This window comes from Papaver somniferum, chromosome 3 (assembly GCF_003573695.1).
Source record: "Papaver somniferum cultivar HN1 chromosome 3, ASM357369v1, whole genome shotgun sequence".
Lineage (NCBI taxonomy): Eukaryota > Viridiplantae > Streptophyta > Magnoliopsida > Ranunculales > Papaveraceae > Papaver > Papaver somniferum.
Genome location: NC_039360.1, coordinates 82,853,827 through 82,925,915, shown reverse-complemented (window position 1 = coordinate 82,925,915; position 72,089 = coordinate 82,853,827). Strand labels below are relative to the sequence as shown.

The 72,089-nt window shown below is 37.3% G+C and overlaps 3 protein-coding genes across 4 annotated transcripts; 2 read left to right on the top strand and 1 right to left on the bottom strand.

Annotated features, from left to right (window-relative positions):
* The first annotated feature begins 33,684 nt into the window (after window positions 1–33,684).
* LOC113356676 (interferon-related developmental regulator 1-like) lies at window positions 33,685–37,472 on the top strand. Its single transcript, XM_026599883.1, has 13 exons — window positions 33,685–34,001; window positions 34,274–34,445; window positions 34,590–34,670; window positions 34,918–35,000; window positions 35,077–35,195; window positions 35,283–35,396; window positions 35,546–35,655; window positions 35,748–36,048; window positions 36,272–36,349; window positions 36,455–36,505; window positions 36,621–36,713; window positions 36,841–36,918; window positions 37,070–37,472. Exons 1-13 carry the CDS (start codon window positions 33,992–33,994, stop codon window positions 37,118–37,120), a joined length of 1,341 nt encoding a protein of 446 aa, XP_026455668.1. The 5' UTR covers window positions 33,685–33,991; the 3' UTR covers window positions 37,121–37,472.
* Window positions 37,473–40,729: 3,257 nt separating this feature from the next.
* Window positions 40,730–44,101, top strand: LOC113356675. Of its 2 annotated transcripts, none has more exons than XM_026599882.1 (2): window positions 40,730–41,572; window positions 41,934–44,101. In XM_026599882.1, exons 1-2 carry the CDS (start codon window positions 41,008–41,010, stop codon window positions 41,978–41,980), a joined length of 612 nt encoding a protein of 203 aa, XP_026455667.1. In that variant the 5' UTR covers window positions 40,730–41,007; the 3' UTR covers window positions 41,981–44,101. The 2 variants fall into 2 exon arrangements, with proteins under 2 accessions (XP_026455667.1, XP_026455666.1); XM_026599881.1 differs by having other exon boundaries at window positions 40,745–41,572.
* A 12,666-nt stretch (window positions 44,102–56,767) lies between these two features.
* On the bottom strand, window positions 56,768–60,556 carry LOC113359678 (formin-like protein 6). Its single transcript, XM_026603271.1, has 4 exons — window positions 59,118–60,556; window positions 58,831–59,030; window positions 58,183–58,424; window positions 56,768–57,984 (listed from the first exon to the last, which is right to left on the bottom strand). Exons 1-4 carry the CDS (start codon window positions 60,554–60,556, stop codon window positions 57,187–57,189), a joined length of 2,679 nt encoding a protein of 892 aa, XP_026459056.1. The 3' UTR covers window positions 56,768–57,186.
* Window positions 60,557–72,089: the final 11,533 nt, after the last annotated feature.

The window sequence follows — 72,089 nt, the reverse complement described above, 5'->3', positions numbered from 1 at the left end:
AAGGACAGAGATGAGTAGTGCGTATTCTTTGCGAATTTTGGCATATTTAGCCTCCAAAACAGAAATGGAGGAATGAAGATTCTTCTCAGACTCTGCGAGAGGTAGAATACAAAATTTCATTAAGATGAAGAACTCAGAAAGATATGACAAAGAAAAGATCGTTAAGGCAGTCAAACTATTATGACTACCTTCCTTTTGAGAAATGAGATGTTGAATCAAGGACAGACAATTATTCTCCCGACGGTCCATTGCGTCATCAAATTTATCTCCAATTAAACCTTTAAGTCGAGACTGAAGATTTTTCTCTTTAGAAATAAGAAATGCATTTTTCTTCGCAAGAGAAGAATAAGATTCTTCTAATTTGGAATATTGTTCTTTAAGTTGATTCGCCTTTACACTTAAAGTTATTCTACCTTGAATGAGTGTATCTCTTTCAGCAATAGATGACTCTGTTACTTCTTTAAGTTCATTTCTCAAAGAGCGAAGAGATTGCTCTTGGTCATCACATACTTTTTGAAGAATGCTAAGTTGTTGCGAAGATATCGCCATCTTGTTTAAATAAGTTCGCTTCTCTTGAGATAAGGTTTTATTCTCATTTGATAAAGTTTCCATCCCTAAATTAGCTTTAGTTAAAGAATAAGAAAGGCGATATACTTCATTACTTAATAAATCTTGTTTCTGAACTAATTGGGTATTTTCATTGGTAAGATTATTTATATGATCAAGGGAATATGAATAGAGGTTATCTAATTGGTTATATTGATCCATCAAAATTTCTTTATCAACACGGTATTCTTCAACGGCAGATTCAAATTGATATCTCTCCATTATTCGTTTCTGGTTTAAGGCTTAACATGCGAAAGAGGGATTTCAAGGATAATTAAATATGGGAAGGATAAAACCATTAAAAGGGAAAATTGAAGACAGAGATAAGAAAATCATACCTCTCAATTCATCATTCTTCTTGCGAAGATTGTCACGATCCAACAAAACATTCTGAAGCTTTTGATTTTCGAGACGAAGAGCATTACATTCTTTTTCCAAAGCTGTCTGCGAAGCAACTATGTCAGAACCTAAATGCTTACTCATAATTTCGCAAGCATTAAACTTGATAGGATCAATAGAAGACTTCTTTCCATCATCCAGGACTTCAGATAAAACTTTGAAAGCAATATCTATTCCTTCCACGGTTTCTTTCAAAAGAGGAAGAGACTCAGGTAGAGAACTGGCAGTGATAGAAGGTTGAGAAACATTCTCAATAGGAAGAGAAGAGGTTTTATTCATAGAAGGATCAACAAGGGGGTTTCAATCATTGAAAGGTCAGCTGAAGAAATGAAGTCTGAGGCAGCTTTTTCGCGAATTGGAGATAAAGGTTTATCTTGCGAAGATGTCGCAGGAGATTTAGAAGAGATGAGTAAGTGGAATGGAACGGAAGTTGGAACAGTTTTAAGGTGGCGAGATTTCTTGAGAGGTTTACTGACATCCTTATCACCCTGAGAATTACAATCCATATAAGAAACATAGGCAACAATATTGTTATTAGAAAAGGATAATGTTTCTTACTACCTTCTCATTCACAGACTTTCTTTTATGCGCAACAACCTTATGCTGCGATTTGGGAATATTAGGGTTGTGCACTGTAAATTTAGTGTTGGAGGCGCTTTTGCTGAAATAACAAGAGTATGGGAATCACATAAACAACATCAAATAAGGCAATAAACAAGATCAATTTCAGCAAAATCCATAAAGAAGAAAAAAGAAAACTAACCTTGATGAATCCATGGAAAACAGTAGCAGGAAGATTATTTCGAAAAAAATTACGAACGATGAAGATCTGTAGAAGAAATAGTATGAAGATGAAAAAGAACTTAAAAAGATTGAAGAAGAAAGAAGAAAAGTTGCAATAACGGAATTTGCAGAAGAACGATGAAGTTGCAGAGAAAATAAAAAGAAAGAAAAAGAGAGTGAGAAAGAATATATATAGAGGGAATTTTTCCTCGAGAAAATAAACACGATTAATACGGAAAGATATAAGCGGTTAAAAATCAACGGTTACAAAAGACGTGTCAAGAAACAGATGAAAGAAAGAATACGTGTGATAAATGCAGAATATGAAGAGAAGAACAGCTGCGGCATTTCTCACATCATTCTCTACTTCGCAGAAAAGATATGAGAAGAGGCAAGATGTAGGATCAGAATCTCGCAACAATGATATCTTAGCGAAATTATCAACAACACAACACAACAGCGTCGCAAAACAATTTCAGAAATGATATAATAAACGACGTCAGCTAAAATCATGAGAAAGATGTGATGGTCCTGCGAAAATTAGAGAGTTTGCGAGATTAACATTTGTAAGGTTGCGAGAATGTCGCAAGCCATATTCGAAAATAAAGGACAGATTAGCTGTCATCCACTATGTACTTCCCTATAAATAGTCGTTCAGTTGTAAAGAAAAGGGAGAGATCTTTTTGAGTAAGAAACAAGTAAATAGGAGAGAGAAAGTCTAGAGCAGAAGTCATTCTTGATTCTTTTATCTTTTCTTGTAAGAACATTCAAAGATTGATCAATAAAATTAAGAGTGTAAATTTAAAAATGAGTTGAGTAATAATGAAATCATATGAGAGGTGTAGTGTAGGATTTCCTGCAACTACAGATGAATTCCTTCTGATAGATATGAGTAAAATAATGTGTTTTTTTACAGAATAAATATACATATAATAAAAGATACACGACATCTCTATATCGATAAAGTTCTAAGATACGGAAACGGAAGTCTTCGCGTACATCGTCTTATCTGGAAACTGAAACTGAAGTGGGAACGAGTGAGCACATCATCCCAAAGGGTGCTCAATGAAAACATGTAACTCTCAAGTAATCACTAACATGCTTCATAGTTCTAAAAGAATATAAATTGAAAGAAACAAGAAGTAACTAATCATTCAGCAATTTATGCAACACAAAGAAAGTGTCACTCTAACCTCGCCAAACTCATTGGAGAAGACGACGCGAGAGAAACCCTAATCAATAATAATAACATCTTCCACACAGAGTGCTCATACAAACCATGATTCAGGATATTACCATCAAGATTAGAAAGTTAGACAAACAAGTATAATATGCACACGAGTGATTTCCCCAAAATAAAATAGTATATATAATAACGAAACGGGGAAAAAGCCGCCCTACTAGGTAATATTATAACGAGGAAGAAGCTTCCCTACTATATATTATATATATACTATCGAAACGGGGAAGAATCCGCCCTACTAATATATTGAAACGGGGAAGAAGCCGCCCTACTAAGTAATACTAAAACGGGGAAGAAGTCACCCTACTTAACTTAGCAAAGAGTTGTGGGGAATCACAGACACTCCTTGCGGGAAAATCATACAACACATATTGCACGCATATCAAAGCACATACAAGCATTTACATAGATATTACAACACACAAACATGCTAAAAGTAATAAAGTCTCATCATGCTCGCAATAGAAAGAATGTTTAATGATTATAATAAGGTTACAGAGTTCCCACCTGATTTGATGACAAGCCATGGCTACCTCGAGATCCGCGATCCACTGGTTCATCCTTTCAGTCGATTGTTGTTAATAAAGAGTAACTGTTAATCACACAAACACTCTAAGAAATTAGCCAAAAGGCTCATACAAGGTTCACAACGAGTTTATCTAATGGTTCTAAACCCATTTATAGTTCTATACCTTTTCCTTTTCTACCTTTAGCACTTCTAAGGGTTTACTAATCCAATTGGGTTGATTCCAAAGTTCGTTAGATATGTCTTAAGAATATCTACAACTTTGTAGAAGTAACCAAGGTTCAATTCAGACCACAAGGGTCTTATTCATGTTCATTAAGAAAATTAACTATAATCCCAAGTCCACTAACAAGCCCATTAACTATGGTCCAGTCCATCTGAGTCAACTAACGATCACTAACGGTCATAGGTCAACTAACAGTCAACATCCAAGTTCTAGGTCAAAGTCAAGTCAAACTAGTCAGGTCAAGCTCCTGGTCAGGTCAACTGAGTCAAATCGGGTCAATTCCTGGTTACTGAATTAACTCAGTCAGAAGACTGATTCAGGAAATAACTAAACCGAGTCAGACTGAATATGTTCAGTCAGACAGGCAAAAGGCTCAAGCCTGAGCCATTACACATGCCACAACTTCTTAATGCGCTAAGATAACACAACATAAACAATAATGCATCAATTTAAGCTCAAACAACACAATCATTCTAATATTTCATAATTTTAAGTTGGAACTCATCTACCAAACATGCAATCACACTTAACTTCAGAGTTATAATCTTCATATCTGCAATATCCATCCATTTAACAACATCAACAAACCAAACATCCACTTCTTCAATTGTTATCAATTTTAGTTTTTCATATTTTACACCTCAGTTGGAACTACTATCCTCATCATCACCTAAGACCTGTAATTTCACAAATTACCTCCACTCATATGAACTGCATCAGTTCAACATCATTAATTGCAGTTAAATTCAACAATCCTCCGCATTGAATCTCAATTCAAACATCTCTGCAATATCTAATATTCATCTAACTCTTCAACCCATTTTCCTCTATTCTGTCAGACCAATCCAATTGAGATCCACCACTTCAACATCCAACAGCACCATCTCATTCTATTTCGTTCTCCACTGCAAACTCATATACCCAACTCAGGTCTCTCCATTTCCTGAAATGTACTAGTTCAACACCATTATCACCTTCATATCCATTGACATAACTATTTTATGCTTCATCATCTTCTCCACCACTTTCATTGCCACTTCACACTACAATTACAACTCCAACACCCTGCAAAACCCATTACAACTCCATTTACCATATAGAGTCACCACCACTAATTGCATTCCCTTAGAGACCCTCCCTGCGGTAGATAATCTGATCTACAACTTAACAAATAGACATCATTATCATCTGAGATGCAAACTCAGGATTTCTAACACCACCACCATTTTTTTCTCCATGAAGTCTAACATAAATCTAGATTACAATCCACAGTTTCATTTCTGCTCCATGAACACCAACAACTGTTATTATGATCTTCACATGCAACCTGAACTACATCAGTGACAATCCATTGAACTCCTTTGCTCTTTTCCCAATTTCAGAAATCTTCTTCAAATACCTAATTTCAACAATTCAATCTCAATCACCAACACCAGCTTGAAACAATATCATTCTCTTCCTCGAATCTCCACTGTTTCTTCATCAATGATTCAACAACAGCTGCTCAACCCTAAAAACCCTAACCTGAGATTCGATTATCCTAAAGAAATTAAAATTAAACTCTATACTTCACCAAACTTCAATTAAAAACAAACCCATCTATACTCTATCATATTAAAAATGATTCACACAACAAAATCAATCAACACAAAAACCCTAAATTATCTTACCCTTTTTATGCTTCTTCCAGAGCCAAATCGACATCAACATCATCACCTTCTCCCTTAATTCATCAAGTTACCCAGCCTACTGTGACTTGTTTACATAAAATTTAGGTTTAATTCCATGGAACTGAAATCCACAGAGAAGAAGGAAGAAGAACAGAAAAGAAGAAAGAAGAAGAAATAAAAGAAAAATGAAAGAGAAATAGAAAGTCATCTTATCGATTTGGTTTTGATTTATCCATAGAGGTGCCTCGAGAAGAAAACTCGGTTGCCTTGATAACACTTTAATATGAAATTACTTTTTTACCCTCCATATAAAATAAGGGATCTCTTCTTCGTCTGATGTCCGATTGAGGCGTTCGAGTATTCCATTTTGCCTAACTTTTCGAAATCTATCTAGTGGTACTAGTTTCTTGTCTAGATCATTGTTAGGTTAATTTCTATTAATTAAGATTCATCTCTAATTAATCGAGTCATTAGCGGCTTAGTCGTCTCTTGACTAGTCTAATAGCGTTGACGAGTCGAGGGTCCTTACATTCTCCCCACCTTGTTCATTTTCGTCCTAGAAAATCGAACCATACTTCTAGTCTTCAAAACTCCCCACCTTATAGAGAAATACCTTCTCTCGACTAAATACAAGTACTTCTCATACTTACAAACGCGCGAAAACTAACTCATTTCAAATGAGTTCAAAACTACATGGAATGAAATACGAACCTACAAGGTCTTCTACAATAAAAATCTATAATTTGTAGCTCTAGGTTCAAAAGACTAATTTCTATTTCCAATGGGCTATTGGTTCTAGTTATCTGAAAAGATAATCTATAAGCTTCTAAATAAATTTCGGGATCTATTAGTTCACTAATAGAAGCAAGTTTTCCTTCTATGCCTAGAAATACAAGAATATTGTTTCCATGTCTAGGTTAGCTAGGCTCGACAATGCTTTCCTACGAACAAAGATAACACAACATTCCAGAATTACAAACCTCACTATTCAGCACTGGGGATTGCTAAGTGATATATAATTAAGACTAATTAATCTTTATTTCTCTATTGAAATCTCTAACTACAATGTAACTGGTTTCAACCTACAATTTTTACTTCATATTTTATAAATTAGCACATACGAAACAAAGAACAACCAAATCAACATGTTACACAAATCAATCAATCAATTCATTTCAAGAAATATTTTAATTCTTGATTGTTTTTAGTGTTTAAGATTTATCTCACAAACCCAACCCAGTTCTAAACTAATCTATTTTACTAACTGGCACTGGCTATTATCTATTGTTTCCCATGTAAGATTTAATGATGAGCTCTGATACCAACTTGTGACTCCCCAATTACTAAACCTGCTTAGCTAATCGGATTACAACCTAACTGAAGTATTAAATCTAGATTGTTGATCATAAGAATCATAATTACATAAAGTTCTAACAATAAAACCTCAAACTCTCTGACATTGTATAGATGAATTCCTTATGATAGATATGAATACAATAATGTGTTGTTTTACAGAATAAAGATACATATAATAAAAGATACACGACATCTCTATATCGATAAAGCTCTAAGATACGGAAATGGAAGTCTTCACGTACATCGTCTTATCTGGAAACTGAAACTGAAGTGGGAACGAGTGAGCACATCATCCCAAAGGGTGCTCAATGAAAACATGTAACTCTGAAGTAATCACTAACATGTTTTACAGTTCTAAAAGAATATAAATTGAAAGAAACAAGAAGTAACTAATCATTCAGCAATTTATGCAACACGAAGCAAGTGTCTTTCTAACCTCGCCAAACTCATTGGAGAAGACGACACTAGAGAAACCCTAATAAATAATAATAACATCGTCCACACAGAGTGAATATTACCATCAAGATCAAAAATTTAGACAAACAAATATAATATGCACACGAGGTCATACACTGTTCATGGGCTAGTGAGAGTGATGCTTCTAGCTTCTCTTTCTCAACACGAAATCTGTCAAGATCAGATGAATGCGTCTTGATCAAACGTTTTCTCTAATTGAGCCTTCTTTGATAATCTTTTCAAGATCACAAATCTTTTCACGATGTAGACTATTTTCTTGAAGAAGATTCTCAATATCCTTAGAGAATGACTCTATGATGTTATAGAGTACACATAATCGCTCAATAGACTTTTCAAATTCATCGATGAGTTGATCATGATTCTGAAGATCAACAAACTCAGTAGAATTTTTTAAAATTCTGTTGAGCTCCATTTCAGCTTTTGCCATTGTGTCCAATGTCTCATCGGAGGAAGAGTGGTCAACACAAAATGAGACAGACTTCCTACCTCCGGATTCGGAAGAATCAACTAAGGAATAATCATTTGAGGTATTTCCGAGACACTTGACATAGTTGAAAGCTTTAGGACGCATTTTGGTATGCGTAAGAGATTCTGTCCTCAGACTCAGATTGCTACAAACACAGACTTGTAAGGTCTTGAAGGTGTTTGCCTGCTCTGATACCAATTGAAAAAGCGGGGATCTAACAACACCACCCAATATTTTACTTAGCAATCTGTATGGACTAAACTCCGAAATACTTTATAGAGAATCAACTACACAGTCAGACTCAATCTAGGTAAAAGTATCTCAAGGAGTTAATATCTCTCTCTTGTTTTGATTTTCTCAAGCTAATAGAAATCAGCGAGTCCTAATCAAATACAAGGAATAACTCGGATGGTACCAAAGACCAATATCCGAGGATCAATCAATGATAATCAACAACCAAAGTTTGGATTACTCTAATTGATGATCTAACGCACAACCTGTATTATTTCAATTATAAAGATAAAACAATATAATGCGGAAATTGAAATAACACAGACACCAGAAATTTTGTTAACGAGGAAATCGCAAATGCCGAAAAACCCCGGGACCTAGTCCAGATTGAACACACACTGCATTAAGCCGCTACAGACACTAGCCTACTCCAAGCTAACTTCGTACTGGACTGTAGTTGAACCCCAATCAGTCTCCCACTGATCCAAGGTACAGTTGTACTCCTTACGCCTCTGATCCCAGCAGAATACTGCGCGCTTGATTCCCCTAGATGATCTTACCCACAATTAAGAGTTGCTACGACCTAAATTCGAAGACTTGATGACAAACAAATGTGTCTCACACAGACAAGTCTATCGAAGGATTAATCTGTCTCCCACATATAAACCCTAAAAAGTTTTGTTCTGTCTTTTGATAATAATCAAGGTGAACAGGAACCAATTGATAATCCGGTCTTATATTCCCGAAGAACAGCCTAGAGTTATCAATCACCTCACAACAATATTAATCATATGGTAGCGAAACAAGATGTTGCGGAATCACAAACGATGAGACGAAGATGTTTGTGATTACTTTTTATATCTTGCCTATCGGAGATATCAATCTCAAGACAATCAATATGATTGTACTCGTACGATAGAAGATGCAAGATCAGGTCACACAACTACGATAAAGTTGTATCGGTCCGGATTCACAATCCCAATGAAGTCTTTAAGTCGTTAACCTAGTTTTAGAAGAAGAAAACCAAAGGTTAAAGGAGAACCGACTCTAGCACGCAAACTAGTATCACACATAAGGTGCGGGGATTAGTTTTGCATTGATGCTAGATATCCCCTTATATAGTCTTTTAAATCAGGGTTTGCCATTAAGTTACCTTGGTAACAAAGCAATCAATATCCACCGTTAGATGAAAACCTGATTTAGATTCAAGCTAATATTTCTCAACCGTTAGATAGAAAACTTAGCTTGTTACACACAATTGGAATACACGCTTCTAGGTTTGTTAACCGTACCCAAACATGTGCACTTGTTGGTTCAATAATAGTTAACCAAAAGGTTAGCCATATGAGCATTTCATATCAACCATGTTCTTCTTCACCATAACTAGTTCACATGACTCAAATGAACTAGTTAGAGAGTTGTTCATTTGTAAAGAATTCTTATGTAACTACACAAGACACAATTGAAGCAAAGATGATTTGATTCACTCGAACTTTTATAGCCACGGTTTGCAAACTGCATTCCTTAGTATTTTTAAGTTTAAGTTCAGAAATCATCTTCAGATATATAACCTTCTTAAGTTCGCAGACTTGGTTCGCGGACTTAAGTTACCGGGCAGAGTTTACAAACTCCAGCAGAAATTCTCGGGATGAGAACTTCGCTGGTTCGCGGACAGGGTTCGCGGACTTAGCTTCACGCACTAGTTTGTCAACTCCAGCAGAAATTCTCGGGTTTGAGAACTTCGGTAGTTCGCGTACTTGGCTCACGCCATTCTTCCGGTTCTCTTGATCAACAAAGTTCGCAAACTTTGGTTCAAGAAATAGGACTTATACATAAATGTGTTTCCACAACAATGCTTATATCCACATTGATTATGTAATTTAAACTCTCATTGCAATCATTGAAACATTCTTCGTCAAAGCACTTTTCAAAGTGATTGAAACATATCATGACTTTCGTCACTAGGTAAAGATAAACTTGGTCGAAGCGAAAAGCTTACTAACACATATTTCGAGATATAGATAGGCGAGGTATACTCGGCTCGAAATACCAATTGTTTATAATCAAAGTCTATATATAGCATACGACTTTTTGTCTCAATAAGTAGGATATAGAATAGATAGACTTTTGAGTGATAGATAAGTTCAAGTCTTCACATACCTTTTTGTCGAGAAGTTCCACCAGTTCCTTGAGTATTTCTTCTTCTTGTATGAAGAATCGCCATGAAGTCCTTGAGCTCAACTACACTTTCTATCCTAGTCAGAGACTTAGCTATAGTAGACTAGAAATCAAGACTTTTAGTTTTGATCACTAACATTGACAAACATGCTTGAGATAGCAACGCATGCGAGTTCGACCGAGCAATGCTCTAACAATCTCCCCCTTTGTCAATTTTAGTGAAAAACTATCAATACATATGGAATACAAAAAAGATAATGAAACTTTAGTAGCTCATATTCCACATGTCTAATCTTCAACATTTCTCGAAATCTTCGTCATTTCCAAGTACTCCAATGATCCCAAAGGTTGTAAGTTTAGCATCACTGTTGTTGAAGATCCGTAGCTATAACAATGTGAAAACATAATTCTCGATCATTGTTATACAATGTCATAGTATTATTACACAGTGTCAAAGTTCAATTGTATCACAACTTCAACAATAATACTATGGTGATATGTATCACTCCCCCTTAGTCAATACTCCATCTCCAATGGAAACCACTCCCCCTTACACAATGATCTGAAAACCATATGTATTTGTAGTGTGAACTACATATTATTTCTCCCCCTTTTTGTCAATAAAATTGGCAAAGGTACAAGAACGTGATCATAATGAAATTTCTGTAAGAGACATTTCATGACTAAAAGAAAAAAAAATACATACCAACTAATTTAGATGCAATCATAAAGTCGAAGCTAAATGCATTCATCAAGGAGTTTAAAGATACAAGATAACCCCTCTAAATTCGACATCCGTACACCCCTCAAGATATGACCATTAAGCACAAGTTCAAAAGAACTCTCCCCCATTTGATGTCATTCCCGAGAGAACAACAACGAGCGACTTTAATTTCAAAATAAAAGAAGGATTTCTATTGGACACCAAAACCATAAGAATGATTTTTATATCCAAAAACTCAATCAAATTAATCACAAGTAAACCCATGATTAATTTAATTGGAATACGCAACCAAATTAAACACAAAAAGTGATCAATTTAATTGATTATGCTCAACATAAGTAAACTTACGGAGCTACGACTAAGTTTAACCATAAGGAATGATTAGCTTAACCGTTCATATACTCAACACAAGAAAACCTTATGGAGTAATAACTAAATAACCAAACAAGATGATTAATTTAGTTCATGATGCTCGACATATAGTACCTTACGGAGCAACAACAAAGCCAATCAAAAATAATCAACTTGGTTGTTTAGTGCTCAACATAAGACATATTACGGAGCCTCACAGTATTACATAAAATATGGATCAGTAAAGATCAATACTGTGGAATACACAAGGATTCATTTTATCTTCCATCACTATTCGCATAACGACATTCAATAGACATAATCCTTGCAAACAAAAGATTTTAACCTATCTTCCATCAAAGATTGACAATATAGGCTTAACTTTTGTGATTGTCAAAAGTCCATTCATTCTTTAACCAATACATGAATATCGATCATAAACGACTTTACTTTTGACAAGGTATGGGACAAACATAGTTCACGGACGTAAACACCAATATCCCATAACAAGTTACAATATAACAAATCATAAAGATTAAATACTGCAAAAACATCATCCTCCAAATATTTTTAAAATTTTTAAACCAAAAAACCAAAAAAAAGAACAAGAAGATGAAAAATAATAGCTATGTGTAGTCGCAATCATTGATATACAAGCACTAGTTATTCTTCCAACTAAACCAAAAAGAAGACATACTAGGCAACAAAAATAACCTCAGTTTTCCTTGATGATCTCGTACCTTTGGAATGGTCCATCGAAATAGGAACCACTGATATCCTTGATCCTGTTGACCGTAGAGACACCATGTTCATGAGTTAGAACGTTAGTTTTTCGATCAACAATGCGAGCAAAATGTCGAGACTTAGCGCAGTCAAGAATAACTTTCTTCTGATTCCTGATCAAGATATTCTGAGTACCAAGGATCTTTGCATGTCCATCAATAAGCTGGTTTATCTGCAGTTGAAGGTTAGCAAGTTCGTTCTTTACTTCATTCTGAACGAGAATTAAATCCTTGACAGATTCTTCAATCCAAGAGTTGTACTCTTTCCTTTCAAGCATCTTCTTTAGAATAAACTCTTGACCAGAATCACTTCCTTTGAGGTCATCCTCTACAATAGGGTTAACTTCTTCTTTGGGAACAGTTTCCATCGAGTTCCTTTCTGAAGAATAATGAACGCATACATAAGATATATATATATATATATATATATATGTATGTATGTACACGTGTACACCCTAGATTGAAAGCCTAGAGTTCCTTGAGGAGATATGGACGCTCATGGACAAAGCCAATGCCAAAATAAATGGACCCAATCAGGAACACTGCACACTGTGTTGTTTTTTCAAAAAGTCTCCATCCCCAAGAGATCCCAGTGATGAAAGAAAGAAATACTAGAAACTTACATAAGATATCAACATACAAACTGATGAAAGTCATCTAAATACTTGAGCCTCTCGAACATCATCCTTGTATCTCTCAAGTTAGATACAAGAATGGAACTTTCTGCTACTAGGTAGCAGAGGGAGACATAGTCTCACCATAGGTTATGAGAGAATAGTTGTGATTTCCACCAGGATATCTGATCTCAGCATTTCTTGTCTTCCCTTGGAAGTTTCCAAATTTAGGTAAATATTTCACATCCCTCCCTGGAAGCACAGGAGAAGAACCTTTCTGATAACAAAGTCTAGGACCTCTAGAGATTGGTTTTAGGGGATTTCCCTAAATGGGTCTCCATACTCTAGACTTAGATTTACCAGAGTTGCTCTTATAAGCACAGGACATGCTTTTATTAGTAGCACAATAATTTATACCACTGGAATACACCAAAGTCCTGCAATGATTTGTAGGAAAGAGATCATTTTTATAAGATGCATGGTTTCCTGTGAGCAAGAGGTTCACTGCATTAGTCGTTTGACTATTTACTCCATTGACAATGGAAAGAAGCAAATTGTGAAGTTTAGAAATTTGTTTCTTCCTGGCAAAACAACATATAACATAGTGATTTCCTTTTCCACAGAAAGTACAGGTTCGTGGAGAAGACGCAGCAGTTAGCATCTGTTTTCATTTTTCAGCCATGTGAGAAGATTGTAAGTTATATAAACTTTTCTCGACACAATCTTATTTTGGAGGATATTTCTTCATGTATTGTATGTCAAGAGGAACAGTTGGAACAGAAGAATTTTTCCTCAAGACAGAGTTTTCCTTTTTCAAGGTCATACACTGTTCATGGGATAGTGAGAGTGATGCTTCTAGCTTTTCTTTCTCAACACGAAATCTGTCAAGATCAGATGAGTGCATCTTGATCAAACGTTTTTCTCTAATTGAGCCTTCTTTGATAATCTTTTCAAGATCACAAATCTTTTCACGCTGTAGATTATTTTCTTGAAGAAGTTTCTCAATATCCTTAGAGAATGACTCTATGATGTTATAGAGTACACGTTCTCCCTCAATAGACTTTTCAAAATTCATCGATGAGTTTATCATGATTCTGAAGATCAACAAACTCAGTAGAATTTTTTTGAAATTCGGGTGAGCTCCATTTCAGCTTTTGCCATTGTGTCCAATGTCTCATTGGTGGAAGAGTGGTCAACACAAGATGAGACAGACTTCCTACCTCGGGATTCGGAAGAATCAACTAAGGAATAATCCTTTGAGGTATTTCCGAGACACTTGACATAGTTGAAAGCTTTATGAGGAATTTTGGTATGTGTAGAGATTCTGTCCTCAGACTTAGATTGCTACAAACACAGACTTGTAAGGTCTTGAAGGTATTTGCCTGCTCTAATACCAATTGAAAAAGCGGGGGTCTAACAACATCACCCAATATTTCACTTAGCAATTTGTATGGACTAAACTCCGAAATACTTTCTAGAGAATCAACTAGATAGTCAGACTCAATCTAGGTAAAAGTATCTCAAGGAGTTAATATCTCTCGCTTGTTTTGATTTACTCAAGCTAATAGAAATCAGCGAGTCCTAATCAAATACAAGGAATAACTCGGATGGTACCAAAGACCAATATCCGAGGAGCAATCAATGACAATCAACAACCAAAGGTTGGATTACTCTAATTGATGATCTAACACACAACCTGTATTATTTCAATTATAAAGATAAAACAATATAATGTGGAAATTGAAATAACACGGACACCAGAAATTTTGTTAACGAGAAAACCGCAAATGCAGAAAAACCCCGGGACCTAGTCCAGATTGAACACACACTGTATTAAGCCGCTACAGATACTAGCCTACTCCAAGCTAACTTCGGAATGGACTGTAGTTGAACCCCAATCAGTCTCCCATTGATCCAAAGGTACGGTTGTACTCCCTACGCCTCTGATCCCAGCAGGATACTGCGCACTTGATTCCCCTAGATGATCTCACCCACAACTAAAAGTTGCTACGACCCAAAGTCGAAGACCTGATGACAAACAAATTTGTCTCATACAGACAAGTCTATCGAAGGATTAATCTGTCTCCCACAGATAAACCCTAAAAGGTTTTGTTTCGTCTTTTGATAATAATCAAGGTGAACAGGAACCAATTGATAATCCGGTCTTATATTCCCAAAGAACATCCTAGAGTTATCAATCACCTCACAACAATCTTAATCGCATGGTAGCGAAACAAGATGTTGCGTAATCACAAACGATGAGACGAAGATGTTTGTGATTACTTTTTATATCTTGCCTATCGGAGATATCAATCTCAATCCAATCAATATGATTGTACTCGTACGAAAGAAGATGCAAGATCAGATCACACAACTACGATAAAGTATTACCGGTCTGGCTTCACAATCCCAATGAAGTCTTTAAGTCGTTAACCTGGTTTTAAATGAAGAAAACCAAAGGTTAAAGGAGAACCGACTCTAGCACGCAGACTAGTATTACACGTAAGGTGTGGGGATTAGTTTTGCATTGATGCTAGATGTCCCCTTATATAGTCTTTCAAATCAGGGTTTGCCATTAAGTTAACTTGGTAACAAAGCAATCAATATCCACCGTTAGATGAAAACCTGATTTAGATTCAAGCTAATATTTCTCAACCGTTAGATCGAAAACTTAGCTTGTTACACACAATTGAAATGTACGCTTCTAGGTTTGTTAACCGTACCCAAACGTATGCACTTGTTGGTTCAATAATAGTTAACCAAAAGGTTAGCCATATGAGCATTTCATATCAACCATGTTCTTCTTCACCGTAACTAGTTCACATAACTCAATTGAACTATTTAGAGAGTTGTTCAATTGCAAATAATTCTTATGTAATTACACAAGATACAATTGAAGCAAATATGATTTGATTCACTCGAATCGGTTCATGAACTTTTATAGCCACGGTTTGCAAACTGCATTCCTTAGTCTTTTTAAGTTTAAGTTCATAAATCATCTTTAGATATATAACCTTCTTAAGTTCGCAGACTTGGTTCGCGGACTTAAGTTACCGGGAAGAGTTTACAAACTCCAACAGAAATTCTCGGAATGAGAACTTCGCCGGTTCGCGGACTGAGTTTGCGGACTTAGCTTCACGCACTAGTTTTTCAACTCCAGCAGAAATTCTCGGGTTTGAGAACTTCGGCAGTTCGCGGACTGAGTTCGCGGACTTGGCGCACGCCATTCTTCCGGTTCTCTTGATCAAAAAAGTTCGCAAACTTTGGTTCAAGGAAAAGGACTTATACATAAATGTGTTTCCACAACAATGCTTATGTCCACACTGGTTATGTAATCTAAACTCTCATTCCAATCATTGAAACATTCTTCGTCAAAGCAATTTTAAACGTGATTGAAACACATCATGACTTTCGTCACTAGGTAAAGATAAACTTGGTCGAAGCGAAAAGCTTACCAACACATATTTCGAGATATAGATAGGCGAGGTATACTCGGCTCGAAATATCAACTGTGTATAATCAAAGTCTATATATAGCATACGACTTTTTGTCTCAAGAAGTGGGAGATAAAATAGATAGACTTTTGAGTGATAGATAAGTTCAAGTCTTTACATACCTTTTTGTCGAGAAGTTCCACCGGTTCCTTGAGTAGTTCTTCTTCTTGTATGATGAATCGCCATGAAGTCCTTGAGCTCAACTACATTTTCTATCCTAGTCCGAGACTTAGCTATAGTAGACTAGAAATCAAGACTTATAGTTTTGAACACTAACATTGACAAACATGCTTGCGATAGCAACGCATGCGAGTTCGACCGAGCGATGGTCTAACAGAGTGATTTCCCCAAAATAAAATAGTATATATAATAACGAAGCGGGGAAGAAGCCGCCATATTATATATTATTTATATGCTATCGAAACGGGGAAGAAGTCGCCCTACTAATATATTGAAACGGGGAAGAAGCCGCCGTACTAAGTAATATTAAAACGGGGAAGAAGCCGCCCTACTTAACTTAGCAAAGAGCCGTGGGGAATCACAGACACTCCTTGCGGGGAAATCATACAACACATATTACACGCACATCAAGGCACATACAAGCATTTACATAGATAGTACAACATACAAACATGCCAAAAGTAATAAAGTCTCATCATGCTCGCAATAGAAAGAATGCTTAATGATTATAAGAAGGTTACAAACTTACCACCTGATTTGATGACAAGCCATGCCTACCTCGAGATCCGTGATCCACTGGTTCATCCTTTCAGTCGATCATTGTTAATAAAGAGTAACTGTTAATCACACAAACACTCTAAGAAATTAGCCAAAAGGCTCATACAAGGTTCACAACGAGTTTATCTAATGGTTCTAAACCCATTTATAGTTCTATACCTTTTCCTTTTCTACCTTTAGCACTTCTAAGGGTTTACTAATCCAATTGGGTTGATTCCAAAGTTCATTAGATATGTCTTAAGAATATCTACAACTTTGTAGAAGTAACCAAGGTTCAATTCAGACCACAAGGGTCTTATTCATGTTCATTAAGAAAATTAACTCTAAGCCCAAGTCCACTAACAAGCCCATTAACTATGGTCCAGTCCATCTGAGTCAACTAACGGTCACTAACGGTCATAGGTCAACTAACAGTCAACATCTAAGTTCTAGGTCAAAGTCAAGTCAAACTAGTCGGTCAAGGTCCTGGTGTCAACTGAGTCAGATCGGGTCAATTCCTGGTTACTGAATTAACTCAGTCAGAAAACTGATTCAGTCAATAACTAAACCGAGTCAGACTGAATATGTTCAGTCAGACGGGCCAAAGGCTCAAGCCTGAGCCATTACACATGCCACATCTTCTTAATGTGCGAAGATAACACAACACAAACAATAATGCATCAATTTAAGCTCAACCAACATAATCATTCTAATATTTCATAATTCTAAGTTGCAACTCATCTACCAAACATACAATCACACTTAACTTCAGAGTTATAATCTTCATATCTGCAATATCCATCCATTTAACAATATCAACATCCCAAACATCTACTTCTTCAATTGTTATCAATTTTAGTTATTCATATTTTACACCTCAGTTGGCACTACTATCCTCATCTGTTAGAGCACTGCTCGGTCAAACTCGCTTGCGTTGCTATTTCAAGCATGTTTGTCAATGTTAGTGATCAAAACTATAAGTCTTGATTTCTAGTCTCTCATAGCTAAGTCTCGGACTAGGATAGTAAGTGTAGTTGAGCTCAAGGACTTCATGGCGATTCATCATACAAGTAGAAGGACTACTCAAGGAACCGATGGAACTTCTCGACAAAAAGGTATGTGGAGACTTGAACTTATATGTCACTCAAAAGTCTATCTATTCTATCTCCTACTCTTTGAGACAAAAGTCGTATGCTATATATATAGACTAGATCATACACATTTGGTATTTCGAGACGAGTATACCTCGCCTATCTATATCTCGAAATATGTGTTGGTAAGCTTTTCGCTTCGACCAAGTTTATCTTTACCTAGTGACGAAAGTCATGAATGTTTCAATCACTTTGAAAATTGCTTTGACGAGAAATGGCGTAACAACTGTATAACGCCCTCTAATAATGTTTCAATGATTGGAATGAGAGTTTAGATTACATAACCAATGTATTTCTTGAACCGAAGTTCTCGAACTTTGTTGATCAAGAGAACCGGAAGTATGGCAAGTGCCAAGTCCGCGAACTGCCGAAGTTCTCAAACCCGAGAATTTGTGCTGGAGTTGACAAAATACTTGCGTGAGCCAAGTCCGCGAATCGGCGAAGTTCTCAAACCCGAGAATTTCTTCTGGAGTTTGTAAACTCTGTCCGGTGTCTTAAGTCCGCGAACCTATTCTGCGAACTTGAGAAAGTTATATATCTAAAGATGATCTCTGAACTTAATCTTAAAAGACTAAGGAATGCTTTTGCAAACCGTGGCTATTAAAGTTCATGAACCGATTCTTATGAATCAAATCATCTTTGCTTCAATTGTGTCTTGTGTAGTTACATAATATTTCCTTGCAATTGAACAACTCTCTTAACTAGTTCATTTGAGTCATTTGAACTAGTTATGGTGAAGAAGAACATGGTTGGTATGAAATGCTCTTATGGTTAACCTTTTTGGTAAACTATTGTTAAACCAACAATGTACAAGTTTGGGTGCGGTTAACAAACCTAGAAGCGTACAGTCATTTGTGTATGACAAGCTAAGTTTTCGATCTAACGGTTGAGAAATATTAGCTTGAATCTAAATCAGTTTTTCATCTAACGGTGAATATTGATTGCTTTGTAACTAAGGTGAAACCCTAATTTGAAAGACTATATAAGGGGACATCTAGCAACTCTGCAAACCTAAGCCCCACACCTTAGACGTGTGCTACTATTTTGCGTGCTAAAGTCGGTTCTCCTTTAACCTTTGATTTTCTTCTTCTAAAACCAGGTTAACGACTTGAAGACTTGATTGGGATTGTGAATCCAGACCGATACTACTTTTATCATAGTTGTGTGATCTGATCTTGTATCTTCTATCGTAATAGTACAATCATATTGATTGTCTAGAGATTGTTTGATTTCTCCGATAGGCAAGATATAAAAGTAATGGCAAACATTTTCGTCTCATTGTTTGTGATTCCACGACATCTTGTTTCGCTACCATACGATTAAGATTGTTGTGAGGTGATTGATTAATCAAGGTTGTTCTTCGGGAATATAAGACCGGATTATCAATTGGTTCTTGTTCACCTTGATTATTATCAAAAGACGGAACAAAAACTTTAGGGTTTTTCTGTGGGAGACAGATTGATCCTTTGATAGACTTGTCTGTGTGGGACAGATTTGCTTATTGTTAAAGCCTGCGATTTTGGGTCGTAACAACTCTTAGTTGTGGGTGAGATCAGCTAAGGGAATCAAGTGCGCAGTATCCTGCTGGGATCATAGGCGTAGGGAGTACAACTGTACCTTGGATCAGTGAGAGACTGATTGGGGTTCAACTATAGTCCAGTCCGAATTTAGCTTGGAGTAGGCTAGTGTTTGTAGCGGCTTAATACAGTGTCTATTCAATCTGTACTAGGTCCCGGGGTTTTTCTGCATTTGCGGTTTCCTCGTTAACAAAATTTCTGGTGTCTATGTTATTTCAGTTTCCGTATTATATTGTTTATCTTTATAATTGAAATAATACAGGTTGTGTGTAGATCATCAATTGGTATAATCCAACCTTTGGTTGTTTGATTGTCATTGATTGATCCTTGGACATTGGTCTTTGGTACCGTCCAAGTTATTCCTTGTGTTTGATTAGGACTCGCTGATTTCTATTAGCTTGAGTAAATCAAAACAAGAGAGAGATATTAGCTCCTTGAGATACTTTTACCTAGATTGAGTCTGACTGTCTAGCTGATTCTCTAGAAAGTATTTCGGAGTTAGTCCATACAAATTGCTAAGCGAAATATTGGGTGGTGTTGTTAGACCCCCGCTTTTTCAATTGGTATCAGAATAGGCAAACACCTTAAACCTAATAAGTTTGTGTTTGTTTGTTCCTTAAAAATTGTCCCATGGGAAATTTCTTTGGAAAACTTGCTCTTGGCATCTGTAGCGCATGCCAGATTTCCTTGAAGATTGTTCAAAGATTATTATGGCTAAAACCTCTGGGTTCTCATGATAATCTTACTTCTTCTAAAAGGGAAGATTTAGATGTTAAGAATCAATCAGAAGGAAAAAATAAAAATAAGGAAAGATTGAGAAAACGCTCAACACGCTCAAGGATATGGAACCTCACAAGATTAACTCTTGATCTCTTTGAGGAATACTATCGTGGTGGATCAATTGATAAAGATCTATTCATAGCTTTCGAAGGCATTTTTAAATTCTTAGAAAAACTTAAATCTGTTAAGTCTAAGAATCATTCCGAAAAGGGTTCTGTATGTATTGAATCTGTTAATACCATGCAACCCAGAAATCGGAAGTATCCTCCTTATAGCCAGAACAAACGAAGGATAGAAAGGTCTAAGTGCCCTGACTATCATCATTACTTTGATTATACTACAGGGACTGTTCACACATATCAACCAGAAATGTCGCATGAGAATTCCTCTGCGCATTATGCCTCTTGGTAAAAATGATGGCAATTCCCCATTTGTATATATCTTGGAATGGGGCAAGAAAATGGTTTGAGTTGTGTACAGTTTTGTTATTGTAATTAAATATCAATTTTAGCTTTCTATTGCATCCGTTGTCATTCACTTGTGAGTTGTCACGGAGTGCATAACCTTTAATGTGAAAGTGGCTAATAAAATCCTATCTTTATTATATAGGTCGCGGTTCATGAACGAGTCCAAGCCCAAGTGTGGTCTTTATAAAGAAGAAGTTCGCGCACCCTAGTCTTCTTCTTTACCTGTCCGCGCACATGAATCTAAGGTTTTGTATATTTCCACCTTTGAAGCTTCATTGGAAAAATTGAAAGAAAGGGTGTTCAAGATTCAATCCACTAAGTAATTTTCTCTTGATCCTTTCATATTTCTTGTCCCATGATGAATTCTAGAAGCACTAAAAGGAGTTCTAAAAACCCAAAAACCTCTAGCTTGAATTCTTCTTGTGACCAAAACTCTCTTAGAATTAGGTTTGTGGATGATTCTTGTGTTAGAGTGTTTGATAATATTGCTTCAAAAGGTTTCATCCTAGAAAAGGAATTGGATTTTTCTAGTGGGCATGAAGAGGATTTGGTATGCTTTAAAAAATTCAAACTTGGAAATATCTTTGATGGTCTTGGTCAAGGATTTGATTCTCTTACAAGGGTTTTCTATGCCAATATTCATGATGTTGATTACAACAAGATGAAATTCAAATCCATGATTGGTAGATAAAGGTTTCTTGTTGATAGAGAATTAATTTCAATGATTACCAAAATCCCGTTGGGGAACGTACGGCTTCCCAGACCAAGTGATGAACGTCCATCTTGTGATGATATCTCGGTTGGGCTTTGCGGCAAGAAGGTCGTTTGGAGTCAAGGAAAGTTCCCTACTAATGATCTTAGTATTGCCTTGATGGCTTTTGGAAAACTTGGAATCCCCAATCTTTGTCCTTCCACAATTGAAAATTCCTGGTGGAGTCACGAGTTTGCAGAATTGGTTTATTTCCTTGATTCGGGTATTTCAAGTCTCGATATTTGTGATTTCATTATCTCTCAAATGATTTCGATGACTTCACCGGTCAAGATGTTAGGTTACCCTTGCTTGATTAGTCAAATCTGCCGTGATCGTGGGTGTGATTCAATTGGAAACTCTCTTGGGGTTCCCAAACCGGTTCGTCCGTGTACCTTTATACGCATAAGGGAAAATGCTTGCAAGCGACAAAGAATTGCTTCTCTTGATTTTAGTGACCCTACTACCATGAGACTTCTTCAAAAAATTCATAAAGGTGTGTGTAAGGTTGATTCAAGAGTGAAGTGTGTTCAAGAACAATTGTCGTTGGTTGCAAAAAAGTTTCCCGAGATTGAGGAAGAATTGAACACAATTAAAGCATCTTGGAGCATCTCCGATGAGGAAGAAGATGCGTAACATGTGTTTATGTTGCCTAGTATGTCTTCTTTTTGTCTTAGTTGGAAGAATAACTAGTGCTTTGAATAGCGATGATTGTGACTACACATAGCTATTATTTTTCATCTTCTTGTGTTTATTTTTTTTTTAGTTTTTTTTGGTATAAAATTCTAAAAATATTTGGAGGATGATGTTTTTGCAGTATTTAATCTTTATGATTTGTTATATTGCAATTTGTTATGGGATATTGGTGTTTACGTTCGTGAACTATGTTATCCCATATTTTGTCAAAAGTAAAGTCGTTCATGATCGGTATTCGTTTATTAGTTTAAGAATGAATATACTTTTGGCATTTACAAAAGTTAAGCCTATATTGTCAATCTTTGACGGAAGATAGGTTAAAATCTTTTGTATCCAAGGATTATTGCTATTGTATATGCTTGTGCAAAAGAATGAATCCTTGTGTATTCCACGGTATTGATCTTCATTGATCCATCCTTTTTGTATTACCGTGAGGCTCCGTAATGTGTCTTATGTTGAGCACGATACGACAAAGTTCATTATTTTTTATTAGCTTTGTTGGTTGTTCCATAAGATAATTTATGTTGAGCATATTAGAAATTAATCATCTTGTTGGTTATTTAGTTATTACTCCACAAGTTTCTCTTATGTTGAGTATATGAACGATTAAGCCAATCACTCTCTTGTATGGTTAACTTAGTCATTGCTCCGTAAGTTTACTTATGTTGAGCACAATGAATTAAATTGATCACTTTTGTGTTTAATTTGATTATGTATTCCGATTAAATTAATCATAGGTTTACTTATGATTAATTTGATTGAGTTTTTGATATAAAAGTCATTCTCATGGTTTTGGTGTCCAATAAAAATCCTTCTTTTCTCTTGAAATTAAGGTCGCTCGTTGTTGTTCTTTCGGGAATGACATCAAATGGGGGAGAGTTCTTTTGAACTTGTGCTTAATGGTCATATCTTGAGGGGTGTGCGGCTGTGGAATTTTAGAGGGGTTATCTTGTATCTTTAAACTCCTTGAACCTTGATGAATGTTGTTAGCTTCGGTTATATGATTGCATCTAAATAAGATGATGTGTGTTTCTTTCTCTCAGTCATGAAATGTCTCTTACAGAAATTTCATTATGAACACGTTTTTGTACCTTTGTCAATTTTATTGAAAAAAAGGGGGAAAATTAATATGTAGTTCACACTACAAATACATATGGTTTTCGGATCATGATGTAAGGGGGAGTGGTTTTCATGTGAGATGGAGTATTAATTAAGAGGGAGTGATACATATCACCATAGTATTATTGTTGAAGTTGTGATACAATTGAGCTTTGACACTAGGTAATAATACTATGACACGGTATAACAATGATCGAGACCGATGCTTTCTCATTGTTATAGCTACGGATCTTCAACAACGATGGTGATAAACTTACAACCTTTGGGATCATTGGAGTACTTGGAAGTGACGAAGATTTCGAGGAATGTTGAAGATTAGACATGTGGAATAGGAGCTACTAAAGTTTCATTATCTTTTTTTTATTCCATATATATTGATAGTTTTGTCACTAAAATTGACAAAGGGGGAGATTGTTAGAGCACTGCTCGGTCAAACTCGCTTGCGTTGCTATTTCAAGCATGTTTGTCGATGTTAGTGATCAAAACTATAAGTCTTGATTTCTAGTCTTATAACTAAGTCTCCGACTAGGATAGTAAGTGTAGTTGAGCTCAAGGACTTCATGGAGATTCATCATACAAGTAGAAGGACTACTCAAGGAACCGATGGAACTTCTCGACAAAAAGGTATGTGGAGACTTGAACTTATATGTCACTCAAAAGTCTATCTATTCTATCTCCTACTCTTTGAGACAAAAGTCATATGCTATATATATAGACTAGATCATACACATTTGGTATTTCGAGCCGAGTATACCTCGCCTATCTATATCTCGAAATATGTGTTGGTAAGCTTTTCGCTTCGACCAAGTTTATCTTTACCTAGTGACGAAAGTCATGAATGTTTCAATCACTTTGAAAATTGCTTTGACGAGAAATGGCGTAACAACTGTATAACGCCCTCTAAGAATGTTTCAATGATTGGAATGAGAGTTTAGATTACATAACCAATGTATTTCTTGAACCGAAGTTCTCGAACTTTGTTGATCAAGAGAACCGGAAGTATGGAAAGTGCCAAGTCCGCGAACTCAGTCCGCGAACTCAGTCCGCGAACTCAGTCCGCGAACTGCCGAAGTTCTCAAACCCGAGAATTTGTGTTGGAGTTGACAAAATACTTGCGTGAGCCAAGTCCGCGAACCGGCGAAGTTCTCAAACCCGAGAATTTCTTCTGGAGTTTGTAAACTCTGTCCGGTGTCTTAAGTCCGCGAACCTATTCTGCGAACTTGAGAAAGTTATATATCTAAAGATGATCTCTGAACTTAATCTTAAAAGACTAAGGAATGCTTTTGAAAACCGTGGCTATTAAATTTCATGAACCGATTCTTATGAATCAAATCATCTTTGCTTCAATTGTGTCTTGTGTAGTTACATAAGATTTCCTTGCAATTGAACAACTCTCTTAACTAGTTCATTTGAGTCATTTGAACTAGTTATGGTGAAGAAGAACATGGTTGGTATGAAATGCTCTTATGGTTAACCTTTTTGGTAAACTATTGTTGAACCAACAATGTACACGTTTGGGTGCGGTTAACAAATCTAGAAGCGTACAGTCATTTGTGTATGACAAGCTAAGTTTTCGATCTAACGGTTGAGAAATATTAACTTGAATCTAAATCAGGTTTTCATCTAACGGTGAATATTGATTGCTTTGTAACTAAGGCAAAACCCTGATTTGAAAGACTATATAAGGGTACATCTAGCAACTCTGCAAAACTAATCCCCACACCTTAGGTGTGCTACTAGTTTTCTTCTTTTAAAACCAGGTTAACGACTTGAAGACTTCACCGGGATTGTGAAGCCAGACCGATACTACTTTTATCGTAGTTGTGTGATCTGATCTTGCATCTTCTATCGTAATAGTACAATCATATTGATTGGCTAGAGACTGTTTGATTTTCCCTATAGGCAAGATATAAAAGTAATCACAAACATCTTCGTCTCATTGTTTGTGATTCCACGACATCTTGTTTCGCTACCATACGATTAAGATTGTTGTGAGGTGATTGATTAATCAAGGTTGTTCTTCGGGAATATAAGACCAGATTATAAATTGGTTCTTGTTCACCTTGATTATTATCAAAAGACGGAACAAAAACTTTAGGGTTTTTCTGTAGGAGACAAATTGATCCTTTGATAGACTTATTTGTGTGAGACAGATTTGTTTATTGTTAAAGCCTGCGATTTTGGGTCGTAACAACTCTTAGTTGTGGGTGAGATCAACTAAGGGAATCAAGTGCGCAGTATCCTGCTGGGATCATAGGCGTAGGGAGTACAACTGTACCTTGGATCAGTGAGAGACTGATTGGGGTTCAACTATAGTCCAGTCCGAAGTTAGCTTGGAGTAGGCTAGTGTCTGTAGCGGATTAATACAGTGTGTATTCAATCTGGACTAGGTCCCGGGGTTTTTATGCATTTGCGGTTTCCTCGTTAACAAAATTTCTGGTGTCTGTGTTATTTCAGTTTGCTCATTATATTGTTTATCTTTATAATTGAAATAATACAGGTTGTGTGTAGATCATCAATTGGTATAATCCAACCTTTGGTTGTTTGATTGTCATTGATTGATCCTTGGACATTGGTCTTTGGTACCGTCCAAGTTATTCCTTGTGTTTGATCAGGACTCGATGATTTCTATTAACTTGAGTAAATCAAAACAAGAGAGAGATATTAACTCCTTGATATAGTTTTACCTAGATTGAGTCTGACTGTCTAGTTGATTCTCTAGAAAGTATTTCGGAGTTAGTCCATACAGATTGCTAAGCGAAATATTGGGTGGTGTTGTTAGACCCCCGCTTTTTCATCATCATCACCTAAGACCTGTAATTTCACAAATTACCTCCACTCATATGAACTGCATCAGTTCAACATCATTAATTGCAGTTAAATTCAACAATCCTCCGCATTGAATATCAATTCAAACATCTCTACAATATCTAATATTCATCTAACTCTTCAACCCATTTTCCTATATTCTGTCAAACCAATCCAATTGAGATCCACCACTTCAACATCCAATAGCACCAACTCATTCTATTTCGTTCTCCACTGCAAACTCATATACCCAACTCAGGTCTCTCCATTTCCTGAAATGTACTAGTTCAACACCATTATCACCTTTATATATTGGCATAACTATTTTATGCTTCACCATCTTCTCCACCACTTTAATTGCCACTTCACACTACAATTACCACTCCAACATCCTGCAATATCTATTACAACTCCATTTACCATATCGAGTCACCACCACCAATTACATTCCTTTAGAGACCTTCCCTGCGGTAGATAATCTGATCTACAACTTAACTAACAGTCATCATTATCATCTGAGATACAAACTCAGGATTTTTAACACTACCACCATTTCTTTCTCCATGAAGTCTAACATAAACCTCGATTACAATCCACAGTTTCATTTCTGCTCCATGAACACCAACAACTGTTATTATGATCTTCACATGCAACCTGAACTACATCAGTGACAATCCATTGAACTCCTTTGCTCTTTTCCCAATTTCAGAAATCTTCTTCAAATACCTAATTTCATATTTACTTTCTGTTGAAGCTTAAACCAACAATTCAAACTCAATCACCAACACCATCTTGAAACAATATCATTCTCTTCCTCGAATCTCCATTGTTTCTTCATCAATGATTCAACAACAACTGCTCAACCCTAAAAACCCTAACCTGAGATTTGATCATCCTAAAGAAACTAAAATTAAACTCTATACTTCACCAAACTTCAATTAAAAACAAACATATCTATAATCTATCATATTAAAAACGATTCACACAACAAAATCAATCAACACAAAAACCCTAAATTATCTTACCCTTTTTATGCTTTTTCCAGAGCCAAATTGATAGACACATTTTTGTGACTGAATTATCCTCAATTTTCAGTATTGTTGGTACTCGATTTTCTACTTATTATGGTTTTTTATGTGTTTGTAGGTATTTTTGAAAAATAAACATTTTTGGAAAATTCGGCTCGAAAAGTTGGTATAGGCACCCGGAGGACACATGTTATTCGGACTCTCAATTTTGGATAAGGGGCACCCCAGGGAGCCAACTGCTAATCGCACCCCATCACTGGTTAAGGGGACTCCATCTTCTTCCTTGATTTGAAAAGAAAAATTGGCGGGAAATTTGGTTCCAACGGCAAAGGATTTATTATCTTTAAGATAAGAATATCTTCTTGCCTTATAAACATGAAGTTTTGAAGAAAAAGGAAGTTATCTGGTATTAAACAAGAAAGATATCCTTAGAAGATTTTATCTTGGATTTCATTATGCGAATTAAAGAAGATATGGGTTTAGTAAAGAAATATATAGAATAAAGAGAAGGAACGATTCTGAAGATATTTTTAATTAAAAAGAAGAAGATTTTGGAGTTATGGAAGAATATATTTGAGTAATGTGTATTTGTGTGTATAAATAGAGAGCTACAGAGCATATTTGGGGAGGCCCGTAGTCCGGAGTCAAGAGCATTATTTCATTTGGAGTTTAATATTTTTAATTCTATTTTTTACTATTTCTAATTATTATTATTTTAGAAAAAGGATTGTACGGTTTATTGTGAGAACTCCAATTATGATTAATAAAATAAATCTATTTAATCATATTATCGTCTTTGGTATTATCATGAGGAGCTAGACCCCATTTCTGGGACGACGGAGGAAACCAAATCTCATGAATGCGGTAATTATATTAATTTTATTATGACTATTTGCATTGTTTTTTAATTGATTTATGATTTTCGTTGAATGGTTGTCATTTCAATTGATGGGTTATGCTTTCTTAAATGTTTTGATATCCCATGCTTTAGATTTACATCCATTATTTTCGAAATCTACTTTAGGCAATGAATTAGAGTTAATGAATTTTTATGAGCTATTACTGTTTAGAATTGATATTTGAACCACATAAAATTGTTGTTTGGTGAAATCCTGAGTCCCAGTATCCCTCCATCTTGTTACTCATATTTTGTATGTTTTTGCTAGTTTTATTATTTTCTTTAATTCAACCTTAAAAATCAATCTCATCAAGTTCGAGTGAACGACAACTCTACTTACCACTATTAAAAACCGATCAATTTTTGGCGCCGCCGACGCGAACTCGTATATAGATTTGTTTTTAGGTTTTATTTTTATTATTTTTGTTCTTTTTTACGCGTTTTGGTATTTCTTGTTTGATTTCAGATTTGGAGCTGAGCTAAAGAAAAAGAGAAAAGTACTGAAAAGAAAGGAGAATCCCAAAAAGGAAAGAAAAGAGGAATCCAAAAGGAGTGAAGAAGAAGATTTTGTCCAGAAACTTTCTGAGTAGAGCTCTGTCACTTATATATGAATTTTAGTATGCTTGAGTGCAAACTCGTGTACAACAATTGGAACTTCGCATCAGGGTACTTCCTCTTGTAGTCAATGATTGTATGCCAACCAAGTAGGTCCTTTAGTGCTATCCAAGGTTCTGCATAAGTAGCTAGGGTTTGGAGTATAAGGTTTTGTAGGTACACCTCTGGTAAACCCTCCCGAGATTATAACTCGGTCACTAGGGCCACCTAGTGAGTTTGGATTTTATTTTCTAGATTAGATTTTCTCGAGGACTAGCAAATAATAAGTTTGGGGTATTTGATAGACACATTTTTGTGACTGAATTGTCCTCAATTTTCAGTATTGTTGGTACTCGATTTTCTACTTATTATGGTTTTTATGTGTTTATAGGTATTTTTGGAAAATTCGGCTCGAAAAGTTGGTATATGCACCCGGAGAACACATGTTATTCGGACTCTTAATTTTGGATAAGGGGCACCTAACTGTTAAGGGGCACCCCAGGGAGCCAACTGCTAATCGCATCCTATCACTGGTTAAGGGGACTCCATCTTCTTCCTTGATTTGAAAAGAAAAATTGGGGGGAAATTTGGTTTCAACGGTAAAGGATTTATTATCTTTAAGATAAGAATATCTTCTTGCCTTATAAACATGAAGTTTTGAAGAAAAAGGAAGTTATCTAGTATTAAACAAGAAAGATATCCTTAGAAGATTTTATCTTGGATTTTATTTTGCGAATTAAAGAAAATATGAGTTTAGTAAAGAAATATATAGAATAAAGAGAAGGAAAGATTCTGAAGATATTTTTAATTAAAAAGAAGAAGATATTGGAGTTATGGAAGAATATATTTGAGTAATGTGTATTTGTGTATAAATAGAGAGCTAGAGAGCACATTTGGGGAGGCCGGTAGTCCGGAGCCAAGAGCATTATTTCATTTGGAGTTTAATATTTTCAATTCTATTTTTTACTATTTCTGATTATTATTATTTTAGAAAAAGGATTGTACGGTTTATTGTGAGAACTCCAATAGTGACTAATAAAATAAATTTATTTAATCATATTATCGTCTCTGGTATTATCATGAGGATATAGACCCCATTTCCGGGACGACGGAGGAAACCAAATCTCATGAATGCGGTAATTATATTAATTTTATTATGACTATTTGCACTGTTATTTAATTGATTTATTATTTTCGTTGAATGGTTGTCATTTCAATTGATGGGTTATGCATTCTTAAATGTTTTAATATCCCATGCTTTAGATTTACATCCATTATTTTCGAAATCTACTTTAGGCAATGAATTAGAGTTAATGAATTTTTATGAGCTATTACTGTTTAGAATTGATATTTGAACCACATAAAATTGTTATTTGGTGAAATCCTGAGTCCCAGTGTCCCTCTATCTTGTTACTCATATTTTGTATGTTTTTGCTAGTTTTATTATTTTCTTTAATTCAACCTTAAAAATCAATCTCATCAAGTTCGAGTGAACGACAACCTTATTTACCACTACCTAAAAAATACGATCACAAATCGACATCAACATCATCACCTTCTCCCTTAATTCATCAAGTTACCCAGCCTACTGTGACTTGTTTACATAAAATTTAGGTTTAATTCCATGGAACTGAAATCCACAGAGAAGAAGGAAGAAAAACGGAAAAGAAGAAAGAAAAGAAAAATGAAAGAGAAATAGAAAGTCCTTGATCTTATCGATTTGGTTTTGAGTTATCCACAGAGGTGCCCCGATAAGAAAGCTCGGTTGCCTTGATAACACTTTAATGTGAAATTACTATTTTACCCTCCACATAAAATAAGAGATCTCTTCTTCGTCTGATGTCTAATTGAGGCGTTCGAGTATTCCATTTTGCCTAACTTTTCGAAATCTATCTAGTGGTACTAGTTTCATGTCTAGATCGTTGTTAGGTTAATTTCTATTAATTAAGGTTCATCTCTAATTAATCGAGTCATTAGTGTCTTAGTCGTCTCTTGACTAGTCTAATAGCGTTGACGAGTCGAGGGTCCTTGCAACCTTGATTTATCAAAAGACGAAACAACACTCGTAGGTATTTCTCTGGGAGACAGATTTATCTATTCCTATAGACTTTTCTGTGTGAGACAGTTTTGTTTATCAAGTCTTCGACTTTGGGTCGTAGCAACTCTTGGTTGTGGGTGAGATCAGCTAAGGGAATTAAGTGCGTAGTATCCTGCTGGGATCAGAGACGTAAGGAGCGCATATGTACCTTGAATCAGTGTGAGATTGATTGGGGTTCAACTACAGTCCAGTCTGAAGTTCACTGGTAGTAGGCTAGTGTCTGTAGCGGCTTAAATTGTTATATAATTGAAATATCACAGGTTGTGCGTTGAATCGATCAATTTGGAATCCAACCTTTGGTTGTTGATTGAAATTGATTGATCCTTAAACATTGGTCTTTGGTACCATTCAAGTTATTTCTTTTATATTCAATCGGGATCGCAAATTCCTATTTGCTGATTGCAGATTGAATTGAGAAATAGAGATACAAAAACTCTTTGATATACTTTTCTCTAGATTGAGTCTAACTGTCTAGTTGATTCTCTTGAAAGTATATTGGAGTTTGTCTATTCAGGTTGCCGAAAGAATTTTTGGGTGTGGTTGTTAGACCTCCCGCTTTTCACAATGATTACGCAATACTCGTTCTGCCAGCTCGCTCTGGCATGTGCAATATTGGCACCAGGCTAATGTTCCCTTTACTAAGCAACATAAGCTTTGAATGAAGCTTTATTCTAGGCCATGGCGTATCTTTGCGCATGCGCCATGCTAAAAACACGGGTGTTACATCAGCAATCATTCCGCATGCGCAAATATGCGCCATGGCCTAGAATAAAGCTTCATTCAAAGCTTTTGTTGCTTAGTAAAGGGAACATTGGCATAGTGCCAATATTGCACAACAATTGTGCAATATGCCAGAGCGAGTGATGCACAATTATTATGCAACAACCAGAACTAGTGATGCGCAATCATTCATTGTACAACAGCCAGAACGAGTGACGCGCAATCATTGTACAACAGCCAGAATGAGTGACGCGCAATCATTGTGCAATAGCCAGAACGAGTGTTGCACAATCATTGTGGAATACACCAGAACGAGTGTTGCACAATCATTGTGCAACAGGCAGAACGAGTGATGCGCAATCATTGTGCATTACAGAACAAAACTCATCAATCATTGCCAGTTACTCAGGAATACATGACAACGACCATGAATAGTGAAGCAGGCATGTCAATCCGCTCCCCTTTTCTAAGTTGTAAATATTGCAAGTAAACATATATAGAGAGGGGTAGTTGGTTGAAGGTGCATATGCGGACCATGCACCAAGTAAGCTTCATAGCTTAGCCAGAAGAGTATAAATGATGCCTAAGTCTCATTTATATCTTTGTAGCCTTGCCAATGGGGCATATGATGCGAAGGCATCATTATCCCACACCGCGAAATCAATAATGCATAATCTTTGTGCATTTTGACGGAGTGACCTATACGAGCTAGGAAATTACCATTATTGCTAGGCTACAGCCTTGCAATCGAGTATGGCTTAAGTTGTTGTCCCTTCGAGGATGCACTACGATATGTGCTTGATCTCTTGAGAGTAAGGAAGGGTACGTAGGCATCCACAATGAGTTGCAGCATTACCGTCCAACACCTTGTCGCTCATATCATCTAAATGCGAGATGATTCCAGCATTTTGGCCTCTCATATCATCTGGCTCGGTATCGCGATGCAAGAGATGATTGTGGCCACACTTGATGAGGCTAGTTTGCATGCCATGCACTGGATGCTCATACCGGTTATCAAGATACACGAAGTTGGCATACGCACCAATTGTGAAATGGGAATGATCCCGAAAGTAAGCTACATCGACATGCAAGTTAGCGAAGCTTGCATAAGCTTAAGGAAAGTACAACATGATCCTGATTGATGCACCCTTGGCACGAGCAAGACAAGTGCATGCTCTCAGCAGTGCCTAAGCTAAGTGAAGAAGTGGTAGGCCTGTAATGGCCTATGCGTAAGCCCAAGGCATGCCTTATGCCTGGACAAGACTCGACAGTATGACGGCTACTCAGCTAGATAGGAAATTCGGCGATGAATTTCCTACGTTGAAGCAAAACTTATTACCCATTGCAGAACAAAGGTAAGTTGGAACTGTGTGGAAGCTAAATTAGTTGCATCATGCTCCACGAGCATGCCTGCATGGACAAATGAACGTGCATTTAACTAACTTTAGGGCCCGGATCGTAGTATCATCATGATACATCGGGGGAGTTATGGCCTGGAGTGGGCACCTAAAAGTTCAAGAATTATTTGGAACCCTTCAAATATAATCCTAGCTACGGCGTTCAAGAATTATTTGGAACCTTAAAATATGTTTCTTCTTCTTTTTACCTCGAAAATATGTTATTTTGGGCTTTGTGGTCATCAAAAAATCATCCCAGACGATGAGTACCATACATATCTTAGCAGCATTTGTGTGAAATCCAAAGGGAATAATAGTTCACCACAGCTCCAGAAATAGCCCAAGAGAGGACCTAGCACATTCACGTGTCATCTCACTCATCCCATATTCATGTCCTACTTGGCATTTCCTTGTCCTGAAAAAGTTTACAGTTGAACTAGGTTTTGTGCTTTCCAAGCGAAAAAGAATCTGACGTATATCCAGTTCAGGTCGGCAGTTTGAGCACACAAGTTACTTAAGGTCGTCAAATTCTTAAGCGTACCTTAACCGTTCATCTCATCTTATTATGAACCCTTAACGTGTCGATAACAGTAAAGAACTAATCAAACAATATGGACGGTGGATGTGCTTTGTTGTCCTTCACCTTGAAACTTTCGTATGACACACGTGTTTTTATGACATCATTATTATTAAATTGTTTCTACTTTAGGACCTGAAAAATTGCTAACTGGTTGTTCATTTCTTTGACCTATATTTTGTGGGAGGAGTCAAAAAAAAAAAAAAAAAAGAAAAAAAAAAAAAAATCGCCCTAAATTTTATCCTATTTATCAAGATTTTTTTTGGGAATACTGGAAGATTCCGAGTCAGTTCTTCTGTTTCATTTAAAAAGGTTGGATTTTTTCATGGCTAGATTGATTTCATATTCAAGATTTCAAATTTCCAGGAAGATTAATTCTAGAAAATTTCGCGAAGACAAAAACAGCAGCAGCACAAGTAGCAGTAATTATCAACTGCAGATTCATCAGTCTTATTCCTTCTAATAGTAATTGTTATTCAATAATAAAGTCATGGGTAAACGTAAGTTTTTCATTTTGATTGTTTAATATTTATTTCGTCTCATTTTCATTTTTTGCAATAATTTGATTGATTTTTTTGCTGCTCCACTTATAATTTCATGGTTCAGTTTATGCCAGAATGTTTATAATCTATTTATTAGTCATATTGTTGAATTTTTGAAATGAAAAATTCAAGCTTTTTAGGAAAAACATAGTTGTACACAATTTGGTCTTTGATTGTTCTTTAAATTTGGTCAATTTCGATTAGATTTTGAGCCATTCATATGTGTGCAGGTAGTAAAAAAAGTAAAACTGCAACTCTATACGATAGTGATGATGATGATAGTCAAAGCTCATCGTCCACGGCCATGTCCGAGCTGACAATAGCTCAAGGCCCATATACTGAAGAAACCGATGGTGCTAATGACAATCTTGATGCTTGTCTTGATGCTCTATACGAGAAGAGGTATTTGACTGTGTCTGTAATCTATCTTACCTGAAGTGCAAATGTTTACAACATGTATTTCTACTAAGGAATTAGAAATATATAAGAATGACTCAATGAGTGAAAATGGCTAATCATGACCATGGTATAAAATGTTGAATGTAGGGGAACCACTAGAGAGAATGCACTGTCTACAATCGTCGACAGTTTTAGAATGAAGTTGCAGCATCAATTTGTGGCAAACAAGTAAGTGTTGATGTTTAAACAATTTCTCTTCAGATAGTATGTGGTGCTGATGATAACCGCTCTTTCAGCATTCATTCAGCTTCTTGATATTAATGTTATTGTCTACTCGAGTAAATCATTTCATTAGTCTCTGTTAACCTTTGCAGAACCTCAAATGGCTCTTGTCATGTACCCCTGATTAGTACTTACTAGTATTTCAGCGGATCAGTTTATTGTCCTTACGTGGTTTTTTTGTTTTTCCTTCCAGGTGTATCACTTTGCTCCATCAGTGTCTCAATTCTTTCAAAAAAGGATCTACGAAAGAGATACATTTAGCGTCTCTTGCCATTGGTTAGTGACAAGACTCTGGGTCGCGAATTTGTTGTTGATTTCTCCAAAAAAATGTCTAATATTTATATCTTTCTAGGATTGCTATCTGTAACTGCTGGTTGTGAGGATGGAAAAGCACAGGAAATACTCGAGGAATCTTTTGCTCCTCTTTCCTCAGCTCTTAAATCTGGAACAGATTCACTTAAAATATCATCTGTATGTGTAAAATTGGTTGTTACTGAATATCCCAGTTTTGTTATTTTATTGCTTTGGTTTTTCATCCTTGATATATGTTTGTTGCAGATTCTGGACTGTTTGGCTATATTAACTTTTATAGGTGGGGTTAATGAAGAGGAGACAGAGAGGTCAATGCAAATTATGTGGCAATTTATTAAACCAAAATTGGGACCAAATAATGTAAGTGAGCCTGATTTCTATTCTAAGATTGAAATTCTTTTATGTGGTTTCAACTTTAATCCATGAATCAGCAGATAGTTTTAGTTCTTTTGCGTTCCTCTTTAGTCTGTTATAAGGAAGTTTATAGTAGTTTCTTTCTTGTGCCTCAGGTTGTTGCAAGTAAGCCTACACCAGCTATATTGACAGCCGCTATATCTGCTTGGGCTTTTCTACTCTCAACAATGAACGAATTCAAACTTAACTCTAAAGATTGGCAAGAGTGAGGGGTTTCTTTTCTCTACAACTTTTGTGTTTTCATGTTGGTCCAATGATTTTGGGTAGTGAATTTACACCAATTGGAAACACTTGCAGGTCAATTTCTCACTTCTCAACTTTACTGGAAAAGGATGATAGAGCACTTCGCATGGCAGCTGGAGAAGCAGTAGCCCTTATCTTTGAGATTGGACAGCTAGTGAAGTTTCGCAATGATGAGACTAACTCTGGTGATGAGATCAATAAACCCACAGAAGGGTATATACAAATACAAGGACTGAGGGGGAAAATAACTAATCAAGTGAGGGATCTTTCAACAGAAGCAGGTGGTAAAGGCTCAGCAAAGAAAGATCTGAATAGCCAAAGGAACTTGTTCCGTGATGTGTTGGAGTTCCTTGAGGTATTTTCTGATTCCCCCCCCCCCCCCCAATAAGTCGCTGAATATCGAAAATTAATAGAAAGCAATCTTGTGATTTCCATTAATAAGAGACATTACAAATGATCTATACGACTAGATGATAAAAACAAGTAGAAGAAAGATGTTTGAAAGATATTCCTACTTTTATTTCGTCTATAAATTTGGTCTGGCTGATTATGCTGACAAAAAAAAAATCTGTAAACAGGATGGATACCCTCCAGAAACATCGTTCAAAGTTGGTGGGGATACACTAAGCGTTTCCTCATGGTCGAAAGTGATACAGGTACGTATTTGTCTCTTCTATGCATTACTCCTTTATGTCAGAAATTAGTAACTTCATTAAATTACGTATTTGACTGAGTTTTTAATTCCTGTTATCCGGAAACAGTTAAACTTTTGTAGGCGGTTTCTGGCTGGTGGATTTGCTAAGCATATGCAGGTTGGAGTCTTTTTTCCCTAAGATCGTTGTTCTTCACGGTGTCTTGATTAGTCATGTGGCTTTTTATATCTGTGGGGTGTGGATGCATGAAATTGTGTCTGATTTGATGGAACAGGACAATGAGGTGCTTCATGCTGTGTTTGGATTTACACCAAAAGGAAAAAATCAATCTGGAAGCAATCAAGAGCCGCTGACAGAAGATCAAAAGGTTTGTTCAAATATCCTCGATTTTTGTATATCTTAGGGGCGGAGGTCCTTTTTATTCTTGACTACCTGCTGTACTGATTCTATTATCATTCATCTAACTCCTCTGGAATTTATTTCCCGGTTCACAGAAATTGATGAAAATTCAGAACTCTGTCGTGAGTAAAGCAAGAACTCAGTTTCTGAACAAACAACGCGTTTTATCTCAGGTAATCCTCGTAATTTTTTGATTGCTCGCTCGCATTCCAGCAGTGAATAAATTATCTTATCAGCAAAAGGATTCTTTATGTGGATTAAAAACAGTTAATGTGGGGATCTATGAATAATGTTTTCTTTCTGTATTGTATTGCCTTCCTCTAGGGGAAAAAAGGGGGACACTTCTCTGTTGGTCCCATGGATGAAGAAGCCTAGAAGCCATTTTTGAATTGAAGATTATACATTGGGTTTGTGAGAAGACTTTGGTGATTTCCCCTACCTTTCTTTAGACGGGAGTTGTGATCCCGATCTGGAATGGTGGGGCGTAGTGATTTTGCTTAGTATTTTGATATTTCATGTAAGATGTCGGAGTATGGCAACAAGATGAATCGGCAGTACATTGTCAAGTTATTTGTTGTGTGTATGATGTATTTGGGGTAGCCTGTTTTTGGAGTATTCCTTCTAAATTGATGATGTAATAATTCCATTTCAGGTCAAAATTATTTATGACGTTGTTTGTTCTGTTCAGATCCAAGTTATCAAAGGTCGAATATGCCGTTTGAGTTCACTTGTTCTGTTTTGTGAATAGCTTGATCGAAATAACCGCATTTAAATTCTGTCTACGATGGAAGACATGCCAATGGCCAAACCCCAATTGACCAAGTAATGGCTGTTTTATTTAGCCAAAATACGTCAGAAGCCAATAGTTTGGTACCTAAGTTGGGAAAATTTTGTCAGAGTGGAGGATAGGCCCGGCTCAAAAACCTGACAAGTAGTTGGCTTGGATGGAGAAGCCGCTGATTAAGTATTACGGATTTACGAGCCCGTTTGGTAACTTGAAGCAAGAGGCAGTTCTTAGAAGGAATTTTTACAGCTTCTCCAATGGCATGTGCGTGGAGATAAATGTCAAAATCCATTTAGGATATACATGCATTTTTTCTAAAATCATCCTCCAAACTCTGATGTCTTAAACTAATGTATAGATGATATTGGGTAGACATTGTCAAAATGAATATCTAGTTTTGGACATTTTCCTTGACAACTTTTACTTAATTGAATTCACTTTAATATATTAACTAACCATTTTTAGCCCTAATAAAATCTTAATTATGAAAACTAAAATTTATACCAATTAAAAGACGAGGTTACTTTGACTATGTAGCTGCAAATGGCAGAAGTGGTGGCCTAGCCATTCTTTGGAAAGATAACATCGATCTCCAGGTGGTGTCCAAGTGTCTTAAAATTTGATCCACTGTATCGTTAAACCCAAGCTCTATAATCCTAAGTGGGATCTTCTCTGCGTCTACGTAGAGACAGATTCTGGAGCCATATGAATAACTACATCACTGTCATTGATGGTGCTTGGTGCATGATTGGAGACCTGAATGCTCTAATGCACCAATACGAGAACACATGGAGGCTCAGCAACTACAGATATAAGTTGTAATGAATTTAGACGACTGGTCAGGGAGAGGGATATCATTGATCTTGGTTACGCTGGTCTAGTGTTTACCTGGTCCAACAATTCTACCCAAGACGTACCTATATTCGAAAGGTTAGACAGGACAGTGTGTAACATAGAATGGAAAATTCTTTTTCCGGAGGCATCAGTTCTTCACCTTCCAAGACTAGAAAGTGATCATGCTCCAATTTTTCTCAACACTTACAGAAAACCTCAAAAAAGAAAACCAAACTATAAGTTTGAGTTTTACTGGACAGACCACCCACAATTCAAGGAAGTGATTCAGCAATTGGGATAACGCCACATGAGACACAATGAACAGACTGCAAACTCTAGGGAAGGGGCTTTTGAAATGGAGCAGGAAATCTTTTGGCGACACAAAAAGGGAGATAGAATGTGAGAAGCAAAAGTTGATTGACCTTCAAGCATCGGCACACCTTATTGATACTAGAGAAGATGAGAAGATAATATGCAACAAGATAGCTGAATTGGAAAAAAGGGATAGAATGTTTTGGCAACAGCGCAACAAATCAAAGTGGATCCCTTCAACAGACAAGAACACTCAGGTATTTCATGTCTCACTTCTTCACCGGAGGAGTAAAAATAAAAATTTTGAATTAAAAAACTCTAATGGTGATTGGATATCGGATCAAAACCAAATAAGAGATACTCTTGTGAGCCATTTCCAGGACATGTTCACTAAAAACGCTAATGCGGAACCTACTTCAATGTTATTTGATAATGCTAACAAATTGAGCCAAGATGATGACAAGTATATTTCTTCCATTCCAAGTGCTGAAGAGATATTCAATGTTGTAAAAAAGATGGGGTCTCTAAAGTCGCCAGGGCCAGACGGTTACCCAGCTCTTTTTTATAAGAAATGTTGGGAAGTAGTAGGGCAATAGGTAGTACATTTAATTCAAGATTGCTTTAGATACTCTACCATACCACCAGGCCTTAATCACACCTATCTTGCATTTATTCCTAAGAAAGAACATGCATAATGTGCGATAGATTACAGGCCTATAGCTCTTTGTAATGTCCTTTACAAAGTTGTCACTAAGTTAATCACCAATAGACTAAGTCCATTTCTTGATAGTCGAATAAGAAAAAGCCAGTCTGCTATTGTTCAGAGGAGGCAGATCATTGACAACATTATAGTTGAAAAATAAATATTTCATTCGATGCATCATTCAAATACATCCACAGGTTCCTTTGCCCTCAATCTAGACATGAACAAATCCTACAATATAGTTGACTGGGATTTTCTCAGTCAAGCACTCATCTATGTAGGAATTACGGACAGAGCCCATGCTCTTATCATGAGTTATGTCAGATCAACATCCTACTCGATACTAATCAGCGGACAGCGGAAGGTTTATTCATGGGAGAAATAGGAATAAGGCAAGGATGCCCATTATCCCCTTACCTATTCATTATATGTGCTCACTCTTGGTCAGGTATTATTAAAAAAATGGAAGATGATGGTGTTTACAGTGGCTACAAGATAAACAGATGGGCACCTAGTGTGTCACATATTATGTTCGCAGATGATATTTTGCTATTTGGAAATACAGACACTAGAACCATTAATTCCGTCACAACAATCCTGCAGCAGTACTACAGAATCTCGGGGCAACTAGTTAACTATGCCAAGTCGTCCATACATTTCAGCAAGAGTGTTCCAGACTCTTATGGAGATGATATAATTCAAGACTTGGGAGTCAAATAGATGGAGAAGGAAGAGAAATACTTGGGAGTCAAAATACTTCAGCAAGGACACAGAATTACCAACTTCAGCTTCCTGATTGATAAATTTGAAGAGAAGCTCACAGGGTGGAGACGAAACATGTTGTCACATTCAGGTAGATTGGTCTTAATTCAATCTGTACTTGCCTTAATTCCAGTTTACTATATGGCCACCTCAATCATCCCAAAAAAAATTCTCAACAAGCTCACTCGCATCATTCGTGACTTCTGATGGGAGCACAACTGCGATAAGAGAAAGATGCATTTTCTGAAATGGGTTTGGTTTAACTTACCGAAGAAAAAAGGTAGATTGGGTATTCGTTCACTATCTGATCTCAATCAAGCCTTAGTGGCAAAATTAGCTTGGAGATTTCTTCATGATCGAGAATCTCTTTGGTCCCAGTTACTGAAAGCAAAATACATTAGAAACACCTCGTTCTGGGATGCTAAAAAGCCAAAAATATGTTCTACTACATGGCCTGCGATGATGGACAGTAGAAGCAACCTTAAGCAAGGATGTCTATGGCTAGTTGGAAATGGCCAGAACATAAATATCTGTCATGTACCCGGTAAGGGAAGTGCCCATATCCTATATGTGCCTGTCTTTAGTAATAATGGTAGTATTTAGTGTATGAATGAGTGTCTTTATCAATGTAAGGAATGGTTAAATGAGAACCGTCTGGGTTAATGAGGGTCGTTGGATGTTGGGGTAGTAAGAGGAGTTATATGTATGCTCTAGTGTCTGTTTTGAGGGGTTATCCAATTTAATAAAAATATAATTTGTTTCCCTCTGTTAAGGCTGATTCTCTGAATCAGATCTCTTCTTCTTCTCTAAGCTTGATTCTCACGAATCAAGAGAGGTTTATCCTCAATTCTATCACCCAATCTTGTCATGTATCACCAGGTACATGACAATTGGTATCAAGAGCCGTTTCGATCCATGGGGGATTCGATGGCAAGGTTCGAGGAAATCACATCAAAATTGGAAGAATTGAATACGAAATTGGTAGAAGTGCAGAAGCAACGTGATGATTTAGCATCAACGATGCTTACCAAAGAAGTTTTTTATTCAACAATGGAGAAATATTTTGGTAAGAAAAACTGCAGTCATGAAGATCCAGTAGGAGCTTCAAAGATTACTTCGAAGTCATCGGATGAAGAAGATCCTACTAAATCAATTGGAATCGAAGACCTAATTCCTACTTCTGTTGCTCAACCCTGTGATTCTGAAGACTTCAGTGTTGTTACATCGGAAGAAGCAAAATCAATTCCTAATTCTGTTCAGCTCGATTCTTCTTCTCAAGTCCTCAATAGGGTTGAATCTCAGAAAGTTAACTCAATTTCCGCTGGCGCTGTTAAAGAAAATGACGGTTCCTTCGATTGTGTGAATTGTCCATTTAGTGAAACTGCAAAAACAGATGTTAAGGACTCCACATTGATAAATCAAACCACAATTGGTGAGTGTTTTAACATTATTCTCAATTCTTCTCGTGTCATATTCGATCGTGGAAAAGAGTTTAAACATATGACATGGACTTCTCGTTTTGTTATGTGTGATTCTTTGTTTTGGTATGTTTTGGATAAATTCTTTGACGAAGATGTTCAGGAGTCGAATTTTGAACTTGGGTACTGGTCATATTCATGCTTTAGAGATCGAATTGCTTCTATGTTAGATAATGGTAGAGTTGCTCGTACTGCTTGGCAGATATTTGTTAAAATTCTTCAAAGGGATATTTTGTGTTTGAAGAGCGAAAATGTTGTTAGCCACCAATTGTGTAGTAAGAAATCTTTTTACTCTTGTTTCAACTTTCCTGGCAGAGTATTTGATTGTGGAAAATACAAGGATGGTTCATTTGATAGTCTGAATTCTCTATTTAATGAAGCTACAAAGGCCATTGCGAATGCTTTCATCAAGATAAGTCAGGTTAAAATTATTGAGGTTAGTGGTGAGGAACTTAAAATCTTAAAGGAGTGTGTCATCATTATTCACAACAAATTACTTGGTAAGGAATGTTTTACCCTTATTTTTATCTATGTTCGAATTCTATTTGATCGTGGCAAGGAAAATGAAACAAATGAGGGGTGTTATTTTTATGATATATATATAATTCTAAATTCTGCCTTACTTCTTGTTCGGTTGTTCGTAAGGAGTTGTTATTCATGGATGCTTACTGTGATGAATTAGTTTATGAGCTAATTCCGAAGCTTGGATACTGCTTAGATTTGCTAATTGAGTATTCAACTGTGTTTTTGCTTGTTCAAAATGGTGATAATCTGTTTGCTAATTACAATGGAAAGTGTGTTATTGCACTTACTTTCAAACTGGGATACCCGTTAAAGCTGCTACGGAAGAGCTCGATTACATTCATTCTGGTTACAGGGGTTGAGACTGGTGTTGTTTGTAAGTGGTTAGATAAAAGACTACAACAGGGGACAGTTCTATGGTCCAGATTGATACTTCATGTGACAGGTAATAAAGAAGCTGGTACTGTAAGGGAATTCTTTGATCGACTATCTCTTAGCAGTAGATTCAGTTTCAGTGGTTCTCCAATCTTGCAATTGGGAGGTGGTTCACAAAAATCTTTGATGGCCTGTGTTGCTGCAAAGAAATATGGTGGGGATCAAATTATGCTTGCTTAATCTCGGGTTGTGCAGTATAGAAAGTGGCATTGTTTTTACTTTGTTTTTCACCGGGATACCAGAAGAACTTGGCTCTAAAGTTTGTGGTAGTAATGAATATTGTTCTGGCTGGGAAGAATTTCTTATAGAGAGGGTGAAAATCAAAAAGATGCTTGTAGCGGTTAATGGTGGTGTATGTTTTTATGGATACTTGAGGTGGAAATTCAGATTATTTCTACATGGGTTATGGAGTGTGCGAAGTGTTACAGTGAAAGTTCACTTCTCAGTTGTCAGTTTTTACGAAAAATGGACTTCTTATTCTAAGAGCCTTGGGGTTGTTACAGTTTACATAGCAGTTGTGTGGAACAGTGATGATGATAATACTCATGCACATGGTTTCCCTAATACTTCTGTAGTTCTAACTTGTGAATGGTTGAGAGTGGGTACAGGTGCACATGTAAGTGAGAATTTCGCCAGAATCGAGTTGTTGTCTTTGTGTTATGCTCGCCTTATATCCTGGTGGTGCTGTCGACTTTGGTCGCGGGTATATCCACCACCAAGGGGCTATATCCAATTGGAGTTTTTACCAGGGGTAAGGAAACTTGAATCAAATGTGGGTACTAATCTCCATTATGTACTGATGAGCATTCACAATCAGATTAGAGTCGTTCACAGGTCTGCACCAACATTACCTCTTTCTGAAGTTGCGAATTCTATATTTCTCGTAGTACTCAACTATGTACTGAAGGTCCAAACGGAATTTTTCAAGCACCTTTAGGTTTACTCTAAGGTTATGGCCATGAGTGTTATTCCTTGTCAAATTTGTGAAGCTACAAAGCTGAGGGGACAACTACAACATTTCCTGGCATACAAGGTCAAGACGGTCGCTGCAAGTGGTGCTTCTATTGGCGCCTACTCAGCAGGAAGTTATGAAAATAAAGGGCCGGTTTACCTCGAGAAAATGAACACTCAAGCATCAACTCTACTGGTTCACCTCGAGGGAGTAATTTTGAACTTTGAGACTCGCAGGTCAACAAAGAGGGCAGTGGGCAGCTGGACCTGCTATACAGGTGTTTATGGCTTCACATGGGTTTTAAGTGGCATGGTAGATTCTGGTCTTCTGATGCCCAACTCTTTGATTTTCGAAGTGGTTAATTTAACTTCATCCTTGAGGACAAGGATGGTTTCAAGGAGAGTGGAATGTCATGTACCCGGGATGGTAGGGGAGCGCCCATATCCTATATGTGTCTGTCTTTAGTAATAATGATAGTATTTAGTGTATGAATGAGTGTCTTTATCAATGTAAGGAATGGTTAGATGAGAACCATCTGGGTTAATGAGGGTCGTTGGATGCTGGGTAGTAAGAGGAGTTATATGTATGCTCTAGTGTCTGTTTTGAGGGATTATCCAATTTAATGAAAATATAATTTGTTTCCCTCTGTTAAGGCTGATTCTCATAATCAGATCTCTTCTTCTTCTCTAGGCTTGATTCTCACGAATCAAGAGAGGTTTATCCTCAATTCTATCACCCAATCTTGTCATGTATCACCATGTACATGACAATATCTTCTCGGACCCTTGGCTATGATAGCCACATTTTTGTGTCTAATTTGATCTCAATGCTATTGTTGGTACTCGATTTTGTACTAATTTTGGTGTTTTATGTGTTTGTAGGCATTTCCAAAAAATGTTTATTTCTCGAAAATGCCTACAAACACATAAAAAACTTTTATTTCAATTGTGGGAGCGTTTGAATTTCAGATGTGTCGGTTATTAAGTTTTGAGACTAAACCTAATTACTTTAGGATATTAGGGTCGACACATTTTCTTAAGAATGACCATTATTGTGATCAACTATGTGAGTCAAATCTGATTGACTTAGAGGATCCCCAATTATTCAGGTTGTTGTTATGTGCTTCTAAGTTCTTAGTTGAGTTTTTCCAGACTCTAATACCTGAACCGGATCTTATCTTTGAGGAAATCCAACCGATGAAAACCTTTTACTTAGACCCTTTTATAGAGCCTGAACCTGAACCACAACTAGATGTAGTTGTCTTAAGCAAGGGTATATTCGGTATCTTCTTGGTTTGTTGCAGTTTCCTCTTCTTGTGGGTAACACTTTTTGATCCAGATGACCCACAATTATTCCGGATGCTGCTATATGATTCTTCGTGGTGACTAATCCTTTCTTAGTCTGGCTGAAGACTTTAAACTTAGCACTTCTTGGGAGGTAACCCAATATTCATGCGACACGGTAATATCTTTCCTTATATCTTTTGCTTCAATTGGTAACAGTTTCTCCTTGTTCATGCTTTTAATTTTATCTTTAGAACATTGAGGACAATGTTAGATTTAAGTTTGGGGGTTTGGGAGAAACTTTTTGTTGCATTAAATAAACTCCAGAGCCTAGAAATTTATGTTTATTAAGGATGGCACTAACCAATCTAAGTGGATGAAGCATCTTGGTTATAGGAGTTGAGAAACCAATCTGATTAGATGGAAACATCTAAAGAGTCTACTCATAAAAGCACAGAGCTCAGGTGTTAGAAAAAAAAAAAAACATGGTAGTTTCGCCATATCCTCGTGATGGAAACATCGAAAGAATCCTGATCAGTTTTTTTTTTACCATTGCTAGGGTAAAATAGAGTGACTGAGATCAAAAAAAAGAAAAAAAAAAAATTGAGACCAGACCACCAGACCAACCGGAATAAATACAATAAAGTCGACCACTGGTACCCTTGTATATGCCAGCTGAGTTGACCCAGAGTTAGGATTATCGACCACTGGTTCCCTTGTATATGCCGGTGTGTTGATATTAGTCCAGACCAGTATCTCAGTCCATTAGGATAGGTTCACCTTAGTTAACATCATCTACGTTTTTCTCTACATCCATCTTCTTAATCTATCCATGTGATTGGTTGACTCCGGTTTATGATGTCCAGAAACTATCTGAGTAGAGCTCTGTCACTTTATATGAATTTTAGTATGCTTGAGTGCAAACTCGTGTACATCAATTGGAATTTCGCATCATGGTACTTCCTCCTGTAGTCAATAAGTATGACAACCAAGGAGATTCTTTAGTGCCTTCCAAGGTTCAGCGTAGATAGTTAGGATCTGGAGTAAAGGTTTTGTGGGTACACCTCTGGTAAACCCTCCCGAGATTAACTCGGTCACTAGGGCCACCTAGTGAGTTATGATTTTATTTTCAAGATTAGTTTTGCTCGAGGACTAGCAAATAATAAGTTTGGGGGTATTCGATAGACACATTTTTGTGTCTAATTTGATCTCAATACTATATATTGTTGGCACTCGATTTTGTACTAATTTTGGTGTTTTATGTGTTTGTAGGCATTTTCGGGAAATAAACATTTTTGGAAAATTCGGCTCGAAAAGTTGATTTTGGCACTCGGAGGACACGTGTTATTCGGACTCCCAATTCTGGATTAAGGGGTATCCAAATTACTAAGGGGTACCCACCTGCTAACCACACCCCATCGCTGGTTAAGGGGAAACCATTTTCTTCCTCGTGAAGAACAGTTTTGGCGGGAAAATTTATTTGAAAACCCGAAGTTTTGCAGAGAAGATTTTGACGAGTTTAAAGGAGATTAAATAGCTGGAATTGGCACAGAATATCCGATTTTGACTAAACAGGAATGGTAATGCTGTTAGAATTGAAAAACTTGGGTCAGTTTACGTGGAATGAAAGAGAACATGGAACGGATAGTTGGTTGAGACATTCACGGAGTTTCATGGGATTTTCTCGGACTGGCTTGTGTAGTCAGTGTGAGTGAATCTTTTAGCAATGAGTTTTCATGTATTTGGAGGATGGTTGAATACTACAGAGACGTGATGAGCTAAAACAGGGAAGAAATATTCTCGACTTCACTCTGTTGAAGTTATTTTGTGCAATTTAAGGAAGTAATATTCCCTGGATTTTATTCTAATAATTGAGAGAGATTTTGACAACCCAGAGATGCGTGGAACAGTTAAAGAGAGAAAGAAATCTCTGTGATTTGGCAGAGCGAGTAAAGACGAGATATATTGCATTTAATCGAGTGGTTGAGGGTGTTGGTGATGTATAAATAGGTTGTTGGTGTCACAGGAGAGGAAATGGAGAGTTTGAGGCCGGTTTTATAGGTTAGAGACAGAAAACATTCATCTTGGGTTTCGGCGGCGAGACGAACTGTCGTGAAGGTTGAGGTGCAGAGCGACGGGAGGAGAAGAAGGGATCAAAGGGTTGTGTGACACGACCATATTGGTTTAATCTTTCCTCTCTTATTATTATTTTTTATGGGTTTTAAGAAACCCAAAATAATGTCTTGCTAGATCTTTAATAACTAGGGTTTTTATAGATTGAAACCACTTGGGGTACTAGGATGTTTTGATTTGATTATATAGCAATAGACCAATATGATTTGAATAATTTAATTCTTGAATATTTTTTATTGATTTGATGATTGAAAATTAGTTGTTGCTTCACCGGTTTTAAAAACCTATGTGCTTAATGAATTAGTTTTACAAATATGTGTGTCTTATTATTTGATGATCCATGTTTCGTTAAAAACTTTGATGGGTTATTCTTAGAAAAGTTATACAGAATTTGTGAACCTATATTAGTTTCGTATAACTTTCTCGATGATGCAGTTTGATGGTTCATGCTTGGATTTAGTCTTTTGATGTGCCATGCTTAGGGTATACCAGTGATATTTGCGACTCTAATACAAATAATAGGTGATGTCAATAGAACGAACAATAAACACATATTCATAATTATGTTTCATTTCAGTATTTGCAAGGAAACAGTGGTGGATACCAATAAAACCCTGGTTACCGATTCTTCCATCGGATTCATTCTAGTTGTTTAGTTTATTTTCTTTGTTTTTATAATTCCGAAAATCCAAAAACATCATTGATGTTATTTAATTGAGAATATTGATTATTGGTATTTCCACCGCTCCCTGTGGGTTCGACCCGTACTTGCCTCTGTCTACTAGTTAGATACCGTGTGATTGCGGTTTATTATTTCTATCAGGCTACTGTCAATCCCTGGAAGCACTCCTTTTCGGAAAGAATAAAGAAGCTTAGAAATCATCAAAGTTAACCAATTAATCAGCAACTCAACAAGGAAGTGGGATGTAAGTCTTGTTCACCAGAATGTAGATCCTCTCACGGCTAGCCAGATTCTACAAACTCCAATCAACCATGTAGCTAATGATACTTTAATCTGGAAATTCACGGTTAACGGCGAATTCACTTCTCAATCTTTTCAAAAAGTGTTGTAAGAACAAAGAGGTGAACCTTCCACCATTGGAGAAAATCAATATCCGTGGAAAAAATTCTGGACAGTCAAAAGAGTGGCCCCCAAAATTAAAATGTTCATCTGGAGATCAATTCACAACGGTATTGGAGTGGATGAAAAGTTGGCAGATTTGTTGAAGGTGTCTCAATGAACTGCAATTTCTGCTCAAACGCAGTTGAATCTGTAAAACATATGTTGTTCTAATGCAATTTCTCCAAAGGTTTGGTTTGCATCTCCGTTAGGATTACGATCAACATCGGACCCTGCAGAGATTAATTGAAATTTGATGCGAAACAATGATAATGAATATTGTCTGGCAATGGGGATGGCAATTTTCTGGGCTATATGGAAAACACAGAATGCCAAAGCCTTTGAAAACAAAAGCATGAGTATCCAAGGTACCCTAGCTATCGCTATGCATTGGTTCAATTTGTTAGAGCATTGCTCGATCGAACTCGCATGCGTTGCTATGTCAACCATGTTTATCAAGTTTAGTTGTCAAAACTATATGTCTTGATTTCTAGACTACTTATGGCTAAGTCTCGGACTAGGACAGTTAAGTGTAGTTGATCTCCAGACTCCACGACGATCATCTTACGAAGACGAAGATCTACTCAAGGAACCAGTGGAACTTCATCCGACTAAAAGGTATGTGGAGACTTGAACTTATCTATCACTCAAAAATATACCTCTCTATCTCCTATTCTTGAGACAAAGTCGTATAAGTATGATAGTTTTCATACATACACATTTGCTATTTCGAGTCGAGTTTACTCGCCTATCTTTTTCTCGAAATATGTGTTGTTAAGCTTTCGCTTTAACCACTTTTCATCTTAACCCATGACGAAAGTCATGATGACTTTTCAATCTTGAAAATAGCTTTGATGATGATAGTTGTGAATAACGACTGTTATAACATTATAGAAGAATGTTTCAATGATTGAAATGTAGAGTTGAGATTACGTAACTAACTATGGATATAAACATATATAGTGTGTTCGCACATTAGTGTACAAATCCATGTGGCGGAAACCAAGTGTGTGCATACGGTATTGGTGAAGGAGACAGGTTGGGTACGCATACCAGCGGAAGTTTTCGAACCGAAAATATATGTTGAGTTTGTAAGTTTGCAAACTGTTAAACCAGTCACCTTAGGTACGCGTACCTGTACGCGCACCCACGAAAGTTTTCGACCGAAAATTTCTGTTGAGTTTCTAAACTCAAATCCGGTAGCTATGGTACACGTACCCGTACGCGTACCCAAGCTGGTTATATTTCTCAAATCGGAAGTTCATGAACTTTAACAATAAATCAATAAGGAATGCAATCTTTGCAAACCGTGGCTATATTGTTAATGAATTGATTCAAGTGAATCAAACCGATTTTGTTTCAATTGTGTCTATTCATAAAGACCTAAGTAATCGAACAACTCTTCAACTAGTTCTTTTGAAGTCATTTGAACTAGTTGTGAAGAAGATGAATACGATTAATATGAAAGTGCTCATATGGCTAACCATTGGTTAACTATTTGTGAACCAACTAAGTGTACACGTTTAGGTACGGTTATTCAAACCTAAATTAAATACATTTCATTTGTGTGTGACAAGCTAAGTTTTGATCTAACGGTTAAAAGATATTAACTTGGTTAAATCAGGTTTTTCATCTAAAGGTGAATATTGAATGCTTTGTTACCAAGGTAACTTAGATTGCAAACCCTGATATGAAAACTATATAAAGGAGACATCTAGAAACTGGAAAAACTAATCCTCACACCTCTTGTGTGATACTAGTTGGTTTTGCTAGAGTCGGTTCTCCTTTAACCTTAGGTTTCTTCTCGAGACCCTGTAAGTTAACGACTGAAAGACTTCATTGGGATTGTGAAGCCAGACGAAACTACTTCTCTTGTAGTTGAGCGATCTGATCTTGCCATTTTCTATCGTAGGAGTTCAATTGAATAATTGACTTGAGATTATATCTCCGATAGGGCAAGATAAAAAGAAATCATAAACATCTTCGTGTCATCGTTTGTGATTCCGCAATATCTAGATTCTCTACCATACGATTTAGATTATTATGAGGTGATTGATAATTCTAGGCTGTTCTTCGGGAATATAAGTCCGGGTTATCGATTGGTTCCTGTTCACCTTGATTTTATCAAAAGACGGAACACAAATCTTAGGTTTATCTGTGGGAGACAGATTTATCTATTATCATAGACTTTTCTGTGTGATATAGATTTGTTTATTAAAGTCTTAGACTTTGGGTCGTAGCAACTCTTGGTTGTGGGTGAGATCAGCTAAGGGAATCAAGTGCGTAGCATCCTGCTGGGATCAGAGACGTAAGGAGCGCAACTGTACCTTGAATCAATGTGAGATTGATTAGGGTTCAACTACAGTCCAAACCGAAGTTAGTTTGTAGTAGACTAGTGTATGTAGCGTCTTAATACAGTGTGGCGTTCAATCTGGACTAGGTCCCGGGGTTTTTCTGCATTTACGGTTTCCTCGTTAACAAAATTTCTGGTGTCTGTGTTATTTCTATTCCACATTATATTTTGTTATATAATTGAAATATCACAGGTTGTGCGTTAAGATCAATCAATTAGAATATCCAACCTTTGGTTGTTGATTTAAATTGATTGACACTTGGATATTGGTCTTTGGTACCATCCAAGTTTATCTCTCTAGTATTTGATAAAGACTCACAGATTTCCATTTGCTTGAGGAAAGATCAAATCGAGAGATTGAGATATTAACTCTTTGATATACTTTTATCTAGATTGAGTCTGACTGTCTAGTTGATTCTCTCGAAAGTATATTGGAGTCAGTCCATACAGATTGCTAATCGAAATATTGGATGAGGTTGTTTGACCCCCGCTTTTTCACAATTTATACTATAACTTCTCGGCTGAGGGGGAGATTGAAGCAGACAGGACAACCAATTCTGCACTGTTAAACAATGTTACTGTAACTTGGGAACCACCACTTGATCCATTTATCAAGGTTAACGTTGACGCTGCCTGGAAAGATGACTTATATGCCAGTGCTGCTGTGGCATGAGATAATAATGGTGTGTGTTATGGAGAAGGTACTAGAGTTGGCTCATCAGATTCAGTCGTCTTTGCAGAAGCATACGGCTTTCTTTTAGCAGTTGAACTTGCCAAATGGTTAAACCTGCAGGCCATCACTATAGAAGGTGGTAGTCAAGTTGTTGTAAACAACCTCATTGTTACTGCGAGATCAATCCCTTGGAGAATCTGGAAAATAAAGGATGACATGCTAAACTTAATGACTTCTTTCGACAACATCAACTCCATCAAGTTTGTGCCGAAGAAGGTTAATAATGCAGCACATTCTCTAGCTGCTTGTGCGTTCACTCACAAAGTCCAAGCTAAATGGACTGGATCTAATATCCCTAATGATGTTGTTACTCTCTGTTTTGTAACAACTTAGTTATATCTTTGTTTTTCCCTACCAAAAAAAAAGACGAGGTTACATTCTTGGAGATAGATTTTTTCTCTCCCTATTTTTAAGAAAAAATAAATTGAGATGTCTTATTTGTGTTGCCACGTAGGAAACACACACAATGACCATTGGAGAAGCTCTAACATTTTGACTTTTCATGTTCATAATAAGGAGAAAAAAACCAAGGTGACCATATGTTGAGAGTTACAACAACTCCACCCATATGTTGAGAGTTACAACAACTCCATTTTCCCCAAAAGTGATACAAAAACCCCAAATCTTTTATAAAGTTTAAATTAGATCATTTAATTTGTTTAATAATTCCATAACAGCCCTCCCGTTATTTTTCGTTTTCTCCATACGAGACTTATCCTCTCCCCGTATCTCTCTCACACCACCACACCACCACAACACCTCCCCTTCTCTTCTTCCTCTACCACCAGCAAAACCCCAATCATCTCCCGATCGTTCACCAAAAATCTTTCCTTCTCTTCTTCCTCTACCACCACCAACAGCAGCACCGTCCCTTCTCTTCTTCCTCTACCACCACCAACACCTCCCCTTCTCTTTGTAGTTATGTAGAACCTAGGGTTTCAAATCGCTTGAAATAGAAGAAGAAAAAAAGGATATTGGATGATGATCTGCTTGAATCACAATCTCCTGAGGTTAATTCACCAGACATATCTATGATTTTTTGTCTTTCCATTATCATTTTCTTTATTTCTAAAAATTGATTCGTGATTTGTTAGATAAGGGTTTTGATTCATTTTTGGATATATGAGTTTATTACTGAATTCAGGTTCTCTTATACTAAGAAGTTGAATTGATTTTGATTTTGATGAAATGAGATTTCATATTTACTGACTTACTATTCTAGGGTTTTGAATTACATTTTTTTGTTGTTATGTAAGATAATAATGATGAAAGAAAAATTTAACTGGGAACATGCAATTTCATATCTTTGTATTTTATTTGTGTTGATTAATTAGGTTCTTTTAGATTAAAGTTTAGATTCCTTTCTTTGTCATTTATTTTCGTGTTTGATTTTGATAAAATGGTAAGTACCCTATTTATTTTTAATCCATTTTATGCACTACTCGGTCCAAGTAGAATCGATTAATTTGCTTGAGAAATCCACAAATTAATGGTGGTAGTCAAGTAATGGGAAGCAGGGTTGATGCAGTAGCTTTTGTTGTTGTTTATAAGAACAACTGTAGGTCAAAATATTGGCAGATTATAGGTGTTGTAGATTTATTAGGTAATACACTAATAATCCTTATACGATATTAGATTAAATAACTAGAAGGGAATTTTTTTAGTACTTAGTATGCTGATACAACCATTAGGTATCTTGTTAGTTTTTCGAATGAATTGTAAAGAAATTGTTACCTACTGTATGTAAGAGCAAAAGAGTTTTGTAGTGTTTATATGGGAAAGATAAACTTACTACCTTATATCAAATCCTAGTTATGGGTAGTGGTGTTGGGTGGTAATGATGATTCAACTATAAATTGAATTATGGACAATGCACTGACTCTTTGTTAATATACAATGATGTTTAGGGAGACACTTTAAAGGAATTGGATCATAATTATAAATTGTTTATTGTCGTTTTATGTTTATGCCATGGATCGTTAATTTTTTTGGTTAGGCTTTTCTATGAATGTTATCGAATTTGCTTTGGCATGTGATGTTAGCAATATGCGCCAACTGAATCTGGGCTTACTTTCACCACTGTGTTGAAAAAATTGGAGTATATGATCCTGATTGGATGCCTTATAGCCTCTGGTATAGGCAGTGAAGGAGCAAATGAGGCCTTATCACCTAGGTGTGTTGAATGTGCATGCTATTTGGTACATAACTTTCTTTGTTTCCTGATGTTGGTTGTTTCTGCCTGTTAATTGAGATGTTTGTGTGATTAGCATGTCTACTTGCTCTGCAACAGTAAATGTTAAATAATTTGCCACTTTGTTTGAAGCTGTCACCTCTGCAGCATTTGCACGAAACCAATTATGGTTTCATCTTATTTATGATGAAACCAAAATTGGTTTCATCGTATTTATGATTCATCTATTTTTTATCGACGAAACCAATTTGTTGGTGATATAATACTATTTTTTTGTTGAAACCAGTTTTGGTTTCATCTAATATGTGATTTTTTTCATATTTTATGTCGACGAAACCAATCTTGTTGGTGTTACTGTAATTTATGTTGACTTTTGGTTGCTTCTAGTTTTGTTTCACTTTTTTTTCCGACTTTTTGTTGACGAAACCAATATTATTGGTGATACGATAATTTTATGTTGAGACGAGCTTTGGTTTCATTTTTTATTTAATTTTTTCCGACGAAACGAATATAGTTGGTGATACAATAATTTATGTTGAAACGAGTTTCGGTTCCATGTAATTTTATTGCACTTTTTTATAGTTTTTATGGACGAAACCAATCTTGTTGGTGATACGAGAATTTTATGTTGAAACAAATTTTGGTTTCATGTTTCATATTTGTCGACAAAACCAAATTGTAGTTTATTGTTGGAACCAATTTTGGTTTCAACATATTTTTTCATTTTGATAAGATATGAAAAGTACTTGATAAGATCCTTTCAGAGACCAAAAAGCAGGGGTCAAGGGTACTAATCATTTTTCAGGTATCGGATTTATATAATATGATTAATACAAATCGACTCTTGTTGTGTTCTTATTGTGCATTCTAATGTCTATGATGTGGCAGTCAACTGTTGGCTCTAATGGAATCTCTTTTTGGGACGTCCTGGATGATGTTGTGCGTCAGAGACGCGGTGAAGATTCAGATTCCTACGAACGTGTTGATTGTGGATTGATCATGCCAGATTCGAAATTTTCATCAGTTACTTAGATGGGGTGCTTCCTATTTGTTCAGACTATTGGTTGAGTTTCATAGCTCATCTTCATCCTCCGGTTCTAGCTTCTCTTCTGAACATTTGGTGACAAAATTATTTGGTGATGATTCTTCAATGGTTGTGAAAGTTAATCGAACTGGAAGGACATATTCCAGAGATATTTCTTTACCTGGTGAGCTGGAGATGCAGTCAGGTTATGAAGATCCGTCTCATGTCTTTTGGAAAAAAATACTGAATAGGAAGACCCCAAGGTGGAGATATTGCATGTTGCATCCTCACCTCAGAGCATCCGTAAACGAGATCAATATTTCCAAGGCTCATTGGAAAATGAGAATTTTGACAGTGATGATGTCACGAAGAAGAGAAAAAAGGTTCTCACTGGTACCATTGCTGCAATAGAATCTGAAACTCCAGATTTTGATTGCTCCAAAAAAGTTGACGGTGGTGGTAAGTTTCATCTTATTGTGTTTATTTTATGATGAAACCAAATTTTGCTTTCACTTGATATTTTTCTAGTTTATTCGGCCTGACTTGGAAGTCGACGTGTTTGGTTTCACCATTGAAGTTTGTGTTGGTGAAATGACAATATGTGGAAAAATGATGAAACCAATTTCGGTTTCATCTCGTTTTGGTGAAGCCAATTTTGGTTTCAATCATTTTTTTCTGTTTGGTTTCATCATTTTGTTTTCTCATTTTATTGAATATTGATCAATGAAATTCATTTTTTGTGGCGGTGGCGGCTGGTTGGTGGTGGTGGTTGGAGATAATAGTGGTGTTGCTCGGCGACGGTGGTGGTCGGCATCGATGGTGGTTGGTGGTGGCGCTGTGGTGGTGGCGTGGTGGTGGTGGTGGTAATGCGATGGTGGTTGGCGGTGGCGGTTGTGGTGCGATGGTGGTCGGAGGCGGCGATTTTGGCGCGGTGGTGGTTGGCGACGGCGGTGATGGTGGTGGCACAGTGGTGATTGGCGGTGGTGGTGGCACGATGGTGGTTGGCGGTGGTGGTGGTGGCGCGGTGGTGCTTGGTGGTGGTTGGCGGCGGCGGTTGTGGCGCGGTGGTGGTTAACGGTAGTGGGCGGTGGTTGGTGGTGGCGGTGGTGGTGGCGGCGCGGTGGTGGGTGGCGGCGGCGGTGGTGGTTAAGCGGTGGTGTTGGTAGCGCGGTGGTGGTGGCTCGATGGTGGTTGGCAGTGGTGACGGTGACGTGGCGGTGGTGGCGCTGCTGGTGGTGGTTGACAACGATCGGTGGTGGTGGTCGGCGGTATTGCTAATTGCTTGTGGTGCGTTGTTATTGGTGGTGATAATTTAATAAAAATTAAAGATGGGGTTGACTTTCGTTTTCATTGGGATGATTTAAACTAGAAAGGTAATATAGACAGTTTATGTTAAATGGGGTTTTTGTAAACAATTTGTTTTGTTGAAGTTTTTGTGCATGGATAGTGACACCTTTGGAGCCCAGCTTGTCGCTAGGCTGCCAACCAAAAGCTCCGTCTAATAATGATTTAGAAATTATTTAACTATAAAATAATAATATATTATATTATCGATAATATATTAGTCAATTTACTTTTATTTATTTTTTTACCAAAGGATAGTGACACGTTTGGTGTTGTAACTCGGGGACTATGTCATGTTTCCTACTTTTTTCGGGCAAAGCGGTGAACTTCACCGTTAATTTTGAGTTTTAGCGGAGAGAGATAAAACCGAAGTAACGAGGAAAGAACTCCCTGGGAATAGAAGTGGAACCAGTGAACTGTGAGCTGGGATGACGAAAAGAACTCAACTAATCTGTGCAGGTCAGAATGAAGAAACTCAACTCTCGATTATGTATGAATTTCATTTCTGCATTTCTTTTTCAAGCCATCTTCTGTTGGAAAACCAAAAATCATTTTGCCCGGAAACCCTAGGATTCTACAGAATCAGTTCTATGTATGGTTGAGCTTTTGAGTAATTTGAATTTCATCGGATTTTACAACATTTGATTACAAACACCTCTGTTTGTTTGAAATTTCAAGTGGTGTAGAATGACATAAGAGAGTGCAGTTGTATTGAGTTATGACCTAAATTTTATCAGGATTAATACGATGATGTTCACAACTAGATCCATACATATAGTGTTTTTTCTTTTTTTAACACCATTTTGGGTTAGTACTGTGAGAAATGAGCACGGATAAGTCATAAGTGATAACTACATAGAAAACACAGAATCTAATGAACACAGGAATGGTGAGGTGGTAATGACTAACGTGAACTACTACACTAGAGAGCAAACAAGCCAGGGAAGAGATTCAATGTTTCTCTTTTTTTTTTTTTTTGAATGGCTTACAACAACGTTTTATTTACTTAATATACAAAAAAAAGTACATGTTTGTGTTCCAGCTATAAGAGATTTAAGGTTCCTGAAGAAACTATATTAGCATTGTTAACTCGCACTAGAAATTACATACATACTTCTACAATTTCTACAAGACTACAACTTAGGATCACTTATACTTCGGAAATGTTGTCGCTGGGGTTTTAGAATCCTGAAAAGTCATTTTTTTGAAGATAATCCTTCATGGATTATTCGATCTTCCGCTGACGATGTCCAGTCGTCTGTCATTTTATTCCAGAAGCCATGTTTGTGTAGTTTCCAAACTAATGCGTATATCAGAATCTTCGTCTTCACTAGGAGTTCCTTGTAGATACGTCTATTCCGTTGGCTTGCCCAGAAAAGATATTAGGCTCGTGTATGGGGTCTTTGACAAGTAATTTTGTATGGAAATTTGGAACTGTAATAATCATTCATGTGGCTTTCCAGAATCTTCATGGAACTCTATGGAGATGAGCTGTCATCATCTGAACTTTCTACTTGTCTTCTGTGAAATCTATTTAGAATTGGTAGTGAAATATTAGAGGGCATGCGGAACGAACTAGCAGACCCAACCATTACTTTATCGTGCATTGTACCTACTTCCCTGCACACCCGATCTAATATTGCAAGGAAATCTCTGACAATCACGAAGATTCTAAAAGGATGAGCGCCTTCCTTTGTTGTGTCACCATGGAAATACTCCGTTACCTCCTTTACATGTGATGATGCTCTTTTCTCATAGGCCTTAACTCTAAGTATTTCTTGCTCAGCTTCGAAAAGAAACACTTTCATTGCCTCAAAAAATTTCCTCCCTTTTGCATCTGATTTCTCATATTGCATAACCGACCTGATTTTGTTGAGCCCCATTTCAAGTTTGGACACGTAGCTGCTTAGAACATCTGAGTCCATTCCTGCTGCTTTCTTGACATCGCCAAGATCTTTGCTCAGCCCTGCCACAACCTGTAAACCTTGTTTCCTGAAGTCATCTTCCTTCTGTTGTGGGTGAGATTTGTTAGGAACCATCTCAGGTGTAGGATCAGAACCTGCACCTTCGGATCTGGTAATCTCTTGGACCACAAAATGGAGCAATGTGGTTTTTCCATCTACTCCTTTTATGTCCACTAGTTTTAGAAGTGTATCAAGTTTAAAAGATTTTGCATCTCCTCTGTTGGTGCCCACATTCATCCTGTTTCCTGTTCGGAGAACTGCTTCAAGAAGTTTCATGAACAACCTACTGTTTTTTAGCTCTTCACATGCTACCTGTAAAATGTGAAGGATCATGGATTTCGTTAGTTGATCAGAAGCCTAGTGATAAACTAGTGATAGAATTTCGTAACCTTATAGCATTCTGCGTCAATTCCGCTTGAATTTGCGAGTATCAGAGAAATCCAATAAGATATTGCACAGGTATTTGTTGAAAATGTAACACACATCAATTAGAAGTCGGTGGAAACGTACCTCTAGGGTTTCAAAAGACTTGGTCAAATATTTTACTTCTGTTTCAAAATTGGCTCTGTACACCATGGCGTCTACTCTTTTAAAGGCAAATGGTATTTCTAATACAGCCTTGAGGAATTGTTCTGCAGATCCTAATCTTGTCACATCACCGTTGTAGTCCCTCAGTTTTAGTTCTTCCTCTTTGGTTGGAGCCATCTTTACCAATGTTTCAAGAAGCTCAGAACCCAAGCCTTCAGGATTACCTAAATCACCAATAATTGTACTTGTTATGTGCAGTCGGAAAAAAAACAGGATAACACTGACACTGAGTATTATTGTTTCTAACACTTGTCTTTGTGGTGATTGACATCCTTGATATCTTGGCCTATCATACTGAATGTGTAGTGTCCATTTAAGTTGGCATGTCAAACTTCAGTTTGTGGAATAAGCATTTTTCTATTTAACTTAATTGGGGCTAAACCTTTGCTTCTGGTTCATGTTAGATACCCTTGGACTTATCAAAAAAAAATCATGTTAGATACCCTTCAGATAATTTTAAAAAGAAAGAGATGATCTCATTGCGATTGTTGTTCTTCTTTTTGCTAACATTCAATGGTATTATTGATCATACATCTTTAATAGATATGGGAAAAAAATATGAACACTCACCATCTAAAAGTGCTTCTGATACCTCGTCTCGGGTTACATTTAATGCCCTTAGTAGTATAGCTATATTCTGTGATTTCTTTGGATCCAATACCCTGTTCTCAGCTTCGACAGGAGGGAGAACTGATTTCCTAGTTGTGTCTTTCTCAAATCCGCTTGTTTGATTGCAGCCAAAAAGTGTCTCAATCATATCCTCGTTCAATCTGAAAATAAAGGTCAAGGAATGTATGAATTATCATCATGCAATCAGCGAATTTACGGCTTATTATCATACATGGCAGACTACTTACTGAAAAGAGCTTGATTTCATTTGATCCCAAACCGTTGCTTTATCTGAACTTGCTCGGACCTTATCCCAGTGTAAAGGTTTTAACCTGGGTTTACCTCCATCTTTCTCGTCTATCGAATTAGGTGGTTCTGAACTGCTTGGTTGTATCGGTTCTACAGCGGGTATCGGTATTTCTGCACAATTATTCCCATTCGGGGTAAACATAGTTTGGGATCTGTGCAATTCTTGAACTGACATAGGCTTAGTGCTCGTCCATAAAGATCTTACTTTCAATGGAGTTATTGGCACTGGTGGAGGTGGCGGCGGCGGTGGTGGTGGCAGTGGTGCTACTGGAACATTAGCTGCTCGTGATGCTGTTCCATTTAATGAGTGAGCAAGAACTAAATTTGGTGGTGGAGAAGGTGGTGACCGAGATTTCGCTCTCCTCTTGGATGGCGATGGAGTCTTTGGTTGATCATATAATTCACGTGCTTGATGTGCTGGTGGCGGCGGCAGTCGTGGTGAGTATGAAGATGGTACAATGGCGAGCTTTACATCAGGAGAAGAATTTGAAAGACGTGATCTTGGAGGTGATCTTCGTGACTGTGGGGTCGATCCAGTTCTATTAGTTGGTCCTTTGGCATCACTAGTTCGAGAGAGAATCATGTAATCATTGTTCCCCACGGCTGACACCTGAGGGTTGTTAAGTGGGTCCTCATCAGAAGATGATATCGCAGAAGCAGAAGTTCTCCGTGAAGCTCCATTCCAAATGGGTGTTGGAGAAGTTCTACCGACTGTTCTACTTAATGGTGGTAATGGCTGTAGATCAGGACTTGGACGGTGAAGCTCTGAGTTACGTAGAGAATTTAGCTTGTGATAAGGAGATTTGCTTTCTTCATTTGCTTCACCGCTATTTCTCCTATTTGAAGTAGACTCCACTGCTGCAATATACTGAAGATCAGAAACAGCAGGGGGGAAAGATTCCTGTGGGAACTGCTGGGAATGTCTACCAACAAGTTCCTTTGATTCGGCTGAATGTGAATCCCGATATCGGTACAAGAAGAATCCCAATGCAGAAAGCATTCCCAGCGTAACCAACGCCACAGATACCGCAATTGCAACTTTTTTGGTTTGTTTTGGGGGTTGAGTTGCAATTGGAACCGCAGTAGAGACATCAGCAGTATCAGGAGGAGTTGGTGGTATTGGTTGGTTTTGATCTAGAGCTGGTCCAGCTGGAACTTCTGGAAGGAAAGGATGCTCTGGGTTATCATCTGAATATTCTGGCGGAGGTTCAATTGGAGAAGGTGGAGGTATATAGTTATCAACTGGAAATAATGGTTGGTGTAGAATCCTCCTATGAACATCAACTATACCACTATTTCGGGTGACAACTATCCCTCTTGAAAGGTCTATAACAGAAAACAGAAATAAAATGTGTAGAAGTTGAAAAAGCGCTTTCATGGTTGTTTTGGTCTCCCTCTCTTTCTCTCTATTGATTTTTCATTATGGGTTTATTTCCCAATTCTGATTACTGTCCTTCAGGTAAGAGGAAGCCTCCAATGGCAGCAAGATATGGATTCTCTGCTGATTCAGCAATAACAGCATTTGTAAGTCTCTAGTTTTTTCCTTCAATTATTCTTTGGATTATTGTTTTTCTTTCTTGTTGAGAAGAATTTTTCTGTCATTGGACTGTTAAGTGAGTCACTATTGAAAGTTGCTTTAGTGGTGGGCCGGTAATCGATGGCTATAATTTCATCAATCAGACTGCTTTTTGTGGTTATGTCTGAAAATGAAATTTGATAGTGAGACAGTCCAGAAAAGTGTGAAATGGTCCACGTTATAGGCGGTGGAGATCAATTTCTGTTCCCCTGTAAAAGAATCTACTTTAGTTTTTGCTTAAACAAGTAATTTCTTTTTTGTTGCGGTTTTTTTAGTTAATTAAATACTACTGTGTTTTTTGTAATGGTTACAGATTGTAGAAGGAATCAAAATGATGATAATCAAGTTGTCTTGATTCTCTTGAATTAATCACCTTACAGCAGGAAAAAAATAATTAAGGAAAAATGTTTTTTTGTTGTTGTGGTGTGGCTGACCAAATAATACTTTCTGAAATCTTAAGATTCTCCTTTAGTTTAGAAATGTAAGTAGTGTTTAACGTTCCTCAGGCCGATTTTGTTTGTTGTTGGCCAAGAAGTTCCCCTGGATTAGAGTGATGATACAAGTTTAGGAAAATGAGAACCAGCCCAGTTGGATGCAATGGAATCAAATTTTGGTTGTTTCTGTTTATTATTTTCACTAGGTTGCACATGCATGTTTAATACGTTATTTTTGTCGAGGTAAATGTTGAAAACTAAGAAATTTGTCTCCACTGATATGCCTAGCAAATCCCAAGTTTATGTTGGTATTGCGGAACAACTTTCCGGTTTCTTCACTTTTGCTTTTGCTGAGACCGTTCGTTAGTGTGGAAACTGGAAAGTAATAAATTTTCTGGTAAAGATGCCTATTATAGAAAGGTAAGTTCTACAAAGACAAGGTAAAAGATTTTCGTATTTGTTTATATCAATTTATTTTCAGTTTGAAGGCAAAAGATTGAACTTGTAAACCTTGGGGATGGGCAAAAGTACTGTTTAACATGGAAGAATGTCTGGTTTGTGTATTTACTTTGCCTTCTCCTCCTCTCTGGTTTCACACGTTGAAATGGCATTTACTTTCTTCTTTAATATTCATTCTTTTTGCTTGCTTTATTTTCGCTCTACTCAATACCCAATTACCCACCACAAGTAACGCATCCATCTAATTCTATCACTCACTCTTATCTGATTGATCTTTTTGTCTAGCAAGAGCAAAAGCTATGAATTTTATAGATGGAGTCTTATACATTCTTCTATCAGTTGCAAGTCGGTATATGGACTTCCTTAAACAGTGATTTGTTGGAAATTGCTCATATCAACGAGAAATAAGTCTTGTTTGGACCCTTGAAACCATAATAGTCATTATATTGGCTTATACAGCTAATGCTTATACATGGAAGACTATTTTTTCTTCCTCCACACATTGTGGTTTCGGTTTAAATTTATACTCTGTAAGAGCAAGCACTGTGACAACAAGATAGTAGAGACCGAAGCTGCAAGGGTGAGGGGAGTGCTAGTGGATCTCATATATGAATAGGAGTAAAGGCTAGACTATATGAGCAGTCTGATCTTAAACACCTCTCGCGGGTGTGTGGCTCAGACCACCAAAGGGTGTGCAAAGGACGGATGCGGATTAGGATTACCCATGTCCAATCCGTCAAAGTTGTGGATATGGAAAATCCAACCGTATCTGGCCCAATCACCCGAGGATTTGACATCCGCGAATCAACGGGTGATACGTGCCGGATGCGGATTAACCACTGATTTAATTTAAAAAGAAAAAAAAAACAGGTATTTCCGATTACGATTTAAACCCATTGTTCGGCACCGCAACACCACCAAACAGGATAGCAGGATACCGTGCACCAGAGGCAGTGGAAGAGAAGAATGGCAGCTGAAGTATTTGATGTTGAGTTGATGAGATATCATAATATTGAAGAGGAAATGGTGCAGTTATTGCAAATTGCAATGGCTTGTGTGTCGACGGTACCTGATTCTAGACTTGGGATAAAAAGTTTGAGAAAGTTGAGAAGAGTTAGGTTTGAGAAAGATAAAGTGACTGTGATGCCGTTGATTCTGATGATCAAATGGGTTCCTATGACACATTTCAGAAGTCAAGACAAGGAAGAATCGATGCGAGTCTCTCTAAGAAGAGATTTGAGCTGTGTTTGAACTCTTGTTAGCAGTGAAGGAGTTGGGACCTTCTGCCATTAAAATTGATAAGGAATCGAAGAGATTAACAAGTATTTTTTTAGTTCTGAAATGATTAGAATTAGTTTGGTATCGCTGCGGCTTTTATAAAAGCACTTTTCGCTGTACGTTGTTGTGCTGTGTTGTAGGAAAAAAACAGTCAGACGTTTGGTAAAATATTAATTATATTTAAAGCTGATTAAAAAAGTAATCAAAATGTGTTTGGTAAAATATCAGATTCAACCATTGTTGTTGTGGAAAATGACAAAAACAGACATATTTCTGAAAATAGTTTTATTCAATTTTATTGGGTTTAAAAATAATTACAAGGGGTTAGTCCACGAGTGAGTTTGGGGGAGTTTAATGTATATTTTGAATCTTGGGGATTTTGAGGGAGTGTAAGAGAGTGTGAGGAGTTTGAGAGAGTTTGGTGTTTTGAGTGTGGGGAGTTTGAGAGACTCTCCAGAAATCTCTACTTTTTTGAGAGATTTGGAGTGAGGAAAAAATACACTATAAACTCCCTAGAACTCCCCCAAAAACACCAACTCTCTAGCATTCTAATTTTAACGACTAACAGGGAGTTTGAGAGTTTCTTTCAAACTCCCCCACGACTAACAGGGTTTTCTAGGGAGTTCGGGAGACTCTTCTAAACTCTCCCACGACTAACAGAGATTTCGAGAGACTCCTTTGAACTCCCCCACGACTAACAGGAAAAAACCAAACTACACCCAACTCCCCCAACTCCCTTGAGGACTAACACCCTGTTAGTTTTTTTATTATTAAATATAAATATATAAAATATTAAATTTACTAATTTTATTATTTAAAATCTCTAAATAAATAATGAGTCAAGCTCATTTTCAGTATGAACCGAAGACGGGAGCCGAGCAACAAGCTGTGCTCCAATCCCTTTTTGAATAACTACCCCTAGCCTATGGAAAAGGAAATCTCCCACTTTGACATTCGCATCATGACTAGCCATGTAATTTCTCAATCTCTTCAAGAAATCTATAGTATCTCCACCCAACTCTCCCAAGGTAGTGAAAGCAAGAACCCCAAAGCCAAGCCCCTGAGCAGTGCACTTTTATAGATATTTGTTGTGCTTTGGAGTGACAGCCTTACTAATAGCCTGATCGGGCACAAAAGTGCGTACCCCGCCACCAGTAAAGGGGGAAACACCTGTTACATCCAAACAAACGTCACAACCATTATCCCGATTATGAACCAAAATATCAACCGGTCTTAAAGCTAGACCAGTATCGGAAAGAAGGCCTAAGCAATGTAGTTAATATCGGATATCGGTTCATCTTGGCCGGGACCGATACACTGGTACGATTTTATATCGGGGATATTATCGTTGAAATATCGGTTCTAGATTTAGAGACTATAATTTTATATTAAACATTTCTCCACACATTTTCGGATAAGATATAATAGATAACATCAATTTTATCAAAAAAACAAAAGAGTAACTTTAGTAGACTTGCTTCGAGAGCTACATGCACCTCTACTACCACCCGGAAGACTTTCTTCACCAAAATTACCCTTAAACTTTATAGAAAACGACCAATACCGTCTCATATCAGGAAATATAGGAAAATTTCGTATCAACCGATATGGCGGATATTTGACCGAAACGGCCGATATTCGACCGATACGGCCGATATTATCGGGCGAATATCGTATCCCCGATATCCTTCTTATCGTATCGTTCTGGGCCGATATCCGAAATATCCCCGACATATCGGCCGATACGGCCGATATTGACTACATTGGGCCTAAGTCAACCTCTTTCTTAGCTGGTACGCCCGCACGATAACACATGTCAGCAAAAGTGTCACGCACAAGATCATACCTAAACTTAAGACCAATTTCATGAGAACAACGCAAGGCATGGTCGCCGACAATATCCATTTCCCTATCACAGTTGGAGCATAATTGGGATAATTTCATGAGACCAATTTACTAATTGTTACTATTATTATGATTGTTAAAAATAAATTATTTTACTTAACCACTTTTTAATATATATATATATATATATATATATATATATATATATATATATATATATATATATATATATATATATATATATATATGTAACTTTCAAACAAAAAATCAAAATAAAATTAAGTAATTTTAATATTTGTTTTTTTTTACAAGTTAAATGAAATGGTATCATAAAATAGTTTGAAAATAAAATATAATAATATTTAAAGAATAAAATATAAGAAATAAAAAATTGATTATATATATATTTAAGGATAATTTGTGTTATTTACAAAATAAAATAGGGACAAAAGGATAAATCAAGCATTAAATTTTGGTGGGACCAAAGCTTATGCTTTTGTAGCTTTTAGAAGCTCCTCCTCCCGAGCTTTTAAAAATTGAGAAATTTGAGAAGTGCTTTGGGTAAAAAGCACTTTGATTTTTTTATACAAAACACCAATTTCAAAAATTATTGACATTGTTGATGGTGATTTTTAGTCCAGGGTTAAAATTGTAAAACCTCGCATTTAATAGGCCGTCACTCTACAAAGAGACAGGGCTATGTAAAAGTGATGAGTGTTCAACCTCTCCACTGGCGCATTTATTGAGCAACTCAATATATCCGCATGAAATTTATCCAGAATGGTGCATGTAGCAACAATCCCAGATATTCTATAAATTTCGGCACCTTGCTTGTATTATTCAATTAATACAAGTTTCTTTGAATGCTTTCTGTGCTATGTTCCTCGGCTGAACCCTTAATATTGATATGGCATGACAATTTGTGTTCACTCGCAGCAGCGTAGCACGAATTTCCAAGTATCAAGGTTAAGGTCCTTGCATAAAAGTACTCAATCGGAAAGCATACTGCTCTCTGGAAATAAACTTAAAGAACTCTGTGTCAACACATAGAATTCAATCAATTTTGTGATAATTCACAAGATTAAGATATTACCCTGACTAATTTGCAAAAATTAGGGTTTTGCGCCCTGCGCAGTATATTAGACCTCGTCGGTCGAAATTAAGCCCAGGCGAACTAGGAAATTAATCCGCCGTGGATTAGTAGGTGCAAAATCCTACCCAAAATCAGAAAGCAAGGAATAAAAGGAGCCGCGGAATAAGAGCAGCAACAAAGGGAGGTGTGGCCATAGGCCAGCCGGCGCCATTTTCAAGTGGCCACACCCTATGTTGCCCGACCGGCCCCTGTTTCCAGTCGACCAATCAGGTCACCTTAAACTCGCCACACGCACATGAGTTGTGGCTGGGCCCATACTTGCTTTCCCATCGACCAATCAGGTCGCTTTAAATCCGCCACGCGCGGTGGAAGTGTGGCCACGCCCATGCTTGACCGGCCCCCCTCTTTTCTATTGACCAATCAGGTCGCTCCAAACCTGCCACCGTGTTAAAAAAGGAAAATGACGCCAGATGGTTACAAGGCTTTCCAAAAACCGCGCCAACATGCTAATGACATGCCAAACGTGCCATTCCGCTCCAACGTGCTAGTGGCATGCCAAACATGCCATGTCACGCCAATATACTAATTGGAATGCCAAACATGCCAAACGTGTCAACGTGTCATAAATAGTGCGCCTACGTGCTAACCCACCTCTTGTTCGTGGACAACGCCATAATGAATTCCAGTTAGGGTATTCTAATCAGAAACACGACTTTGCTTTATTGGCATTAGTCGAAACCCTAATTTCCAATTGTGGCCCAAATTATGCCACTTTGGTCCCACAACATGCCACGAGCCATGTGGGACCCGACAACCCCTAAAAACGGTGCCATGCTATAATCACCCGTGGACATACTTGCGCCTGTGGTTATGCCCATATTATGGCCCGCCATAATTCCTTTAATGTGGCCATGGCACCGATTGCATGAAAAAGCCACCGTACCGCGGCCATGCCACATGCGTTAATTAGGGTTTCAATATGCCAAACGCTAATTTAGCTAAGGTTGCCACGCCAACCAAGCCAAGTAATTCTCTTAAGGCCCTAAGTTTGATATAGCAACAGGGGCCAACGTTGTTGGAGCCACATTTGGGTCTAACACCAATATACCAAAATAGCTACTGCAGCTACGCCAGGCGCCACTATGCCACTGGCATGCGTTAAATATGCCATCATACATCGGCATATGCCAATGGCGCCACTTTGCTATTATCAGATGCCACTGGAATGTGGCCATAATCAACGACAACCTTTCTCACAGGTCACAATCTCAGCCGTCCAAATTCGTCACAGAATTGACAGGCATGTGGCGAGTTTTAAGCGACCAGTCAAGACAAGCCGAATAACATCACATACTATTTTCCTGCGGAAAGTCTCTTGACTTTGACTTGCCACACATGGCTTCCTGCTACTTGGTTGGCATACAATCAGAATAGCTAAGTCTTGCATACAAGACTTATTAAGCAATCTGCTACACATTTTCCACGAAAATACTCGAGACATCAAATATATCACAAACTGGGGGATGCTCATCAGGGTATTGGTCTGGCGGTTTACAGCGTGTGGCCTGCAACACGCCCATTATAAGAAAGTATCAGAAAGCAGGGCAGTTAGTGGCGGCAAGAAGTAGTGGGTGTAAACTAACCAGTTTCCTTCATAGTGGGAACGTGATCTCTGGCATTTACACATGATCCCACTTCTCCATCACTCAATCATTCCCACTTTCTACGAGATCAGGGTGCGTTCAATATGACTTGTATAAATAGGTTTTACCTATTTTCAACCAAACAACAATCATAACAAAAACATAGTATCCAGAAAAATACCAAAGAACTGATAGCTTTCATTCCGCAAGCCAGTTCCAAATTCTGATACAAGTCATAAAATAGTCACACCTTCAGAATTAACCATTCTGGTCTCAACACCTTCTTCGCTTCCCTCCCTAAGACCAACCCTTCTCCTTCATTTTGTGACCGAAGCAAGACTGGAACGACCATTTATTGGTTTAGGCCAGGATTGTACAGATTGATATCTCGAATCTAAAGTACTCTCGTGCAGTGCATTTGTTTTAGGTCTAGATTTGTTTCTCATACACACACCCAAATTTACCAAAACCAGCAGAAACAGTTTTTACCCATAAACAATTGGCGACCACAGTGGGAGATTAATATCTCGGTTGAAATATCAAATTCCAATTTTAATTCATTTTTCCAATCCTAATTTCAAGATGGTAGAGCTCAGATCCGGGTCAGCAACAAACCCTGAGGCCACCGGCGTTGAAAACGGCCTTGGTATCAACGTTCCTTCCAGTGACATCAATGTACCACCTGTCAGCACGATCAACGCCGACGGCGCAGGAAACGTTTTCTGAGGCGTTACACCTTGTAGATGGTGGATTTTCGACAAGGGTTAAAATCGTAAAACCATAATTATACATGCTCCTGATCCGGTAATCATATGAGTATTGAGGCTTATGTCTCTCATTGAAGCATGAAAGCTCATGCCATAAAATCTCTGACTGAGAAGGTTGTCTCTCAGAGTATATGTAGATGTGTAGTCTCTCAGCTGAGGCAACGACATATCTCATGAATACTGAGCAATATCAGTAATTATATCTATATAGAATCGAAAGATTGGACGGCTCCTAGACAGCATGCCTGCTAGTATAGAGCAACAACGTCTTCAAGATGCAACAACGTTTTCCCTGACTATATAGGAGAGACATGACGTTTCAACAAGCTCATATCTATCAATCCTCGGATAATTAGCATGCCTACTAGTATAGAGCCATCATTTAATTATCTATAATCGTTAACTGAATATTCAACAATATTCTATGATTCTTCATAATATTTCATCACTTGAATTTATGGTTCTTCCCAGCAGAATTCCATGGGTTAGTGATAAATATTCAACTTACAGGCATCTGAGCAGCTACCAAGTAAGCCCTGATTAAAATGATGCAAGTGTACTCAGCAATAATGCACAAAGAACACCTGAATGCGCAAACGAGCATTCCAAAACACGAAGGAATGATGAACCTATGCAAAATAGGAAGAAAATAGTAAATATTAAAATATTAATTGAGGCGCTAGGGGACTGGGCCCACCGACCGGCCGGTCGTGCCGTGGCCAGTCCCACGCCCAATTTTACATTTTATCATATTTTCATTATTTTCCTTGATTTCATGAAAATCTCTTCATTTGAGCAAATATCATTCGTTTCATGAAAACTCCTTGGTTTTATGATATTTCTTTAAAATCATGAAAAATATTATAAAATTGGGAAAAGTGCATTGGACGGGCCCTTTGGCCGCCGGCCATGCCTTGGCCATAGCCGGTCCCACACTTCATGACTCCCTATTATTTTATTATAAAATTCATGGAAATTCCCTAACTTCATGAAATTCCTCAGTTTCATGATATTTCTCTCACATCAGGAAAAATACATAAAATTATATAAAATTGGCAAAGGTGTTGCGGGATAGAGCTTGCTAGCTGGCCGGCCATGCCCTAGCCATGGTCGGTCCCACACCTTGCAATCTCTTATTTTATTAATTATTTTCATCATCTCATTAATTTTTCCTAGTTTCAGCAAAACCCTGAATCCTTCATATTTTCTCGAAATATTGCTCAAACGCGCATCAGAAAATATCGAAACTCTCAGGACTGAGACACTGACATTATGGTGACACATGCATGTCTCCTTGACCGACCAAGTCCGGCCCTAAGGCTTGCAAATATCCGGTCCCATATGTTTTAATAATTTTGACCTAATTTTCTCAATTGCTCATATTGGGTCCAAACTCTTCTCAAACAACTGGGAGTTTGCTCAAACGACCATCAGCTGGTCCCACGACCACCAAGAGCCGGTCCCATGACCCCTTGGTCGGTCCTTCATCTCTCCATAATCAGGTTTTACTACCTAACGCTCACACGAGCATTATTATAGTAAATGATTAAACCAGAATTTAATCATCCTTTCACCAACTGGTCTTCAGGAGACTTTGGTATTTTGCTCATCCGAGCATCTGGGCGTTACATGGTCGACTCATCATCCCGTGTAGCCGGTCCCTCCTTCACTCTGTGATCGATTGTCAATAAATCATCAATTGATCAAAATTAGGGTTTCGAATCCAGAGCTCTGCAACAACATAATTTTGAGCAGATTCAAACACTAATAATTTTATGTTGATCCCGTGATCAACACCTTTATTATTATTATGCTCGGCCTAGCCGCTAGTATTTTAAATTAATATTTTATTTGGTCTTGCCACCAACAATTCATCAGATGAGCAACATTTGCTCAGACTAAGGAATATTGGTTCAACTATCAATATTCAACAATTCAACAACACAATTTGCTCGTCTTAGGTTATCAACATTTATTCGACAATGAAACCTTTGTCTCAACAGACATGTTCAATTCTTGAGTCACAAAACATTTGAAAATCACGTTCAACTCAACAATACAAGGACTCATCGTCCCATATATCTGCAACTGACTCCACAATCACGAGATGTCAATCGTGTCACATGGGGGATATTAATTAGGGTTTTGGTCTGGCGGTCTATAGCACGTGTGTTCATACACACGATGAGAATGTGAGCAAGTCGTGCAATCATTTGGAGGAGTTAGCGAAGTAGTGGGTGGAAAATTAACCAAGTCTCCGCACGATGAGCAGCTGGTTTTAACATGATTTCCCACTTCCCCACTCTTTGACTCCGACAACTGTCACACTTCATGGGATCATGGTGTTTTCAATTCAGCAATATAAAAGGCCTCTGAATCATGATTGAAAGGGACAACATTCGTCTACACAAGAATTTCTCGACAAGTTCATACATACAATCTTTCATCTACACGAACTCACCGTCTGAGCAATCACTCTCAACTGAGTAAATTCAATCATTCAGAACTTTCCTACGCAGAATACACAACACACCTACAATCTCAGATCACCATTGATCTCACACATTTCTCAGCTTCCCTCCTACAGATCAATCCATCCTCTCTTGTGACCGAATTGACTCTGGAACGATCATTGTCTTGGCGTAGGCGGGAGTCCTACAGATTGATCTGTCGAACTTAAAACCTTCTTGCAGTGCATCTATGTGAGGTTCAATATTTCGCTCAATTCAAGGAGTCTCCGCACGGTAGTCTCCTCAATTCCGTAAAACCATCAAATCGTTTTCCCCATATACAGATTGGCGACCACAGTGGGAGATTAATATCTCGGTTGCAATCTCAATTCACAAAGATGAATGGTCTTAGGTCTGGGTTAGTTACAGGTTCCAACACAAACGACGCTAGCACTAGCAACAATGATAATGAGGATATCCCAGAAACCATTCCGGCCTCTAACACTGACGGTGGTGATGTTATTCCTCCTCACCTAACATGGAAGGTCATCCCATGTTCGGTCGACACCCTGAGAAAGTCAGGGGGAATCCACCACCTACCATGGCTGATCTCATCAAGGTGCAAGAGACTCTTGCAAAGAATCAAACTGACATGGATGCAACACAGAAGGAGCTATTCAATTATCTCAAGACTCTCACTGACAAGATGTCAGAGAAGACTCAAGGAAAAGAAAAAGAAAAAGAAAAGGAAACATCCTCAGATGCTGATCCTGAAGTAGTTCCAATTTATACAGTGGATGACAGCGAAGTCCGCAAAGCTGCAGACGATCCATCAGCGAAGGAATCATCAAATTTCATTACTCGAAAAGATTTGGAACGCCTCTTGGAGAACCATGGAAAAGACAAGACATCACATATCCATCGTCACCAGCCTCCATACCCTGCTGCTACGCAAAGGATTCCTCTTCCAAAAGGTTATACCTCTCCAACCTTCACTTTGTATGATGGAACAGGCAACGCTCGGGAGCATGTTTCTCGGTTCCTGGAAGCCTTGGGTGAACATGAGCATAACCATGTTGTTCGCCTTAAAGAATTTTCAAAATCCTTGAAAGGCAGGGCATACACCTGGTACAACAACATCGCACCAGGAACTATCAACAATTGGGGAGAAATGATTAACGCCTTCTACAGAAAGTACTTCTTTGTGTCAGATCAAGTTACTCTCTCCGATCTTGGAAGAATTTTTTAGAGGAGCAATGAACATCCCAATGACTACGTGAAAATATTCAGAGTCCAGGCCCTGGATTTTCATGATCCAAACGTCACGGAGCAAAAACTGGTAAACTTGTGTATCAACAGCATGATC

What these genes read in the sequence shown, in the direction of transcription:
- LOC113356676 (XM_026599883.1), top strand. An exon ending in CATGGTCGAAAGTGATACAG is followed by an intron (nt 36,350 to 36,454) that starts GTACGTATTTGT and finishes ATCCGGAAACAG; the next exon opens with TTAAACTTTTGTAGGCGGTT. An exon ending in AACAACGCGTTTTATCTCAG is followed by an intron (nt 36,919 to 37,069) that starts GTAATCCTCGTA and finishes GCCTTCCTCTAG; the next exon opens with GGGAAAAAAGGGGGACACTT.
- LOC113356675 (XM_026599881.1), top strand. Translation starts at nt 42,727, where the DNA reads ATGGTGGGGATCAAATTATGCTTGCTTAATCTCGGGTTGTGCAGTATA.
- LOC113359678 (XM_026603271.1), bottom strand. Translation starts at nt 60,556, where the DNA reads ATGAAAGCGCTTTTTCAACTTCTACACATTTTATTTCTGTTTTCTGTT. An exon ending in ATCAGAAGCACTTTTAGATG is followed by an intron (nt 58,425 to 58,830) that starts GTGAGTGTTCAT and finishes TTGGTGATTTAG; the next exon opens with GTAATCCTGAAGGCTTGGGT. An exon ending in AGTCTTTTGAAACCCTAGAG is followed by an intron (nt 57,985 to 58,182) that starts GTACGTTTCCAC and finishes CACATTTTACAG; the next exon opens with GTAGCATGTGAAGAGCTAAA.